General features: G+C 33.6%; 1 protein-coding gene and 2 pseudogenes across 1 annotated transcript; 2 read left to right on the top strand and 1 right to left on the bottom strand.

Moving 5' to 3' along the window:
• Positions 1–39,937: 39,937 nt before the first annotated feature.
• On the top strand, positions 39,938–46,196 carry LOC133866247 (loganic acid O-methyltransferase-like; annotated as a pseudogene).
• Positions 40,130–40,228, bottom strand: LOC133867541 (small nucleolar RNA Z247; annotated as a pseudogene).
• A 12,508-nt stretch (positions 46,197–58,704) lies between the features above and the next one.
• On the top strand, positions 58,705–61,354 carry LOC133867284 (loganic acid O-methyltransferase-like). The gene is made up of 3 exons (XM_062304004.1): positions 58,705–58,814; positions 59,666–60,322; positions 60,905–61,354. The coding sequence occupies exons 1-3, from the start codon at positions 58,722–58,724 to the stop codon at positions 61,250–61,252; spliced, it is 1,098 nt and encodes a 365-aa protein (XP_062159988.1). The 5' UTR covers positions 58,705–58,721; the 3' UTR covers positions 61,253–61,354.
• Positions 61,355–65,196: the final 3,842 nt, after the last annotated feature.

The raw sequence follows: 65,196 nt of genomic DNA, 5'->3' as shown, positions 1-65,196 counted from the left end.
TTCAGTGTATGCTAAAATAACAATTTAGTCATTTCAGTTAAAACCGTCAAAACACTTGACGGATTCTGTTAGTGTCAACGTTAATACCAATAAAATGATGACATGTATCATTCTTACTAAAAAAAAATATAAATATATTAACCCGCCCCCTAAGGTGCTTTTTTTTTTTTTTTTTGTCTAAATAGTTTAGTTTAGTTTTTTATTTTTTATTTTTTATTTATTTTAGTTTTTAAGAGAACGAGAGTATTCTAGGATTTTTTTTTTAAGAAAAAAAAATGGTCTTTTTGACACACTTTAGTAGTTTGATGTATCACGTTAGCACACTTGTCATTTCATATGGCTATTTCAAAAACAACTGTTAGCTCATGTATTTTTTTTTTTTTTTTTTGGTTTTATATATATTTTTCCCAAACTTCCAAATTACTCATGATGTCAAAAGTAAACTAAAGCTCCCAGTAATACATAGACCATCGAGCTTTCCAATTTTATGTTACTCACTTGCAGGGCCAACCCGACACATTTTGAGGCTTTAAGTGAGGCCCTTTTTTATTTATTTAAATATTAATATGTTATCTTTATTTTTTTTTTTATTGTTAATAACAACTTTCTTGAGAGATTTTTTTTAAAAAAATTCAATTAACTTTTTCTATTTTTTTAAGCTTTTCATATCCAGATACATATTTTTTTAGTAGACGTCTATAATAAAAGATATTTACAAATAAAAGAAATGTGATTTATTAAGAAAAAAAAAATTATGTCTAGAATAAATTTTTTAAAATAAAACAATAAAACCTAATTGGTCAAAGGACCTATTTTCGAATTTACTTCAGTTTTTCTTTGCTTTGTTTGAAGAATGGAAAAGCACTCCGATCAATTTTTAATTCATTTTTCTTTCTTTGCCTTGTTTCAAGAATGAAACATTCATCTTCTTAACATTTAATCTAATATTCAAGAACGACTTTAATATTGTTTGATACTTTTATTTAATGCTATTCGATTTTTTTAAGCCTTGTTTCAATAATGAAACTTTTCCCCCCATTGAACGTGTAAAGGAAATGAATGGTTTTTTTCCCATCCTTTTAGCATTTAATCAATATTCAAGAATGACTCTAATATTCTTTGATTACCTTATTTAATGTGATTCATTTTTTTTAAGCCTTGTTTCAATAAGGAAATGTTGGAACTTGGGAGAATAAGTTTTTAATGCTATGAATTATGTTTTTAAAAGAATCAAATGGTATTAATGCATTATGTAACTACTTGTTTACATAATTAGGGGCTTTAATTAAAGAATATTGACCGTAATTAAAGTATTAAATATTTTCTTTTTATAGAATAAATTTTTACTAGTAATCATTTGGAGGGTCCTTAGGCGGCCACCTAATTCGCCAAATGGTTGAGTCGCCCTTGGGCGAAAATATCCATAGGATATCAACATATAATATTGAACAAATAAGGTGAGATATCCTAAAGATTCTAACATCTCTACGAACTTAAAGTAGTAACGCAAAGAACATCTTGAGTATGAAGATTAGAGCATGGAAGCGACATATAATATTGAGCAAATAAGGTGAGATATCCTAAAGATTCTAACATTTCTGCGAACTTAAAGTAGTAACGCAAAGAACATCTTGAGTATGAAGATTAGAGCATGGAAGCGACATATAATATTGAGCAAATAAGGTGAGATATCCTAAAGATTCTAACATCTCTGCGAACTTAAAGTAGTAACGCAAAGAACATCTTGAGTATGAAGATTAGAGCATGGCAGAGACATATAATATTGAGCAAATAAGGTGAGATATCCTAAAGATTCTAACATCTCTGGGAACTTAAAGTAGTAACGCAAAGAACATCTTGAGTATGAAGATTAGAGCATGGAAGTGTCCAAAAGGGTGTGTTTTAGTGAACACATTTGCAAGTTGATCTCCAGAAGCAACCAAGTATAGGTGAAGAGTACCCTGCCATAGAAGATCGAAAGCATACTTGACTTGTGAAAGGAAATAATCCTTGGAGTTGAATGAGACCTCAAGGCCAAGAAAGTAATTAAGAACTCCCAAATCATTCATTTTAAATTATTGTTGAGAAAGGTATGAAGTATACAAATGCTTGTATCATCTCTAGTAATAATCATGTCATCCACATAGAGTAATAGTAGAATAATATCACTATTAGTGCAACAAATGAACATGACAAAGTAAGAGCTATAGACAAAACCAAGTCGTTCAATGGGGCTAGTGAATTTGGAAAACCATGCTTGAGGAGCCTATTTGAACCATGAAAGAGGTTCTAGTGATGAACAATTGCAACTACAAGAAGGGAATGGACAGAAGTGAGGCGGGCTACAGGAGCAAAGTTTTCCTCATAATCAATACCATATTCTTGTGCGAACTTCTTTGCCACAAGACATGTTATATATTGCTCAACAGATTCATCTAACCGAATTTTGATTTTGTAAACTCACTTGCAACCAACTGCATTGTTTTTAAGAGGTAGACCTACCAAGTCCCAAATGTTGGTTTTGGTAAGGGCATAAAATTCTTTGGACATTGCTTCTACCAAAGAGAGTTAGAGATAGCCTCACAAAAGAAGCGAGGCTCATGAAAAGTGGCAAGAGTGGAGTAACAACGATAATTATTAAGGTGGGAAGAAGGTATTCTTACTCGACTAGAACGACGAATGTCCAAAATAGCAGTGGAATTTGAATAAGGAGGATTGGCAAATAAATCAAGGTCAACAAAAAAAGCCATTGTGGAGTCAATTAAAGAGCTTAGAGAACCTGTATCAAAGTTATAACAAGCTATATAGCTAGATACAAGTGAAGGAAAGTTTTGATGAAGATACGTGTACAACTAGACTTATGAATCGTTTGGAAACGTTGTTTTTTAAAAATTGCGATTTGAAAACGCAGAAAAGTGCTTATTCAAATCGCAGGCAATTGGGTGCTTTTTTGAAAACACGGTATTTTAAAAGGCTAACCTGCGATTTTAAAGGCCAAACTGCGATTTTGCCAAACGATTAACTGCGTTTTTAAAAATCACTTTTTTTAAATCGCACATTTAAAAATCGCATTTTTTGAAATCGCAAACCCAAACGGACCCTTAGGGGAGAGAAAACAGGATAATCTAGTGAACATCTTATGTTCCCAAAAAACATGTCTTGAAATTCATAACCGTAGAGACATAGGGTCATAACAACAATTCCATTTTGTAATACCTCGAACATTAATTAAGGCTAAGTAACCCTTAATCAATGTTAATAAGGGTTAGGATTGGATAAGTAGGTAATTTTTGGTTTTTTGTCCTGGCCGAACGTTCGACTAGGTATATCGAGCGTTCAACACAATAGTACACCGAATGTTCAATGGTTATGTCACAAACGTTCGAGCATCTAACTTATGTCACTATTGACGCATCAGTTTTGGGTCAGAAGTTACTCTGAACATTCTATTTGACCCAAAACCTGTAGAGTCCTAGATTATTATTAGGATTAAGTAGGCCTTAATTGGAAATTATAACTTTTGACTTTTGTGTTGATTGAAAAAAATGTTCGCTGAGAACCGTAAATGATCGATTTTCCCACCATACATATACATATGGATGGATATGTATATGTATGGAAGCTATATTTGAGCTTAGAATCGCACTAGGAAGTAAAATCAAGCCTTGGATCGTGTTAGGATGGGTTAAGCTAGGACCATTTTAGAAATGAGGATTCTGCCAGACTGACTGAACGTTCAATGGAAGTATCGAACGATCGATGTTGATCGTTCGAGACAAGTACCGAACATTTGATGATCATGCAGAATGACCATTTTGCCCTCAGAATAGTTTTAGGAGTATTTTAGCTTAGATTAAGACTAATGGTAGACCATTTCACAGATTTGGATGTTGTGAACTGCCAAGACAATTACCCTGTGAAAAATCATGTGTGCGAGTAAAACTCACTACGGAAGTGGATAAAATTTTTACTCCATTTTATTGCAAATGAAAACTATATATTGTCTTAAAAGTACGAAATGATATGATTTTCTCCATATGTTGTGAGCCCTAAATGTATTCCAATTACTAAATCCTGCTTCATTTATCAAGTATGTTTTATCAATGTAAAAGTTATCACAATGATATATATATGAAATGCCAACCTCAATTGTATGAGGGTTAAAGTACAAGTATGTTTACACAACCCTGTGGCGAGGTATTGGTATGTTACAGATCACTTTTAATAGGGACCCGATATGTTTTGCTACCTCAATTGTACGAGGGTTAAGGTACAGGTATGCTATAATAGCCTCCACCGTATGAGGATTTATATACGGGTAAGTTATTATGACAAGATAATATTTCAATGAATGATATATGAAACACTGTTTTACTCAAATTCAAATGTACTTATGTCTCAAAATGAAAATGTCATGAGTCATACCAAACACTCACTTTTTATTCTTTAACAAACATTTGTGAAAATCTCCTAAAGGCATGGTGTTGTGAAAGTCATTTTGAGTATATTATAAGGGCTTATTACATGATTTACTTTCATTTAGTACTTACTCACTAAGTCGTAAACTTACACTTGTATATTTTCCACCTATGAAACATGTGTTGTTTATAGTCGGACTACCTTTAGATGTCGGATTTGAGATGGACCTAGAAGCATATGCGACCGTTTGGCGTAGTGTTATCAATCCAGTTGATGCTCGATGACTTACTAAAAGATTTTGAAGGCCGTTCATGGTAATTAGTACTTTTCGCCGATATTGTAGGCTTAGAATTTGAGGCTCAGTTGTGTATTAAGGTTTAGTTTAATCCTTTGTATCGATAATATGTATGGTGTGATTTTAGTTAGGGTAATGACTCTTAGTAGATGCTTTGGTTGTAATTAATATTGATAGAATATTTTATGTTTCCGTTGCGTAATATTCTCTTCTCGAGGAATATAGATCCCTAAGTCTTATTCCTTGTGGAATGAGAGTGGGAGGTGAACTGTGAAGTTAATTATCAGTTAATTAATTTTTTAGGGCGTTACAAAACCGCTGGGTAATACAGTACACTGAATGTTCAATGAATAGCAGTTTTGTGTAATAACCAGCTCATCCTCTTATCTTTAGATGACCTAGCTCTATAAATACCCCACCGTTACACACCTTTAGCCTATTTCCACTTTCTCTTAATCAAAGTATCCCTTATGACTGTGTGAGAAGTGTTTTGGAGGAGGAATGAGTTCTTTTCACACCAATGGGGTAACCTTCTTAGCCTAGTTCATTTTTAGTATAGTTGTTATGCTACTTGCTTATTGTTTACGCAATATTTTTAGCTAGTTATGCATATTTGCTTAGGTTTTGACCTTAATGTTAGTTTAGCATTGGATTAGTGTTTTGATGATGTTTAACATACCAAATTCTGCATGGAGGTGTTATTGAGGTTTAGGACTCTGCTAAGGATCATATCAAGACATTAGGACTTTCTTAGAAGTGGGTTGATAGCTTTTAGGTTTGGAAATGAGATTATGCCTAGCACAGAAAATTCGGCCCTTAGGCAGAAAGCTTGTTTTCAGTTTTAAAGTTTGTTTAGCTCGGGTTTAGAGACTAATGACATATCTTCTCACAGATTGGGGGTTGGAGAGAATCCGGGTGATTACCGAGTGGAAACCTACAACTCAAGTGAGTAAAAACCCACATGGATACTTATTATTTTTCCTATATAGCATAATTAACATGCATGTTTACAACTCACATGAAATATATTTTTGATTACTATGAATTCTATTTTGTGAAAATTGATTAATGACAAGATAATGAAAATTATGAGTTTATAAAAAGCACGCATGTGAAAGAGCGTGTGTGACGTCCCACATCGCCTGGGAATGAGGATGTGCTTATATGTATAAATGCACCCTATATGACACAACGCGTTTTAAAGCCGTGATGGCAATGAACCTATCAGAACTCCGCAGTTAAGCGAGCCGCTGCGAGAGCAATCTTAGGATGGGTGACCTCCTGGGAAGTCTGGTATGGGGAGCCAAAAGCGGACAGTATTGTGTCATTGGGGGTGGGTCGTTACAGCGTGAACATTAAATTGCATCATATGACATAGTACACCGATACGTTGCTGCGTCAAAAAGATTGCAAACCCAAGTGCATGCTTTTGCAAGTAATAAATTATCGGTAAGTACGAGGTCAATCTATAGGGAATGGTAGATACTAAGTAAATTTTCTATTATTGTGCAGAAAAGTAAATTGAATTGATTTTTTCACTAAAAAGTGGAGCAATTGAGAGATGGTAAACTAAAATTTAATTAACTAAACTAAATTAATAAAAATGAATTAGAGAAAATTAATGGGAAACACTACGGTTTTAGAGATCCACCTAGCATTATATTACGTATTCCTGAGACATATTTTTAACTCAACTAGGTAGAGAATCAACTCTCCTAATCGGAAAATAAAACAATTAAGCGCAAAGTAAATATAAAATAAATTAAACATGGATTGATTGAGAATTTGATTTTAAAAACATGTTACAATAAATTAAGCATTCAATATATTTTCGAATTATAACAAATCAAATAAAGTAAGCATTTGATATAAACAGAAACCATAATGAATCAAAATACACTTGTAACATTAAATTACTTTCAAATAAAAATCATCTCCAACATTTAATCATTAATCTATAAAGAACAAATAAAATAATCTCAAGAACACATAATAAAAATACTAAGTTTCACCCCTAACCTTAACTAGAGATTTAGCCACTCATAACTATGAAAATAAATTCCATAACTAAAGTACTAAACATTAAACTTAAACAACAAAAATAAAAAATAACTAGAACCAATGAAAAATCTCCAGAAGCCTTCTAAATCATCTACTCCGTCACTGAGTTGAAGAGAAAGAAAAATTGCAAAAAATTATTCATCCTTCTTCCTGTGCAGTGCGTCTTCTTTTATAGAGATAAGAGTTATTTTTCTTTTGGGATTCATACAACTATAGGAATCTCAGTCTTCTATTTGTTCCAGGTCTCTCTTTTACACTTGAAACAAAACACTGCTTCTTCTTTTTATAAGGGCCAAAGAGACATTTTTCTTCTTGGTTTTGTATTACTCATAGTCTTAGTGACAGACTAGATTTCAATCTTCATTTTTCTTTTCCTTGTTTTGTCATGTAGTAGTATTAGAACGTTTCTCCCATTCGTAAGTCCAACAGTTTGGTTTCACATCTTTTTGTATTACAAATTGGACTCTATCTTGGGCATAGGATGAACTTTTTCTTTGGACCCACCTCTTGGCTTTTACTCTTTGCTTTCTTTTGTAATTCCTACATAACACAATCTCTTGCATTAATATATCATTTAAGCTTAAGATAATAATTTAACAATAGTCCACAATTAAATATAAAATGCAAGAATCAAATCATAATAAAGTATGATAATGTTTACTGTAATAGATAAAATAAGCATTCTTAAGCTATTATCACATGTGCGGGATAATGGTCATGGGTTTACTATTATACAAGTTATTCTCCATGGTCAAAGATTTATTGGTTATGTTTTGCCTTGAATCTAATGTTTTTTGTGACCAGCGCAACTATGCTTGAGTGGTGGTCCCTATAGACGGACGTCATCAGCAGTATGGGCTACCCGAGGTCGGACTCAGTCAGACTGCTAATGATGGCGGTAGCGTATAATATCCAGGGCACCAATATGGGTTAAAATCCTTAGTAGACCATATGGAATTGAACTATGACATGATTCTCTTGTTACAACATATATTATATCTATATTGCATCCATTATAGTTTTGTCAATGAGGAACTATAAACTTACAATGTTGCCTTTGATTTATATCTTAACTCCTTAGTTCACTTCATGATAACATGTGCATCATGTGTATTATTGCTCACTAAGTCGTAGACTTACGCTTGTATCTTTTTCACCTATGAAACATGTATTGTTTTATAGTTCGCTTTTTATATGCCACCACTAGAACGCAGGATGGTCTGTTTGGAGGATGTGATTTTTGAGGAATTGGATCTGATTTGGCTTAAGTCCATGTGGGACGAGGAAGGGGAAACCCGAGATAGCATGATCGAGATCATCCGCTTGCTCTACCTTATTAAGACTAGGCTTTGATAATAGTTTAAATGTACTTATTTTCTTTATTAAAATAAGCATTGCCATACTCTTTTCTATTCTAATTCTTGCATTTTATACTTAATTATGGAAGATTGTTCAATCACAATTCTTAAGCTTAAAATGTTATATTAATGCAATAAATCACTCTTTTGTAGGAATTGGTGTAAATTGTAGTAAGATGACTTGTTGAAAATAATGAAAAGGCAATGTACAAGAAGCAAAGTGGGAAGACAAGAACAAAGCAGAAGAAAAGACAAAGATGAGAAAATACAAAATAAGACAAAGATAGAGGGAAAGAAAGCAAAAATATGTGAAGGTTAGAACTTAGAAAGACTCTAGCAACCGCATGAGACGTGGCAGCAAAATGGGTAGAAGAAAATAAAAGAAAAGAAGAGTGGGACCCATGACTTAAGAAGTAGAGAAACGATATTTTGTCACCCAAAGTCACAACTATTGATACAACTATTGACTTTTTTAAAATTTTTTTTCAATAAAAAAAAAAAAAAAAAAAAAAACCAAATCCCAACCAATTTACATGATTTTGAGATTTTTTGTTTAATAAAAAAATTAATAGTTGTGTCATGTGGTGGCAACATATCATATCTCTAAGAAGTATTCTATTAAAAAAGAGACATGTTATATATATATCTTTTGTACATCTCACATACATCTCTTTTCTAAATCAACTATTGGATCCGTAGGACCCATATGTGAGTCTTCGTGGGTTCTACATATCCAATGGTTAATTTAGAAAAGAGATGTATGAAAGATGTACAAGAGATGTAAAAAAATCATTTATCATTAAAAAGATAACAAGCAAACCGTGTAGTGGTAGGAAAATTGGATTCATTAGGATTTTGTTTGCTTTCTCTTTAAAGAAAAATGATGTACAACACCACAAAAGGGAGAAGTTTTTTTCACATGATCCGTATGGGGGAGCAGTTTGGAGCCGGGAAATTTCTACTCGACTGGTTTTATTTTTACATTCTTTTCCATTATTTGTTTAACTTTTATGTTTAGCACTTTGATTGTAGAATTTTTTTTTTTACAGTTATGAGTGGCTAATCCTCTAGTTAGGCAAGTGGTGAAGCCTAATATTTTTATTATGTTTTCTTGAAACTATTTTATTTATTCTTCATAGATTAATAATTGAATGTTGGGGATGATTTTTATTTGAGAGTAATTTAATGAAACAAGTTTATTTTGATTCATTAAGATTTTTGTTTATATCAAATACTTACTTTGTTTTATTTGTTATGATTCGGAAATATATTTGTATCGCCCCCAAATTTAGATAATTGTATGTACTTAACTGAGAGGGTTACTCTGGCAATTTTCTCAATTCAATTAACTAGTAATTGACCGGAGAAGTTACCTTAAAACTGAATCAGAGTAAAAAGAGACATACAGAAATGAAATGATAATATGAGATTTTAAAGTTCTAAATTCACATGAACAACATATATCATCAAGCTTAAACTCAAAGCTTCCAAACAGACGTTATTACTAAAATTATATTTTAATTACCTAAGCCCAACAGCATGAGTCATCTACTCGGCGTCTTCATCCCAGCGAATATCTCACTCTATCCTTATGAAACCTGCTAACCTGCAAAACATTGAGGTGTTTCACAGTGAGAGAAAAATAACTGCATAAATTCACGACTTAGAGTAAATAAACAATCACAAGACCGGTCATGAAGTGAGCCTCAGGTGTTACTTAGCATTTATGGAATTATAAACATGAGTTTTTGCAAAATGGTGTGTATTGCCTCCGTTATTATGCCTGCTAAAAGTAGCTTATTTAAAGAATCAGCAAGGCATAATCTCGGTAACAAACACTATGGTTTTATGCAAAGGAAACATGCAGTATAAATATACATTTAAAAGACCTAACTCTTTTTCATATTGTCTACCCAGGATGTTAACCCCTTCCCGGCAGGGTTGGCACTGTCTCGAGGGACCTGTAATATAATATTGGTGTCTCACATATTGGACGCTACCGCTCATCATTAGCAGTCCGACCAAGTCCGACCTTGGATGGTCCACGCTGCTAATGATGTCCATCTATAGTGACCACCACTCAAGCATGGTTGCGCCGGTCACAACAACCATTGGAACCAAGGCCAAACATTATTCTAAGTAACCTCTGTAACCATAGGTCAAGCCTGTATAGTAAGTTTATGGTCGTTCTACTGCATGTACCGGTGTACCATGTCATACGATGCAAATATTGTTCATTTATTAACATTATAATATAAGTATTACTCATCGTGAATTAGTGTAAAACATTAGGCTCACAACATATTATTAAGAATAAAAAATGTGCTCAATTAGTTGGCATATCGCTCATCAATACGAAGTCAGTTTTATAAATATTTACTTACCTCAAACGCTAATCCAAAGGTTCGGACATCTCGAACTTCCACTACTACGAAATCATAACCTAGTATTAAACAAAATACTACGAAAGTTCTAACCTAAGCATGAAAGACTCAAATATGACCTAAGCACTCTATCCTATTGTTAAAACCTTAATTACTCTTTTCTGGACACTGTCGAACAATCTGTATCGTTTGACCATTGCAGGGATCAAATGTTTGAGGGGTGCTAGAAACCATAAAAACGCAAAACTCCAACTCAAATCATTTTCTTTCAGAACTAGGACTCAGAATATGTAGCTTGAATACAATATGTTAAACCTTGCCAATGTAAAAGTTTATGAAAAACAAGTGTAAGCTCATAGTTTCTTAGGAAATATCCATTTCAAGAGAGATTAATTATAAACACATTATGGTACGTCTATGGTCCATTACAACACATGTTTAGAGTATCTGACAACATGAAAAAGAGTTTAGAGTCCAAGGTTTACCTTTAATGAAGCTGAACAACACCAAAGCCACTTCTTCTCTCTCTAAACTCTCAATCTCATTCAAGAAATAAGGTATCAAGGATGCATGGAGAGTGGAGACGTCTGATGGTTGTGAGGGTGGTTTATATAGGCGATAATTGTGGGGATAAGGCTGAATGAGGTGATAGTAGGTTAAAATTGCTTTGCAGGTAACATCGAACGTTCGGTGTGCTGTTCTGAAAAAAGGAAAATGGGTCAACATCAAACGTTTGATATACTGTTCTGAACATGTGTAGAAGTGGTCCACATCAAACGTTCCAGAGATTCTTCAAACGTTTGAGGGGGTCCATATCAAACTTTCCAAGGACTTATCGAACGTCGTTCGATCAGGGTTTATATTATTTAATTAAGGAAACTTACTATTTTGTAAATGGATAGGTCATGTCTAATTTCCTTAAAAGATTAGGTGTTAAATATCACCATTGAAATTTGGAGTTATAGCTACTTAAAAATTTAGGATTTTTGGGGTATTACAATATTGAATGCTTAATTTATTGTAACATGTTTTTGAAAATCAAATTCTTAACTAACCCATAATCGATTTATTTATACTTGATTTGTGTCTAATTGTTCTATCTTCCGGTTATGAGAGTTAATTCTCTACATAGTTGAGTTAAAAATATATATCTCATGAATACCTAATAGAATGTTAGGTGGATTCTTTAAGCCTTAGTGTTTCCCATTAATTTTTTTCAATTCACTTTTTATTCATTTAGTTTAGTTAATTTAATTTTAGTTTACCATCTCTTTATTGCTCCCCTTTTTAGTGGAAAAACAACTCAATTTACTTTTCTTCATATAATAGAAATTTTACTTAGTATCTACTATTCTGTGTGGATCAACCTCGTATTTATTGAGAATTTATTACTTGCGAAAGCCTGCACTTGGGTTTGCACTCTTTTTGACGCAGCAAGCCTTAACTCTTTTAATGTTATTTTATGACTGTTAGTACTAAGTTCTAATATTTTTGGTATGTTCGGAGACTGGTCTTTTGACCCTTACATTAAGTGACAATCTATGTTATGATGCTTAGTAATACTCTGGTTGTTTATGTTGTGATTGTGGATTTTAATTGCTATCTTTATGTAATAAGTGAAAGTCTTCCACTACAAATTCTCTTCGGAAAGGATGAAATTTCTAAGGTCTTACTCTTCCTCGAATACGATTGGGAGACGAATCATAAAGTCAACTACCAGCTCATTAATTTCACAAGGGCATTACACATTTATGTTTGATGCCATAGCCTAAAAAACAACATAATCAAAATCGAGGCTCTAACTTAGTGTGCTCTTTTGGTTGGAAAAGAACAAAACAACCACGTCTAAGGGAAGCATAATCGGATGGTATCCTTTCACTCCATAGCGTTTTAGAGACAGAAGTAGACAAAAGAAGAGCCCTAATACTAGGGTGTATATGTGCTTGCATTCAGCCCGACCATTCTCTTAATAGGTACTTGGACATGAACAATGAGAGATGGATCCATTTTGGTTGAACAGGTCTACTGTCTAAGAAGGTAGATTATTTATATTCTATTGCATTATAAGTTTGAAAGAATTGAGTGTACACCAAGAAATAATAAGGATATTTTATAAAGAAATAGGTTATACAACATCTTAAGAAGTGAATACAATGTGATCCTTTAAAGTTTAGGATCATTGGAGTCGAGATAATTGTTAGGTTAGCTAATTTGGTACCCAAAAAACATCTTGGTATAATTTTAAGAATTAAATACTTTTTTAGTACCTGTGGTATAAATTAAATGGCTATTTCGGTTTAAAAAGTATCACAAGTAGTACTTGTCGTAAACTTAGATACTGACTTGCACATTTTGTTCGGGTTATGATCATCTTTTTTAACGGAGATCACTTTAACGTGCTTAAAAAACACCTATCCTAGATGAGTTTTTAATATTATTTTTTAAAAAAAATTAAAAAAATTAAAAATAATGAAAATTATAAAAAATAAAAAGTTTGTTGGGCAAAATGTGGATGGCCACATCCCTATTTTGACCTTGGAGTATATAAGACAATTGATCGCACGACATTTATAGCAACGTGGACCGTCTCAGGTCGAATCCGATTGGGTTGTTGTATGATGGCCGCTAGTTGTACGCAACAGAGCATGGGTATTATACTGCATATTCTTTCGAGAATGCTCAAACCCTATTTAGAATTGGTTAAAAGCTTGATTAGACCATATGGAGCTGGGCTATGACGATTTGATTAGAAATTATCATGAATGTATAATTATACTGCATTACATACATATTCTTTGTTATCCATTGCCTTATACGATGATATGTTTTACTTGGAGTACATTTTTTACAAAACCATGAGTTCACAGAATATTGTCTTTCATGTGTTTTTGACTCTTTTAAGTTATGAACTTACACTTAATGTTTTTTTTCTACGTGTTAAGTGTTTTGCAATTAATCATTAGCTAGATGGCAAGCCCTATGAGATGGCATGTATTTGTGGAGTATTTAGTCAGAATCATTTTGAAGAGTTAAATTCTGAGTGGTTGCAGCACATGTAGTATAGTGATGGAGATATGCAAAGCGAGTTGATTGAGATCATTTACTTAATTTATCTTATTAAGAGTAGACCTTGATATTTAATATTTATTTGGGTTTTTGTGATGTATGGAGACTGCTTTATTTATTGATGGTTTGAGGATGTTTAAAGAATTGTTATACTTTGATACTTATCACTATTTTGGGGACTTCGTATTGCTCTGGTTAATTGATGGATCTGTTTATTATACACATGTAATCTTATATTAAGTTTAAATATTTCATTGCTTACTCGTAAACATGTAAGATAAATTCTTTAGGCTTATATACATAGTAAATAGGTCATGAGAGGCCCGCCGAATTTACTATTAGTTAATTCTCGAGAGCGTTAATTACAAGCATTGGGCCGAATTGTGTTATTCTCTTGAAGTTGATCGAACCATGAACAACTTGAAGTTTACCTGTTCGTAGTAATTTTATTTTTTAAGTGTTACTCAAAAAGTTTTAACTTCGTCAACAATATTGTGTTGAGGTGTACTGGATTGAGGTTATATTGTGCTTTGATTTTTGATTATTTACTATTGTATAACTGTGTTAATTGCTGCATAATAACTGGTTGACTCCATTGGGTCTAAACACCCATTTTTCATGATAAGTTTCCTAGTTGAATTCATGAGAGAATATATTACTTGAACAAAACGTTCGCCGTTGATTTTAGAATGGGGTCCAACTATACTTTTTTTTTCAAAAAAGGAGGTAGACATGAATGAGGGGATCATTCAATTTTTATCTAGGGAGCTAAAACAATTGTTAAAATGCTTAACATGTTTAAAGAACTGATAATCTAATAAAAAATAAAGACAAATAGAGGCAAATTTTAAGCAGTTCATCTTAAGACTTCCATCCACATGATACCACAAAATAAAACCCTAAAGACTTGCATTGCTCTTATTCACTTACTGATGTTACAACACAAAAAACTACAATTTATAGGATAATTTGGATAAAATGACTACATTTCTCTTACAAAATCATGTTACAATACAAAAAACCACCATTTATAGGAGACCTCAATTGGATAAATAAATATGGTGATACCATCAAATCTGATTTAAAATCAATTTAATTACCAGATTATCTGACTATGAAGGACTACAACCAAGTACACTCAAATCCCATTATATACCCATTATATATTCTACCAAGCTATATATAGCTTCCACAAAAGTAAATTAATTAGAAGAATCTAAGAACAGAGATTCAAGTTTAATAATCAGTACCAGTAACTAAAAACAGAGATTCAGGTTTTATAATCTCCATGAACATGTCAAGGAATTTCAGTTTTTAAGAACAGAGATTCAAGTTTAATAATCAGAATTTCCTATAAATTCAGGGTAACAAAACCCAGGTACATTACAGTCTAATCTCCTGGCAAGTAACAACTTCTATTGAAATTGAAGTATAAGCGCCATTAATTTAACAGATTAATTTAGGTGTTAAATTAATGATACAAAACTACGATGATTTTAAACCTCGAAACGAAACAGACTAGAATCAGTACATAATCAAAACCCTACGACAATCTCTAACTTTTATATTGAAGAGATAATAAAAAGAAAAGAAACGAAAAAAAGAATGCTTTAATAGTACCAAAAAGCAAATGATATTTAGCATTATGCTATATCCTATAATTAGGATAACATCACAGAGAAATTAATCCTTCATTTTTTATTAAAAATCATTATCACTGTCACATCGTTTCATATAATCTCACCCATATAATCCCAATAACATGAAAGTCGTATAACAGCTTATTTAATAAACTATTACTGTAATAATAATAGTTTGTAATAAATAACTTTATCTTTCCTTTCCCTCAGACAAATACATGTATCCTGCTAGGTTGGATCCAAGGCCGGCTTGAAAGGAGCTCAGCTGAACCAAAAACTTCTTCAACCACTCAGATGCCTTCATAAATAAATAAAGAAAATACTGAAGACCATCGGAAATGAACATTAAAATAGATCAACCAAATTCTAGGTTAATTATCAAGAGTAATATAAATAAAAATAAAAAAATAATCAAAAAAATACAGTTCATATATACATATATATATACACAAACAAGTAAATAACATATATATATATATATATATATATATATATATATATATATATATATATATATATATATATATATATATATATATATATATGCAGATCTAAAAGAGTAGAGGGTGTAGAGCTCCCTTCAATCCAAACAAGGATCCAACTTCAGGTAACGCAGCTCCTGAGGTATGCAAACCGCAAGCCTATCCAAATAACCTGAAAATGGAGGATAGGGCTGTGGGATCCATAACTCAGCAGCTCAGTCCACCCAGCAACACCCTCTATTGGACTACAAGGAGCTCCACTCCATAAACCTTCCACCCAACTCTTCCCTTAAACCACAAACCCTTAAAAAAAAATTAAATAAAAAAAAAAAAAAGAACAAAAAAAAAGAGGAAACCCTAACCCCACTTAACGCAGACACAAGGAAAATATATGTTCTCCTCCCACCCACCCAACTCTTTCTTCTTTAACCCTACCCACATAGAGAGACTCCAAAAAACATAAACGAAATTGAGAAGAAGAAGAAGAAGAAAAATAGAAAGGAGAAACCGAAACTAACAGATAATTATACAGCTACAACTACAACTATAACCACAACCACAACATTTATGCCTTCCAAAAGCCACTAATGTGACCTTTGGCGTAAAGATGAGGATGAAGACGATAGGGGGTATTTTTATAGCGTTTATAGGGATGATAAATAATGGTGGAGGGGTCGGCTGGCGCTGTTTTCTTTTTTCCTTTTCACGAAAAGTCTCGGGAACCGGTAATTGTTTTGTAAAGATTCGCTGATGTCTATGATGATAATCACGTGCCTGGTCTGTCCGTCCGCGATATATCAAGTCTAGGAACTTATCGTACAGCGATTCACCTCCTATCAAACTATTTTTTTTTTTTTTTTTTTTAATTTGGACGTATCATTTGACTAAATCAAAATTAAGATGTTTAATCACTTATAATACTAACATTATTTTTTTAAAATCTAATCACTTGATACTTAACCTGAAGAATAGACTTATTTATAAATAAAAAGATAAAGTCAAACTTGAATTGATTTTTTATTTTCACTTACACTAAAAGTGTTTAGTGTTTGATTTGTTTTAATAGTCTTTTTCTCACATTCAACTAGAAGTTTTACTATTGAACAGATTCTTCAAAGAACTTTTACTGAACTCGAATAGTGACTACTACGTATCTCAATTCAACTTCAAGTAAAACTACTCCCAACTCCCTTACATATAAAAAAAACTCTTAAAAAACTTGAATCGTAATCTCTTATTGTTTCTTAAATAAATGAAACATTAAGCGAATAAAAAGTTATACCTTATTTCTAGGAAAGTAAAAATGATTCTCTTAAAATTATTTTAATATAAAAAAAATTTCTTTCCTCTTTCATTGCTTTAGTATTTATTTGAAATATATTTAAATAATTTATTTTTTATCTCTATTTCTTTTAGCATTTAATTTAATTTAAAAAATATTTAAATGTTATAAAAAAATGATAATAAAATCTATTGTGGCCAAATGCATTTAATTAAGAATGTAAAAAGTGATTTAATTCTATACATTAAAAAAGAAAAGAAAAAAAACTGTTTTTAATGCTTTTATCGAGTAAGGTAAGTCACATAACAATGATTTCTTTACGATCAATTGTCTAAACTTGTTTAGATCCAGACAAAAAATTTGGAATGATGTTGTTATCCGCGTGGGAAACCTTTTCCCCAAATATTTCTCCTCGTGATATATATGTTATTATCAGAGCGGGAGAACGTAGTGGACACGTGTCGGTGAAATGGCCTGAAAAGTATGAATGGTAATTTAATAAAGGAGTTAATTTTTCCTTGATTAGACAAAAAGCAAAGTTGATGTGACATTACAGGCTGGTCGGGTCCTCCGCCCACTGTGCATGTTATCACTGACCCATCTTCCTTCGCACGTACAGTGCGTGTTTCACAAGAATCACACGCTTTTGGATTTTTTATTTTTTATTTTTATTTTTATTTTTAGATACACCCTTTTGGTTTTGTTTTCGTACAATTACTTATACTGTAATGCGTTTACATCCTAAGCAGATTTCTGCCAAATACCATAAAGAAAAAGTAATGCTCGAATTAGCTTGTCATCATGCCAAGTTTCAAATGTAGCGTAGCTTTTAAACTAATTATTAAATTTAAAATAATTATTATTAAATTTAAACTTAATAGTAATTTCAAAAATTACCTGATATTTGGGATAATACAAATGTCACTTGTCATCCTTCTAGTATTATTTACAAAGAAAACCATTCATTTGAATTGTAAAGTTCAAAATCACATAAGAATTTTTTTTCTTAAAAAATAAAAAATATTATTCTTCACATTCATTTTATATTAATTGACATAATGTATTTTATATGACATTAACCGCTTTAAAAAAAAATCATTTAAAACACGTCAAATCAATTTATATAAAATAACTATAATAAATAATCAAAATGAACATCAGTACTTTGTTATTATTTTTTTAAAGTCAATTGTTTTTGCTCCATTCACTCCGTAAAGTTATTCTTCTTCAATTACCATCTATTTCAAAAAAGTTAAATTAATAAAAAAAAATTAATATTATTTGGTATATTATTATACAATTATCATATAATTTAATAATATGACAATGAAAATTAATTATTCGATCAACACATGTAAAAAAAAAAAAAAAAAGATAGAGAGTTAATTTTTAATGTTACGCCATCTCATTTGTATGACAGTCATCTAAAAATATGCTATTTAATATACTAAATAGCATATTTTTAATAAATAAAAAAATAGCATTTAAATTAATATTTTACAACCTTTCTTTAATTATTTTAATTAAAATAAAGATAAACTATACTGAAAAGGTTTAAACCCAAAACTTCAACTCTAATATCATATTAAATTTAGCACTTACTATAAAATTTAAGATAATAAAAATAATTTGATTAATATATTAACAATTTTTGAAAAACTATTAGTCATTCACCTTAAGCTTATTGACGATTACTAACCAAAATCAAAACGTTTGAAGTATTTATCTTGGCCCTATTTTTTATAAAAATATCATCTTAAAGTCAAGCACATTTTTTATTTTTTATTTATTTTTTTAATTTAGTCTAGCAATCTATTCAATAATGAGAAGGAACATGAGTAGTGCATTCGGCAGCTATATGACAAGAATACAAAGATGAAATTCCTTTATATGAACTTGTTCATTCCATAAGAAAGTGTTTCATTTATCTTGGGCGTGTTTGATAAGTAGTTTTCACGTGGAATATAGTGTATACCGAAGGAATTGAAGTGATATAAAATTGAATAATACTTTATAAAAATGTAAAAAAGTTTTATTTTGTAGTAGTTTTTTAATTTGAATAATAATAAAAAACATTATTGATGTAATATAAAAATTGTAGAAAAGTTAAAATATTTTTTATGAGAGAAGTGAAAAGAAATAGAGGGAGAGTTAGAGCGGTTTGCCAAACAACCCCTTAGTCTTTGAGCTACTCCGTTTGTGTTCCTTCTTACATGATTTACCATCCAACTTTGCAAACTATTCAACATAACTCTAGCATCATTGATCAATTGATCATATATATCTACACCAATCATTCTCTTCCTTCCTCGGTGCCTACAAAACTCAGAAAGCATCATCTTCTAGTTCTACATTTTGCAGTCTCAATTCCCTAGCAAATACTGTAGATCTCAATGCTATTGTGGCTTATCTAATAGTTGGATCAACGATGTGTTGTCTAGGGGCTGTCAATGTCTCTAATACCTCCCCCGATGATCTCTCACAATCACACAAATGCCCATATTCCCTTTTTCTTTGTCCATAGTCGCATCCTAATTAATCTTCACGAAAACCTTACTCGGCGCTGACCACTTTTGATTCAAAGAATTACCATTTTATCTCCTTTCATGCGTCATTGCATTAGCATTTTTAAAAGTCAATTAGAGATTTTGATGCTTTCATCACCAGTTGAGTAGAATGACTAAACAAACCCCCCATAAATCACATAGTTCCTTCTAAACCACAAATTTCTAGCAACCCCACCGCCATGAGCTCAACATCCTCATCGTCTAATTTACTTTGCATAACCTCCACCATGTGAATAATTTCCTCATTCTCCAAGCAGCTCTTTTTATATTCCATCGCACACATACTTCATGCATTTTCTGTCATCGAGGAACTCCACAAGATATGCCCCGTAGTCTTCGCCTCTAAGCCGCGTAGAGGGCATAACAAATCCTTGACTATCTTCATTTTGAGCTAATTTGCTTTTGTAGGCAATGCATTATTGCACACTTTCTACATAAACCCCTTCACTTCTTTGGGGGCATTTATCTTCTAGAGTCTTTTTTGCATCATTGCACAAGAGCATTCTCCTTTGTTATTTGCTGCTAACTCCTAATTTTTTTTGGGTGAAAAACACTTTTTTTCGCAAAGAACTCTCCATTTCTTACTTGAGATTAAAAGTTGCTAATGTTAATTCTTTCATTCTCTTTAAAGCTATAGTATAGGATGTCATTTAAAAGATTAGAAGTAGAATAGAACATGCACAACTCAAGAAAGATGTAATTCAGCAAGCAAACTAAGTCAATGGGCCTCTACCTAAAAATTGACTATTGACTGGCCTACTATTTCCATTTCACATTTCCTGATAAAATGTACTCTTCATTTGCTATGAAAAAAAAAAAAAAACCACAATCAAATTACTAACCAACTAATTAATCAATGTTTTTCAATTTCGCAAAAGAATTAAATCTGCAAAGTAAAAAATTCTTTGCTGTCCCAATCTTCCTTGTTATTTTTTTCCGGATCATAAGGATTAGGATCTCCAACAATTTTAAAAAAAATTTAAATTCTCAAATTATTTGAATTCAGATAGTTTTTTACATCGAACATCATGAAAAATGTTACATATTAAAATTACGACATGTTATCGAGGCAATAAAAAAAAATTATTCCAAAAGCCTTTTTCTTCACTTTTGAATTGAGGCTTCTTTTTTTATTAAATCAAAACACAGTTTTTTGCTTAAAATGTTTATACAATAGAAAGTATAAGAATAAAATAAAAATATATTCAATTCTCATTGTTAATACGTCACATTAATTTTAATATACAGTAATTTTTATGTCGTTTAATTTAATATATAAAACGACTTAAATTCATAATTTTTTTTAAAAAATTATGCATGAGGGATCTGATATTATTTTCATAACTTTTTAATTTGGTAATTTCTACTTAAAGAAAAGAAAAAGAAAAAGTAAATTCACGTGGCGGTCACTTGTAGGTTTTGCTAGAGTGGGTGTTGAGCAGAGGAGGGGAGTCCCCAAAATCTAGAGCTAGATCTCAATTAGTACGGTCTGACAAATTTACCTTTCATGTGCATTGAATTCTTTCGTTTTGGCCTTTGCCGTCCAGACAACACGTGGATGGTAAAGATAAATCTCCTTTTTCTTTTTGGGTAAATGTTTTTTTCACAGCGTTCTTTTTGGGTAATAAATAGCTGGTAAAAGAAAATCCAACAGTAAGACGCGCGTTCCGATGGAAGGACGGGACCAGTGTCAGACTAGCATCGATTTGAATTACATCATTGTGTACTACCTACACAAAATGAATTACCTCACCTTAAAAAAAAAACAAAAAAACAAAAAAACAAAAACTTCACAAAACAATATTGAAAGCAACCGAATTCGAATGATCCGTTTGATGCTGTATTCGAATATTATTTGAATTTATTATGCGAATAATGAGGTTTGACTTTGTGAGATAAAATTTGAAAAATTTTAAAATTTTTTTAAAAAATTGAGTAAAATATAATTTATTTTTGAAAAAAGTTAAATATTATTCTAAATATTATTCAAAACAATTTATCAAGTGTATGGCCCTCAAACTATAAGGTAAGATTACAATTTATCACATCAAACTAACGGCCATTCTATGTATGGCTCTCAAACTATAAATTCTTTTGAAAATAGTCACTTTGTTAGGTCTTTTCGTTATTTTGTATGGAAAACACACCATGTGCAGTGCATGAAACTTAATAGGACACAAACTCTTTAAAATGCCATTAAAAAATTATAATTTAGCTTCCTAAACTGCCAGCCGTTTTATGAATAGCTATTCGAACTATTAACGCTTGGACTTTAACCCCTTAAACTACCAAAAAGTTTAAAAAATGCATAATTTGTCAAAATATGCCTATAATACCCGTGTAACGTAAAAACTTTGGGTTCTTCGACGCATCAGAGTCGGTGCATGTACGCAAGGCATGGGTCGTCAATTATGTTATGCCATGTCGTAGAGACGCACCAGAAGCGCATGAGCGACTTGATGGGTAGTCGGAAAAAGATGTCGAACAGCATGTTGGTCGGGAACTGCCCCGCCCCCGTGCTTGTTTACTTGAAAGGCAATTGCCGAGCTAATACTATTTTTCGGCTCACGGCCACCCCCAAACACCATTTTTTTTTTATTATTATTTTTATATATTTTTAGATCTTAGCCGTCCACCTTCACAATTCTTTGTTGTACGTCGTTGGATTGATAAGGTTGTAAACTAGTAGTAATTTAACGTTTAGTAAATCCAAAAAAAAGTAATGCCCAATGTTTATGATATAATTTTGTCATAATCTCGTGTATATATCAAATATAATATGTTTTTTTTTTCCTACCATTTTAGATACATAAAAGCATAACTCTTTTAGTCTATTTTATAAAAAGCTTAATTAAATCCAATGAAAATGTAATTTGGATCACAAATTTTGGCTAAAGATTTTATTAAAATTAGTTGATAGATTCAGTATGCAATATTTATTAAATAAAATTTGTTTTAGAGAGTGATTTGTTGACTTTTTGATATGACAAAAATTCTATTAATATATATTTTTTTAAATGATTAAATCTAATTTATTTATTTATTTATTTATTTTTAAAAAAAGAGTTCATATTTTTATTTCGAGGAAAGATAAAAAAAAATAAAAAAAATTAATCAACTGAGATTATTTTCAATTTAAAAAATAAAATTTTAGTTTTTTTTTATTTTTTTTTAGTTTTTTTTTCCTAATTTTTTAATTGAAAAATGACACGTGGCATGGGTATTATAGGCATATTTCGACAAATTGGGCATTTTTTAAAACTTTTTGGTAGTTTAGGGGCCAGAATCCAAGCGTTGGTAGTTCGGGGGTATCCATAAAACGGCTGGCAGTTTGGGGCGCTAAATTGTAATTTTTTCTAAGGGCATTTTCGGGAGTTTGTGTCCTGTTAAGTCATGTGCACTACATATGGTTTGTTTTCCATCGAAAATGATGGAGAGACCTAATGAAGTGGCCATTTTCAAAGGAGTTGGTAGTTTGGGGCCAGAGTCCAAACCTTGTTTGTTCAAGAGGCCATCTGTAGAATGAGTAATAGTTTGGAGGGGTAAATTGTAATTTTCCCAATTTATAAGCTACCAAACTTCTTTTCTTTTATAATATCTCTTTCCATTAAGATTTGAGTTAAATCTTAATTTTTTTTAAAAATTTATTGAGAGCTGACCCGTGGCTTACAAGGGTGACCTACCCAAGGACGAAACCAAGATTTGATATGATGAGGGAAAAAACTAAAAAATGAATGTTAAGGATAAAAATATAATTTTCGCGGGGTCAAATTCATAAAAATACAAAAATTATAGAGAAGTTTTTTTTTTTAGATATTTTTAAAAAGGGAAAAATACACATAACCCCCTCAAACTACTACATCATTGTCAATGTACTCCCCAAATTACCAATTGTGTCAATCTCCCTCTTAAACTACCAGAAAATGTCAATGTCCCCCTAATGACAAAAATGCCCTTCATAAAATTATTAAAATAAAATAAAAACTAAAAAAAATTATTAAAAAAAATATAAAATAACAAAAAATTATTCCAAAAAAAAAATTAAAAATTAAAACTGTCTTTTATTTTTTTTTTAAATAATAATTTTCTGTTTTTTTTTTTTTAAAAAAAAAAATTGTTCTTTTTCGTTTTTTTAATTAAATAAAAACTAGTTTTCTTTTCATTTGTTTTATTTTTTTAAAATAAATAAATAAATTTCAGTTATTTTTGTTTTTTCGTTTTTTTTTTTCTTTAAAAAAAATGTTCTTTTTCGTTTTTTAATTTAATAAAAACTGGTTTTTTTTTTCATTTGTTTTTTTTTTAAAAAAAATAAAAAATAAATTTCAGTTATTTTTTGTTTCTTTGTTTTTTTTCTTTAAAAAAATTTGTTATTTTTCGTTTTTTAATTTAATAAAAAATGGTTTTTTTTTTTTTCATTTGTTTTTTTTTTTTTAAAAAAAAATTCAGTTATTTTTTGTTTACTTTTTTTAAAAAAAAATTAAAAAATTTGTTCTTTTTTTTTTTAAATATTTTATTTTTCGTTTTTTATTTAATTTTTTATTTATTATTTTATTTAATTTTTTTAGTTTTATTTTTAATTTTTTTGAATTTATGAGGACATTTTTGTCTTATTCAAAAAAAAATTAGGGTCATTTTTATCTTTTTGTTGGTCTTAGGAGGGACATTGACATTTTCTGATAGTTTAAAGGGGGAGATTGATACAATTGGTAGTTTATGGGGTACATTGACAATTGAATGGTAGTTTGAGGGGGTTATGTGTACTTTTCCCTTTTAAAAATTTCAAGATAATCTTTTGAATCAAAAGTTTTTAATAAGAGTTGACTGTAAAAGTGGAAAACTTGTTTTGGAAAAAGATGTTAAAAACATTGCATCAAAACAAATTTTTGTAAAATGGCAAGCAATTTTAAGTATATTTGATATTGAACATATTAGTTCCTACATTGGTATCAGAGCCAAGTTGAGTAATACTCTGTTCGTTTTGTGATACTTTGGTTATCTGTGTTCTAACGTCATTCCTATTATTGTTTTGTTTTAATCATTCCTGTGTTTAGCTCTTACTCCTGTACTAGCAGTACCACCTGAACTTTAAATCCTAGTCCAAACGATAAGACCCCAAAGAGAGGCACGAGCAGGGGGTATGAGAGGGTATGTGTACCAAGTCATAGGTAGAATAGGAGTGAGACATAGAAATGGGTAGAAGAAGAACAGTAAAAGGCTGATCTGAACAGTTCAGAGCACCACTCTACCTGTTAAGATGAATAGAATGTTCGGATATAACTCATCCGTAAGCTCTAGGTCTTCTATGAGTAGAATCCCTGAGATTGTTAATGAAGAACAAGTTGAGTATCAGTCTGATGACTCCAACATTGACTTCAATGATTGGAACATCCCTAAGGTTCCTAGTAAAGAAATCTACAGGAAAAAATGGTCTATGACATCCTTCAAAAGCGAACATCATGTCAAAACTGTTGAACAAGTCAATGCTTTAAGTAAGGAGCATGAAACATGCTAGCTCTTTAGCTCTGAGTCCATTCAAAAACATATGGCTGATGGCCACAACTACATCCATATTGGATTGGTTCAAGTTGCTGTTAAGGCTCTGACAAGAAAAGGCATCAACGCTTCAATCTTGTTATGTCTTCGAGATGCACGATTCATTGATTTTAGTTATAGTGTTCTTGGTTTAATTGAGTCAAGTTTGTATAATAGTCCAATTCGTTTCGATTGTTACCCAGGCTTCATTGTAAGTTTAAGTGATCCTCATATGTTAAAAGCTTTAACTTTAAACATTAAAACTACTGGATACAAGGTCTTAGAAGGAGTTCAACCTTTAGCTTTGATCTATAGGATCTATTATAAGTGCACTGTAACCAACATGAACTTCCAAGCTATTGCTAGGAGTCCTAAGAACCAAACTCTGTTAATTCAAAGTAGCCAAGGTAAATCGAATATTTGTGTTCCCCAAAACATTAAGTGGTCTGACATTACGTTACCAGGCGATTGATCCCTAACTAATGAAAGTCACCCCGTTAACATAAGTAATAATTTAAACAATTTAGATTTTATCAAGCAATATTTGGATGGTACTGTTAAGATAAACTTAGGTCCCAGAACTAAGTCAAATCTTCATATAGAAGATGTTACGCAATCTACTTCTTCTAGACTTACTAAGGGAAAAACCCAAGCCAGACATTCGTTTGCTGGTTCAACCACAACGGAAGAACTCAAACGAAGAGATCTTGATCTTGAGAAAGACTTAAGAAACCTTAAGTTAAAAGCTGTCCAAACAACTTCTCAAGTTAGCCATCCTTGTTACACTGCCAACAACCAACTTGATGAGGAAGAGTTCCAAGAAGGAAATAACTCCCCTATGGAATCTAACTTTATAGTTCATCCACCAGTTGACTCCCAATTAAGCACCATAAGAAAGTCATTCAAGATAGATTACAAAAGACTTAACCAAGATATTGAGTCTGAAACTAGTCTTGAAAGAAGAAGGATTTACCGCGAAAGGTTTAACTTGGAACAAAAGAAATCTTAAGTCACTAGAAGAAGTTAATTGTTAGTTTTCGATTGGCTACATTCTATTGACAAAAACACTATGTTTGTAAGGTTGCATTATTTCACAAGGATGCCATTTTATTTCAGAGTCTTCAGGTGTTATGCACAGTGCCTTATATTATGACAAGTGACCGCTCACATGCTTCTAGAAGATTTCCATGAAGATTCTACACAAGATTCCACCCAGACAAGTCGGATCCCATGCAACCGTCCGGACGGGCCTTTGAATGCGTCCGAACTCTCCCAAGTGTCGATAAGCTTATGCCAGTGCATCTGTCTGGACGACATGGCAACACCGTCCGAACGCTAGGAAGTTTTCGAATCCTTCAAGTATTCAAATTTTCGAGAAGACACTGATTGGGAAAGTATTCTGCAATCGTCTGGATGTATGGGCAATACCGCCCGGACGCCCTTTAGAGTTCTAGAAGATTCTAGTTTTCCTTTACTGATGTGGAAAGGAATCACAACTGTGGCCGTCCGGACGCTAGGGCAACACGTTCGGACGAGGTCCTGATAAGGGAAGCTTTCAGCTATATTTTGGAAAGGTAGTTGCAGTTGACCATCCGGACGCTTGGTCAAGCCGTTCGGATGCCTCTCAGTGTCTGGAGGATTCTGAACACGTCTCAGTATTTTTATCATAACATTTTGCTCAAATATCGGATTGAGACAAAATTGGTATCGTTGGAAAGCTAACAAATCCTACAACTTGAATGTACGGAAGGCCAATAGAAACATCCAGAAGGCCCAGTGTCTGGACGGAAAGATCAAGCGTCCAGACGGCTCGCCAGAATTCAAAAAGTTTCAGAATTTCCTTTCAGACATGGAAATAGTTGACCGTAAAGACACCCAAGACTACCATCCAGACGCCCGTGCCAAAGACTCCGATTCTGACTAGAATTAAGACTTGTAAAGCTTATAAATAAGAGGTTCTAGGCATGTTTTATATCAAGAATTCGGTATTGAATTCTCTTAGCTTTGAGAAGGTGTTTAAGGAGATTTGAAGATTTGCTAGCTCTCAAGCGGTTGCCGTTATGTGCCTGTTGGTTCGTGTGAAGTTTATCTTAGGGAGGAGCCTTAAGGTAAATGATTCCATTGAAGACCTCTTCAAGTAGGTGAAGTCTCTTTATTTTTCAATTGGTATCAGAGCAGGTATACTCCTTTTAAATGATTTAATTCCTGAGTGTGATCCTTATCTCTTTGCGACTTCTATTTGTCATTACACCTTTTATCATAGATTTCTCTCTATTATTTGAAGAAAATTATGATATTGAGCTCTCTAAAGTTTTTGCTAAATTGGATAAAATGGTTTCTTCAAAAGGGCTAAAAAAGGAGAGTCAAGAAAAAGAGTCTTTGATTGTACAATTGTCTGAATCACATGTTTTGATTGACTCTTTGAAATCTGAGAATATCATGTTGCTTAATACTATTAATGAACTTGAGAATAAATTGGAAAAAGTCTCAAGTGATAATTTGAAAAGAATACTTTGTATTCACTCAGATGTTTCTAACAAGCTTGATTTAACTATTGATGATTTAAATACTTCTACTTCACATGCTTCTGATTCTGAATTAGACTCTATTGGTATTAAGCCTGTGATAAAAGATTCAGCTTGTTTAGATAATTCTTGCTTAACTAATCATGTGATGCCTAAATCCAAGGAATAAAAAATACAAGGTAAGTTTATTCTTAAGTGTCATAATTGTGGGAAGATTGGCCATATTAGGCCAAATTGTTATTTGTTGAAATCACATTGGCCTTAGATTAAGTAGGATGCTCTGAGGAAAAGTGAAGTTGAAGATTTTTCCTCATCAAAATATGTCCCTTCGCATGGGAGACATAAAAAAGGTAAGGACAATATTGTTTGTAAGAATGCTATCCATATTTTTGCAGAAAAAGTCAAGCATCTTTCCAACAAAAGAAGCATGCCCACCTGTCATCACTGTGGCATCACCGGTCACATCCGACCCAAATGTCCACAGCTCCAAGCTCAGAAGAAGAAGGCTCAGAGGAAGTTGCGTACTAAGACCACATTAGGTACTCTACCTTCAGCAGGAATCAGGTTCCACGGCATCAACGGCGACAACAATGGTTTATTCCGAAGAACACATCAAGACACTACAAGAAAAAGTTGCAAAAGCCCGATAACAACCATGCCTATGAAGGGTTGCTGAGCTTGTTACAAGGTTTGTTGAGGAGAATGGACAGGATGAGCAATACTCGATCACATCTACCACGGGTACACCAGATATGGATTATAAAGGAAGAGACCATTCACCCCTTGAGGGGGAGTGAACTTACCTAGTATTGGTGCAGTCTCACCATGCCTAGGATTTTCATTCCTAAATCCTAGTGCATGCTAGCTATGTTTGCATTGCATTGATTGTCATATCTTATATATTATATTTTTGTCTTGCATTTTATTTGAGGAACCACATTTTCTATCACTAGATTTTCTCTTGGTTGCTTTGAGAAATTTCTGCAGGTACATTCTAGGGATGATAGAGAAAGCATGTCACTGCTTTTCTGCCTTGGTATAGTCAAACTTCTCTCCTTGACGTTAGGTTTGCTCTTACCTACATGCTTTGTCTAGAAATATGTTCTTTTCCTTTTAAGCATGTCTTTGTTATTTTTGTCTTTTATTTTTCAATAAAAAAAGGATGGGGGGGGGGGGGGGGGGGAGGGGGGAAAGATGCATATTTTTATTGTTCCCTTATATAGCTTTTTAGATATCTTATGTATGTTTAACTGATGTCTTAGTTCTTATTGCATTAATTATTTTTGCCTTTATATAACTGAGAGTTTATACTTGATATCTGCAAAGTTTCCCTGTTGCGTCTATACTAGATAGTTACTTTTCTCATGCAATGAAAAATGTGCACTATCCAAGGCTCCCCTAAGGTACACTTTTTATCTCTGATTTTCTGCTTTTGAAAATTCTTTAAGAGAGATTTTTGTGTGCTAAGATGGTCAAATTGATCACCTCGCTAGTTGAACCTAGACCCCATAAACTCTGGCTTTCTCTCTAGGTTGTAGCACTAAGTGATACAAGCAGTTATAATTCTGTGTTCATTGATATATGAATAAATTCACTGCTTCTGTGCTGACTCAACTATTAATCTTGTCATCCATGGTGCAAGTAAAAAGAAAAATAGTGCTGCTTCTTAGGGGGAGAGTATCAAATGAGGGTGATTAAGCCCTAGTAAGATAAAGTTTGACTTTTAACTGAATTTCTCTCTTATTTAAAAAATTCAGTTGCTTTAAATCATATCAGCGAAGATTAAACCTTATTGAGAAAGCTTTCACACACACACACACACACACACACACACACACACACACACACACACACACACACACACACACACACACACACACACACACACCCACACACACACACACACACACACACACACAGACACAACATAAGTTAAGTTTACTATTGAAATATTTCTATCTGCAGGAAAATTTTTGTGCTTATTGACTCTTAACTCTCAATTATCTTGGTATATTTTTGAAATGCTATTGAACTGCTTTATCAATTTTTTATACATGAAAATGGAGCTAACAAGGCTATGGAAACAAAACTAACAAAAACTATAGAAGCCAACAATTTTAAACCAGCAAGCTAAAAGTTGAGATTTTACCTCTTGAATAGGAATAACCCAAGGTCTCCTCCTCTCTCTCCAAACCTTCTCTTTTTCTCATTCTATGGTTATGGGGTAAAGAGGATGACCAAAATGGATGGTCTAGACATAGGGATGGTTTTATATTATTTTCATGGTCGTTCAATGGGCTAAGGTGTCCATGGTTTGAAAAGCAAATACTTGCCAGACACTTATCAAACGTGTGGGGCCCTATGTCGAATGTTTGGCATCTCATTCAATCGTTCGAGATACAAATTGTACGTTTGACGTCCCATACGATCGTTCGAGATCCAACTTGCACGTTTGATGTCCCTTTCAATCATTCGAGACCCCATTCGAACGTTTGTCATCGAGCGTTTGATGTCCCACTTAAACGTTCGCAAAAAAACTTAAAAGGCCTAAAAACTCAACTTCTGAACACTTGTAATTATCCTCATACTCAATTACGACACTTAGAACAAATTTTTTCCCTAATTGAACATTAAAGTTGATAGAACAAAACACATTTCACTGAAATTCTTTTATACACATGAGCTCCAGAAGAGTGGTGATATTGATGTGAAGCAGATACGATCAAGTGACAATTTGACATATTTATTTACCAAAACATTACCAACTGAAACATTTAAGAAGTTGGTGACTAACATTGGAATGCACCGATTCAAGGATCTTTCATCATAAACAATTGAAACTCTTCATCCTTATGAGGGGGAGCAAAATAACTAATTCCTGAATAACTAGTTTCACATATTGCAATCTCTTTATCTTGTCTTGTTATTTTCTTTAATTTTACAACATCATTATATTTTTCATCCGACTTTTAAGGAGGACTTATTTACGGAATTAAAGGGTTGGTGGGCCCTTGTGCCCTATTTAGGTTTATTTTTTCTAATTTAAATTGAGATGTGCTATAAATTTTTTTTGGGTAATTTTTTTTATCGTTCTATTTTTTAAAATTATCATTAGATCTGTGACATTATGTGTAAGACCCATATAAACCCCAAAGATCCAATGATAATTTTAAAAAATAATAAAATAGAAAAAACTTTGTTTCTAATCCATAATCTTTCATTACTTTTACAATTAAGTACTTAAGGTTTTCAATTTTTTTCAATTTAAATCATCAATTAGAATTTTCCTTTAAATCCTATCAAAATTTTCAAAATATCCCTGTATTTATTTATTTATTTTTTTAAAAATTATTAAATTTTTCAAAGATTCAGGCATGGGTATTTTTGTAAATTTCGTTAATTTCTGACCAACGCCATCTTTACAATTTTTTTTTCTTTTTTTTTTTCCTAAAAAAAAAGAAGGGTATTTTGAGAATTTTGATAGGATTTAAGGAAAAATTCTAATAGATGGTTGAAATTGAAAAAAATTGAAAGATGCATATCCTAATTGACACTTTTTAAAGTTTGAGTACTTAATTGCAAAAGTGATGAAAGATTTTAGGTTATAAGTGAAATTTTTTCAAAAAAATAAGAGAAAGAACGAAAAAAAGAAATGAATTGATTTTTTTTTTATTTAATTTAATTTTTTTTTTTTTAAGTCATACCACTAAAACCATGTTCTTTGTACGATCAATGGACCACAACATTAGAAAGCGGTTCACTTTCACGCTCGTATAGAGAGTGTAAATTTGATTCACTCACCTTTCAAAAAAGATAGCTACTAATTAGCACTAATGCCAGATCCGTGTTATTATTAAAATTATATTCAAAATAGGAGAAATGATAGAGAGGGGACATTCAACCGGCCCCCCTCCCCCTCTTTTCAATAAAAAACACAATTTTATTCTCTAAAGTGTACTTTTTGATGGTTTTGTTTTTCTTTATTGAATAAAATTGTGTTTTTTATTGAAAAGAGGGGGAGGGGGGTTGGTTGAAAGTCCCCCCTCTATCATTTCTTTCAAAATAGTTAGTAAGAAAGAGAAGATGGAGATGGGCGGTGGGGGCCAGCGGAGATTCACCTGTATTGCCTACGCTTTGCACGCTCCACTCCCCATGAAGGGGCTAAAACTCCATCCTTGCACGTATCTGTGTGGGTGGATCTTTACCCTTGTTAAGTGGATGGTTGGTGAGGGTGGCTTCACCCCCACCTACTGTTATACAGTCGGGGGTGCCAAAGGTGGCAGTGGGTTAAGATCTTTACATACCCTTCTTTGCACAACTCAACCCTCTATTTTTATTTTTATTTTTATTTTTGGAAAGAAAAAAAAGAAAATGTAGGTATAACTAGTTTTGGGACAAAGATTTTTTTAAAATTGAGTTGGACGAACTTATTCAACCTAATTTATGAAAATGATGTGCCTATTTTTTTAAACTCTGTTTGTTTCGGCGTAAAATGGTTTCCGTCCTAAAATGGTTTCAGGAAAGTCATTTTCAATAAAATATTTTTTGCCGAAAGCATTTTTAAGTGTTTGGCGCGTACGGAAAATCACAAATATTTTTTTATATTTTCATTCAATCATATTAACTTATAAAATTAAATTTTTATTCACAACATATAAATATTAATGTAAAATAAAATAAAAATCATCGGTGACGAGATTCTGTTACTCACCGGCAGGATTCCGGCGACTCTTACCGGATTCCAACTATTGTTGTCGGAATCCGAACAGTTTCGTCAGAATCTGGGTTGGCCGGATTCCGGCGAAAGTGTACGGAATCCGACCGTTCTAGCCTGATCCTGCCAGCTGTCCAGAATCTGGCAGTTCTAGCCAGATCCGGCTAGTAGGCTGAAATCTAGCCATTCTGGCCAAATCCCATCCAGCTGGCTGGAATCCGGTGATAGTGACGTTGTCGGATTCCGGCACCAACCAAATTCCGGTGGCGTTCGATTGCTTAAATGTGAAGGTCGACTACGTTGTTTAAAAGAGGGTCGAATGCATCTGCCTTCTGGGGAAAAACGTAAATCATTTTCCGAAATTTACTAAGCATTTTTTATCAAATGGAAATCATTTTCCGGTTGACTATTATTTTCGCCCTCACTAAACACCGGAAAATACCGAAATCATTTTCCAGAAACCATTTTACCCTGAAACAAACGGAGCATAATAGCGTGTGAGATGCACATGCTTTCTTTTTCTTTTTTTTTTTCAAAAAAAAAAAAAAATTCATTTCAACTTTGTTCTTGTTTTTAAAAAATGTCATTTTAATATACTCAAGGGACACATGTTATCCCTTCAAAAAAAAAAAAAAAAAGGACACGTTATTTTGGGGCAATTTCGTCTTGAATAAAATAAGATTTTTCTTAAAAATTAGAGGCAAATGAAAGAAGATCGTGTCATATAAAACTTTAGGTAATTATCTTTGGGTAAAAGGTAATTATGCACACGTATCAAGGGTAATTTCTTCCTTTCATATGGGTTAGACTGACACGTGTGAAGCATTTTTAATCCAAGTTAACAGATGTTTTTAATGAAAGTGGCAAATTGGAACTGAAAGTTTCAAATAGGATGGAGTTGTAATCGGTTAAAGTTTGTGGAGGTAAGTGAGACAAGGATGGTAATTTGTTCACTAAAGTGTAATTTACCCAAAATTTTATTCAAGCGAATGGAAATCCTTGTTGAGGACTGGAGTGATAAGCCTTTGAAAACAAATCCTATTGGTTGAAGTTTCTAAATAAAATTGAGAGAAGATTACATTAGGTTATTTTTAAATGGTGGTTTTAATTTTATCTTATTACTCCTTGCACTTTGGATTATTATCAAATAAATTCTTTCATACATTTCCTTTCCTTATAGATTTTGTCCATTTTTTTTTTTTTTTTTTTTATAAAATCCTTACAAAATTACAATTATACCATAAATAAATAAAAAATTGACAAAAAAAATAAAAAACCGAAAGTGTTGGTTTGTTTTCAAATAATCAAACCTTGCTTAATTTTTTTTATTATATTATTTATATACCTTTCTCCTTCATAATGACTCAAAATTCAATATACAAGAAGAAATAATGACATTTTTCTCTTAATTAGAACAATGTGCAGATCAAATTTCTTGATTAGAAAGCACTAATCACCTTTTGATGTTTTTCCTTATTATCTAATTTTCCCAAGCCATGAAAAGTAGGATCTTTCTCCTTTCTCGTTTCTCTCATATCTCTTTCTATTTTTTCTTTTCCTAAAAAAAAAAAAAAAAAAAAAAAACTTGAAGAGGAGTTACATCATCAGAGTACAATATTAACAATATTAAGATAATCAAAAATAGATTCAAATTCGCCTTAGTTCAGTCATTCCCATACAATTTTTTGATGTACTTTCTTTAATTTTGAAATGAGAAATGCTATTTGGTAGACTGCTATACAACTATGATGACCTAGCTGTGAAAATTAGCCATTGGTTTTTCTTTTTTTCACATTATCCCAATCGTATAAGAATAGTATGATTGTCTAGTACATAGCAATACTGTTCCGAAATTCCGGCGTTTTTATTTTCTAACAAAATCTCATTGTTTCAAAGAGGAGTTATCGATGCCACAAAAGAGCTAATAACAAAATCAATTGCTGAAAAGCTTGACGCAACCAACTTTGTTTCGTCAACCACCTTTCGAATTGAAGATTTAGATTGTTCCACTGGGCCTAATACATTTTTCGCAGTTCAAAACATAATTAAGGCAGAGTGGTTGAAGTATGAATGCCAAGAACTCCATTCTCAGCTCCCTAAATTTCAAGTCTTCTTCAACGATCACGTCTCCAACGATTTCAACACATTCTTCGCATTCGTCCTGCCGAACAGGTGATATTATGCTGCGGCCGTGGCAGGTTCTTTCTACAGCCGCTTATTTCCCAATGCATCTTTGCACTTCATTCATGCTTCTTATGCCATCCATTGGCTTTCTAGAGTCTCAAAACCGGTTGTTGACAAAATCTCCCTTGCTTAGAATAAATGGAGAATCTATTGCTCAAATTCGAAAGATGAAGTTGTCAAGGCCTATGAAACTCAATTTGCTGAAGACATGGAGTGCTTTCTACAGGATAGGGCTCAAGAGTTGGTGACGGGAGGATTGATCGCACTTGTCTTCTCCGATCGCCTCAATGGAACCATCCATTCTCAAACTGCACAAAGTTTGACGAGTAGCCTCCTGGAGTCGTGTGTCTTGGACATTGTCAGGACAGTAAAAAATCATCAACTACCCCAAGTTTCTAATGTATTTTCATAGCCCCATCGTAAAATGTTTTACGGAAATGGTTGTTCCTATTTTTGAGTGTTTGACACATCATAAAATATTGGGCAATATGAAATGTTTTCAGTTAGTCATAGAAAATAACATTTAAGATGTATTTTCACTATTCTTCCATACTCTTGGGTAGGTAATTTTGTGAAAATCCCTTATAGGATCTACTACCTAAGCAGTCTAAGGCTGCTCAAATACCTATCCGGACATGTGGGCTCCACAAAGGTCCTCTCACAATTGCATGCCCATATTGCTCACGCAATTGCTCTGGATCTCAATTACGCCTCTGAAGCCTTTTATTCTTATGTATTCTTTTCTTTTGCATCTTCTCAAATTATATGAACTATATCATCATTTTTTTTTCCATTTTTGTTTCGTTCGAGGAAAAGTTAAAAAGGAAGAAGTGGACTCCTTTAATTTACTAGTATATAACATGTATCCCAAAAAACTGGAAGTTGCAATGGATGGAAATGGGTGTTTTAGCATAGAGTGAATGGAGGAGTTGCCTCTCATCGCAATGCGAGAACTTGGTAGCCTTCCCAAAACCCAAATAATGACTTCTCGCTTGTGAGCTACAACAAAAGGATTTATAAAGGCACATTTTGGAGAAGTGATTCTAAACGACTTCTTTAACTCGGTTAGAAAGAAACTTGACCAACAAGTCTCCTTTACTGAGTTTGGGAGCCTCGCTAATTTCTTTGCCCTTCTTAAACGCAAAGCAATTGATTAATTAGCTTATTAATTTGCCATTTGTAATGAAGTTATTGTCAAACGTAAAATAAGGGCATCTTCTCTTGAGGCACTTTCTTGATATGGTTGTTAGACAAGATCGATGCAGCTTGTGGATCTTAATTTCTCGCTAGCGTACAAATATGTTGTCACCAAATTAAGGGAAATGAATAGCTATTCCGACAACTAAGAGGATTTATTGAACACAACCTTTTTTGGATCACAAGCTGACTCAAAACCAACTTTAGTAATTTGCTAACATTTCTCATTTATCTCCTTTATGCCTACTATAACTAGTTATTTCGGTTTTACGTTAGCGTTTTGCTTCCTCATATCAACATAGGACTGGCATTGTGCATCTTTTCTCTTTGGAATCCTATCGGCTTAGCCTACTATGGTTGGTGGATGAATCCATATCAATGCCACACCTTCGCATAACCATAGTTTAGTGTGCTGCACAACCTATTATTCATGGCTTATACATAGCCATAACATAATGTACCGCACAGTGCCGATGTCTTTCAATACTTTTTTAACTGTCTATATTTTCTTTACTTTCCTTCCTTTCATTCTTTATCATACTATCACACATACATAGCTTTTTTCATAATACCACCTAACTATTTCATTTCCATTACACATATTGCGTCATAGTCATACATATAATAACTCTTTACGTGTGAACGTGGTAAAACCTTCACTGAAAACATATCATGGATCCTTTTGAAATATGCAACTGTAATTCAATTCATGTAACACTTTTCATGCAAAAAGCATTTTATACATTTCATTATAGATGATGTTAAAAATGACACGACCATGATGATTCCCATAAACCTCGATAATTATTATAAGATGACAGAATATTTGGTTAATCTACGTCATCTAATCCAATACGCCCCCCCCTCAAACTCGACGTGGGAAGTTGCACGTTGAGGTTGGATTGAAACATGTTGAATCTAGCAGCAGTAAGAGACTTTGTAAGGATGTCGACCAACTGATCTTTCCTAAAGATGAAGCAGACTTCTAGAATCTTCTTGGCAACCATGTCTTTGACAAAATTATAATCAATCTCTATATGCTTTGTGTGAGCATGATAGATAGGATTGGAAGCGAGGTACGTGGCACCAATGTTGTCATAATACAAGACTGGTTGCTTTGGAGATGTGACACCAAGTTCATTAAGTAGAGTTTCAATCCATGTTAATTCAGCAGCTACATTGGCAATGTCTTTGTACTTAAATTCAGTGTTAGAGCGTGAAACTGTTGGTTGTTTCTTGGAGCTCCATGATAGAATATTTTTACCAAGAAGAGCACAGTAGCCGGAGGTGGAGCACCTGTCATCCGAACAACTGGCCCAATCTGAATTTGAGTAAGCAGTGAGTTGCTTGGAAGAGTTCTTGTAGATGCAAAACGTATGAGAGATTGTAGACTTCAAGTAGCACAGGATGCGCTTTACTGCAGACCAGTAAGAGTCCCAAGGATCTTGCATAAATTGTGAGACCTTATTGATTGCGAAAGCAATGTCAAGTCGAGTAATAGATAGATATTGAAGGGATCCCACTGTGCTTTGGTATGAGGTCGAGTCTGTAATGGTTGAGCCTTCAAACTGGCTAAGAGTGGTGGAACCCGACAAGGGAGTAGATATCGGCTTTACAAGCAGCATATTGGTCTTTGTGAGAAGATCATGAATGTATCTCTGTTGTAAGACCATCCTAGTGCCATGTAGCTTCAACACCAAGAAAAAAGTTGAGACGACCGAGATCCTTGAGTGTAAAGGAGGTGTGAAGATCATTGATGAGCTGAGAGATAGTTGCTGGATGTTAACTTATAATTATGATGTCATCAACGTATATGAGTACAAAGATGGTGATGCCTTTAGCTTTGTAGATAAATAAGGATGAATCTGACTTGGTGCTTGTGAATTTTAGATCAAGTAACCGAGCACTTAGGCGGGAAAACCATGCGCGTGGGGCCTGTTTTAAGCCATATATGGCTTTGCATAGCTTGCAAACAGTTGCCGGATATTGAGGATGCTGAAATCCAGGGGGTTGAGCTATATATACATTATCTTTTAAGAAGACCATGGAGAAAAGCATTACTGACATCTGCTTGTCTAATCTCCCAACCTGCAGAAATAGCTATGGATAGCACAATATGAATAGTGATAGGTTTAACCACTGGACTATATGTTTCTGCAAAGTCAACCCCCAGTTGTTAGTGAAACCCTTTGGCTACTAGACGAGCTTTGTAGCGTTCAATGTCCCTAATAGCTTTACTTTTAATCCTGAAAACCCATTTAGAACCAACGACATTCACGAATGGGGAGAATCGAATAAGAGACCATGTTCCATTTTTTAGAAGAGCATCAAATTCGGTGTTCATTGCTGCACACCATTCAGAATGTTTGCTTGCTTGAGAATAGCAAGTAAGTTCATCTTCATGTGCTGGTATAGTGGCTGTAAAAGCTTGAGGAGGTGAATACTTCACCCTGCCAACAGTGAATGTGTAAGGTTTGTGAATCAAATTTTGAGACCGTGTGGTCGTGCCATGGACTTGAGTTGGAAGGATTGGCAATGGTTCAGGTGAAGGAGCTGACTCGAAACTAGAGGAAGGTTCAGAAGAAACTATAGGTTGAAGAGTGGGAGAGGTAGTGATAGGTTCTGTGGGAGATGATGCAGAAGTTAATGAATTTGGAAGAGTAATACTAGGTGTATTATGAGAGGAACAGGAAGCATGAGGAGTTAGTGAAGCTTGAGGAGTTGATGAAGGAACATAAGGAATCGATAAAGATGGAGGTGTTTGAGGAGAGGAGGAGTTTCTGTTTGATTTTGAAATTTTGAATGGAAAGTTGTTTTCATTGAAAACATGTCTTGCAATGTAAACTCTACTGGAGGGGATATGAAGGCATTTATAGCCGAGATGGTTTTTGCTATATCTAATAAACACGCAAGAAGTGGAACGGAAAGAAGGTTTTGAGGAGTTATATGGTTGAAGAAATGGCCAGCATTCACAACCAAAGATTTTCAAGTATTTGTAATTTGGAATGTTGTGAAAAAGACACTCATAAGGAGACCTTTTCTTTGTTACTTTAGAAGGAAGTCGATTGATGAGGTATGTTGCTGTTTCAAAGGCCGTATCCCAAAAGGTAAATGGAACACTAGCAGTAGCAAGGAGATATAATCTAGTTTCAACTACGTGGCGATGTTTCCTTTCGACGGTTCCCATTTGATGATGGGTGTGAGGACAACTTAGCCTATAAGAGACTCCCATGGAATTGAGTGATTTTTGAAGTGGGAGAAATTCGCCACCATTATCACTTTGAACAGATTTGATTTTGGTATTAAAGAACATTTCAACAAGTTGTTTGAAACGAAGAAAAGTAGCACAAACTTCAGATTTAGTTGCAAGAGGAAAAAGCCATGTATATTTGCTAAAATCATCAACCACACTTAAATAAAAATGATGCAGGGCCGCATACATCAAGAAACAATAATTGGAGAGGATTATTTGAAATAGAAGGAGAATAACTAAATTGAAAACAGTGACTCTTGCCCTGTTGACATTGAGAACAAACAGAGGAAGACTTTGATGGAGACACGAGCAACTTATGAAAGTGAACTACTTGGTTGACAATGGAAGATGCAGGATGACTAAGCTTGAGATGCCACTAATCCAGGGGAACCTTTTCACCAATGAAGGCAGCAAGAGTCCTGGAAAAGGAGGGAAGAGAGGATGGCCATGGATAGAGTTCGAGTTTACTTGGGCCTTGGAGGAGTAGTTGCCGAGTTCGAAAGTCCTTAACACAGAAAAAGTTGGATGAAATTCAATAAAAACATGGTTTTCATGTGTGAATTGATTAACTAAGATAAGGTTTTTCTGTACTTGAGCAACATGAAAGAGAGAAAATAAATGAAAGTTACGTGATGGAGTGGGTAAGAGTCCACGACCATAATTTGAGATATGCAAACCTTGCCCACTGCCTACTCGGATCTGGTTATTGCCATTGTAATCTTCAGCATGCATGTTGAGGTTGGAGAGATCATTAGTAAGGTGGACGTTGGAGCCAGTGTCCTGATACCATTGAGAATCTAATGCAGAAGAGACAGAAGCCAAAATGGAATTCATTGGGAAATTTTCTACTTGATGTCCTTGATCAAATTGAAATCAACTGGTTGCAGCCATGTGGCCTTACTTGTGGCATACCTGATAGATCGGACGTTGGGACTAGCCAGGACCAGAAAAGGAGTATTGCTGAGGTGATCCGCGACCATGGCCACGCCCCCTGCCACGAGAGAAGTTGAAGTTGAGATAGCCCAAGTTGAGGCCACGATTATTCCTCGGATAGGAGTGGCTCTGACGTTGAGCCATGTTGGCAATAAAGATGTTCTATTCAAGTGTTGATTTGTGCGCCTCAAGACGCTGCTCATAGGAAAACATGTAGCCATAAAGATTAGTTAGAGGGATCGAGTCTTGCCTTGTAGTGACAGAAGTAACAATTGGGTCATAGTCGACACCTAGGCCAGCAAGAATGTGGGAGATTAGTTCTGAATTGTCAATTGGCTTGCCAATAGCAGCCAAGAGGTTGGCAAATCCCTGTGCTTTCTGGAAATTGGCGGAGACAGATTGAGCACCTTTTCAGGGTTGAGAGCTGCTGCTTGAGTTGAAGAATACGGGATTGAGATTGAGCAGCAAATAAAGTTTCGAAGGTAATCCAGACTTCACGAGATGTAGAGAGTCCAATTACATGAGGTAAGGTTTCCACGAACAAGGTGGAGATAATTTCACTAAAGATCATTCAATCTTGATGATACCAGGATAAATGAGAAGGACTGGTAATGAGAAGACCAGGGGTGCTATCGGGAATGAGCTTGGGAGGATGCGGAATTGTGCCATCAACATAACCGAACAAGTTTTGGCCCTTTAGAAAAGGAACCATAAGGAATTGCCATAGAATATAGTTTTCTTGGGTGAGTTTTTTCCGAGATATGACGGTGAACATTTTGAAAATGTGTTGATGTTGCAGGCGGAGTAACAGTGATGGAGATAGGAGGTGGGGTTGAAACAGGAGGGGAAGTTTGAGTAGAGTCGGTTTCAGAATTTGGGATAGCCATAGACGTTTGTCTTTTAATGGCTTTGATACCATATAAGATGACAGAATATTTGGTTAATCTGTGTTATCTAATCCAGTAATTATCCTTGAAAAAGTGCCCAATTTTGACTATGGGAATGTAAACAACAGGCAAGGAATTGCAAATGCATACCACACCAACACTATCATAAACATTGGGCCTTATTTTTTTTTTGGATTTACTAACCGATAAATTCATACTATTAACCTTATCAATCCAACGACCTACAACAAAGAATTGTGAAGGTGGACGGCCAAGAGCTATCCAATTTTTTTTGTTTTTTAAAAAAATTGGTGTCTGGGGGTGGCTCGTAGGCGGTAACCACCCTCCAAACACTATTTTTCTTTTTTTAAAAAAAGATTTTAGTTTTTTTTAGCTTTTAAGTTTTTTATTTTTATTTTTTTAGTTTTTCAATTTAATTTAATTTTTTTTTTTTTATTTTTTAACTGAAAAATGACATTTGGCAGAGGTATTATAGGCATTTTTTTTGTCAAACTGGTTATTTTTGAAACTTTTGGTAATTTGGGGGGTCAGAGTCCAAGCATTTGTAGTAAGAGGGCTTATCCGTAAAATGTTTGGTAGTTTGAGGGGTTAAATTGTATTTTTTTTTCATTATTATATTATATTGACGTAATGTTATCAATTAATTATTGGATCAACCATTATTTAAAGAAAAAAAATGGTGAATTGGTAATACCGTGTCAACATGGTGAGATATAATGGTAAAATAGCAATATTCGTGCGATATATTGCCGTTACAATATTTTTTTTAATAAGAAATGGATCAAAAGGTTTATTGAGATTGCCATATCTGCATTTTGAAATAATTATGAAATGAAAATGTGTTATACAAACTTTACGGCACCCATGTGACAAGTCACACCAAATACACCTAAAAACAACAAGAACACATTAGGAACATAAACCAAAATCTGAACTTTTTTTGCAATACAAATCTACTGGCAACATATATGTAATTGAAACTCGGTGCAAAATTAATCAAATCCAACACAAGAAACCAAGGATCCGAGTGGCATTTGAGGGGGTGTGTAGAAATACATATAAAATATAAAAATATGAAAGAGAAGGAAAAGAGAGGGGAAATAGAGAGACGTATGAGCTACATCTTGCATATTCATTATATTAAACAATATTACATAACTCTCTATTCATAGAGAGACAATAAATAGTGAGTAAAAAACCGTAAACCAAATAAGATAGAAAATAAACTTATAAAGAAAATAGAATAAGAGAAATATAAAATATTCTACAAAAGAATTTGCCACCTAAAGACACAACTATTGACACAGTTATTGACTTTTTTTTTTTTTTTTTTTTTTTTTTTTTTTTCTATATATATTTTGAAAAAATAATAAACAAAAAACCAGACCCCAACTTACATGATCTTGTGAGTTTTTGTTTAATAAAAATAAAAATAAAAATAAATAATTATGTCAATAGTTGTGTAATGAGTTGGCAACCTATATATCTCTAAAACAAATTAGAGAATACATTTAAATATTCTAAGATATTATGGAAGTTTTTTTTTTTTTATGCAAGTAGATATTATGGAAGTTGAGTTTGCCACTGAGTCACAATGTTAGACAACCGACGACTACTGCACTTTCTTCTACTTTGGCCATTATATATTTTGTATAACAGAGATAATAGGTTATAGATTAGCCCCGGAGAGAGAGAGATGGCAGCGGAGCAAACATCGAAAACGTCTGAAGCATATCCGATGAAAGGTGGAGATAGCGCGCGTCGATAGCTACTCCAACAACTCCTCCTACCTGTTACTCTCCTCTTCACTTTCTTTCGTTATATCCGATCCAGATGATTATTTTTCTTTTTTCATTGCCGGCCGAGGCCAAAACTTCTCCCTCTCCATAGCTGTTTTGTTGACTTCTCAACTCAGATCTCCTTATATGTACTGGAAACAATGAGTCTATAGATCGGGCCTACCCATTTGAAAGGCGATGCAGGCAGGTGTACGTTAATCTATAGAGAGAGAGAGAGCGGGGGAGAAGATGGGTGATGAAATCTGATGAACTTGACTATTTAATTTTTAATCTAGTAATAATATTTAGCGTCTGAATCAGTAAAAACTTATAAGAAATTAAAAAAAAAAAATAAAATTCAAAAACTGAATTTTATTGTCACGTAGTCTTTGCTATACAATATCGGTCTACTAAATAAGATTTGTCGAATCTAATTAGATGCTTTAAGAATACAAAGACAAATAAATACTCATATTACATAGTAAGCCAGCTCAATGGCGTGGTCTCCCAAGACCAAGTCTTTCACGTAACCCTTTAATATTAATTTCCTTTCATTGATGCAATATTTGATTGAGGTTGTGGCCACCTGACTTTATATAGGGGCAATCCCCTCCATATGCCAACTATATATAAACATAAATATTTGCTTTTGGATCTACCTACTACCTTATATATATATATATATTTAGAGAGAGAGAGAGAGAGACTAATGCTAATATATATTACATTCTCATATCTTATTCTATTGTTGATGTGATCATGTTCATCATTGTTGAATTTTAATATTTTTATTATTATTTTTTTTTTTAACAAGTCCAAAGATTAATGGACACTATCACGTTAGCTTAATGAAATGGAAACGAGACGGGTCCTATCCAAATTCAACAACTTTTTTGTTTTTTTTTTTTAAATCAACTATAGGCTATGTAAGACTCACATGTAGGAAAATAGATCTAATTGTTAGTTTGAAAAAAAAAATTATTAGAGTTGTATAGTAATTATACAAATGTTGTAAATGTATCATATCTCTCTTCACGTAACCCTTGGTCTAATATTTTTTAATTTTGAAAATGAATTTCGATTTTTTTTTTCTTTTGTGATAAATAAGTACTTTCGTTCTTGAGAGAACATTACTTTCATGGTTTATTTAAGTGACACAAGGATGGGAATTTGTTGACTAAAGGGTAATTTACCCAAAATTTTATTCATTTGAATGGAAATCTTTGTTGAGTAGTGATAAGCCTTTGAAAACAAATCCTATTGGTCGGAAGTTTCTAAATAAAATTGAGAGAAGATTACATTAGGTTATCTTTAATGGAAAATGATAAATATACAACTCCATCACAACTTTGGTACAACCCCCACTCACAATGAGGTGGGGCCCACGTGTATGGACCTCACCTCATTGTGAGTGGGTTGTGCCAAAGTTGTACAAAGGGTTTGTACCCCAATCATCTCCCATCTTTAATTAGACGGTGGTTTAAATTTTATCTTATTACTCCTTGCACTTTGAATTATTATCAAATAAATCATTTCGTCTTATAGATTTTGTCCTTTTTTTTTAATAGAATCCTTACAAAATTACAATTATACCATAAAAAAATTACCAAAAAAAAAACCGAAAGTGTTGGTTTGTTTTCAAAAAATCAAACCTTGCTTATTTTTTATTATTATATTATTTATATATCTTTGAATTTTGAATTTTGAGTCATGATGAAGGAGAAAGATATATAATAATATTTATATATCTTTCTCCTTCGTCATGACTCAAAATTCAAAATACAAGAAGAAACAATGACATTTTTCTCTTGATTTGAACAACGTGCAGAACAAATTTCTTGATTAGAAAGCACTAATCACCTTTTGATGTTCTTCCTTATCATCTGATTTTCCCATGCCTTGAAAAGTGGGATCTTTCTCTTTTCTCTTTTCTCCCATATCTCTTCCTTTTTTTTTTTTTTTTTTTTTTTCTAAAAAAGAAAAAAACTTGAGAGAGGAGTTGCATTATATTTATAACTATATAGATACAAAGTTGAGTTACATCATTAGATTACAAGATTATCAATATTAAGATAACCAGAGATAGATCCAAATTCGCCTTAGTTCAGTCATTCCCAAAATTTTTTTTGTTGTACTTTCTTTAATTTTGAAATGAGAAATATTATTTAGTAGATTGCTATACGACTGTGATGACGTGGCTCTGAAAATCAGCTATTAATTTTTCTTTTTCATATCATCCTAATCGTATGAGAATAGTATGATTGTCTAATAAATAGCATTACCGTTCCGAAATTCCTGCGTCTTTATTTTCTAACAAAATCTCGTGGTTTTAGAGAGGAGTTATCGATGTAACAAAAGAGCTAATAACTAAATCAGTTGCTGAAAAGCTTGACTCCACCAAGTTTGTTTCATCAACCACCTTTCGAATTGCAGATTTAGGTTGCTCTACTGGGCCTAATACATTTTTCGCAGTGCAAAAAACATAATTGAAGCAGTGCGGTTGAAGTACGAATGCCAAGAACTCCATTCTCAGCTCCCTGAATTTCAAGTCTTCTTCAACGATCATGTCTCCAATGATTTCAACACTCTCTTCGCATCCCTCCCGCTAGACAGGCAATATTATGCGGCAGCCGTGGCGGGTTCTTTCTACAATCGACTGTTTCCCAATGCACCTTTGCACTTCGTTCACGCTTCTTATGCCATCCATTGGCTTTCTAGAATCCCAAAGTCGGTTGCTGACAAAACCTCCCATGCATGGAATAAAGGGAGAATCTACTACTCAAATTCGAAAGATGAAGTTGTCAAGGCCTATGAAACTCAATTTGTTGAAGACATGGAGTGCTTTTTGCAGGCCAGGGCTCAAGAGTTGGTGACCAGAGGATTGATCACACTTGTCTTTTCTGGCCGCCGCAATGGAACCCTCCATTCTCAAACTGCACAATATATTATGAGTAGCCTCTTGGAGTCGTGCCTCTTGGACATGGTCAGAACGGTAAGAAGTCATCAGCTACCCCAAGTTTCTGTAATATTTTCACTGTTCTCTCATACTATTGTGCAGGTAATTGTGTGAAAAATCTCTTATAGGATCTACCTACCTGAGCAGTCTAAGGCTGCTCGAATACCTATCGAGATAGGTGGGTTCCACAAGGGTCCTCTCACAATTGCATGCCCATATTGCTCACGCAATTGCACTGGATCTTAATTACACTTCCGAAGGCCTTTTATTCTTACGTATTCCTTTCTTCTGCATCTTCTCAAATTATATGAAACTATATTGTCATTTTTTTAATTCCTTTTTTTTTTTTTTTCCTTTTTTATTTCATTCAAGGAAAAGTTAGAAAGGAAGAAGTGGACTTCTTTAATTTACCAGTATATAACATGTCTCCCGAAGAACTGGAAGCTGCAGTGGATGGAAATGGGTGTTTCAGCATAGAGAGAATGGAGGAGTTGCCTGTCATCTCAATGGGAGAACTTGGTACTTGGTAGCCTTCCCAAAACCCAAATAACAATTTCTGGCTTGCGAGCTGGAATAGAAGGATTGATCAAGGCACATTTTGGAGAAGCGATTTTGAACGACTTGTTTGACTTGGTGAAAAAGAAACTTGACCAACAATTCTCTTTTACTGAGTTTGGGAGCATTGCTAATTTCTTTGCTCTTCTTAAACGCAAAGCAAGTGATTAATTAGCTTCTTAATTTGTCATTTGTAATGAAGTTATTATAAAACGTAAAATAATGGCATCTTAACTCTTTTGAGGCGCTTTCTTGATATGGTTGTTCGACAAGATCGATGCAGCCTATTGATTGATAACTGGTAAATGTTATACATTCAAGCTCTTTAACTTGCATATGTTAATTCCTTAGCATTGTTATTTGTTTGATTTTGTGTTATTTTATTATTTTCAGGTTTTAAATAAAGATGCAATTAATTCCATTGATTTTGAGCTTAAAACAGACTTTGAGAAAACCTAGAAGATATGTTTAAGTTTAACCAATCATAATAGAAAACCTATATGATGTGGTTGAGTTTAATTAAATCAAAGTAAATGATTAAATAAGAATTTCTCCAATAAGAGTTCAAAATCGGATTGGATTCAAATTTGGATTCTGCACACGTTTTAGTGTTTTAATCATACCTTTCTGCTCAGATCTCTAATTGGAATGAAATTCATGGTATTGGAAAGCTAATAAAAAATTCAACAAATATGTCAGAAATAGTTTTTTCTTAATTCGGACGTTTACTATGCCAAAATTACTCGCAATAAAAGACCACAAATCTGGACGAATTTGGAATCCTTTTCCTACTTGGATTGAATTTTCAATCTCTTACTTGGACTAAGAGACTAAATTTTGATTTTTCTTGGATTCCTAGAGCTTTTAGGCCTCTCATAATCTCTATAAATAGACCCCTAAGCTTCAAGAGAAGGTGTGCTTAACTTTAGATAAAAAATTCTTCTTTGAGGCTTGACAAGTTGAAGAGGAGAAGAACATAGCAGGAGGCCATCCCAGCACCACGATGAGCTGCTAAATTCGTAATAGGGTGTTGATGTAGCCCTTTCCAAGTGACAATGGTTTAATTGTATTTTAATTTAGAATTTTCTATATGCATGATGGTTGTATAACTGTGACAATTGATCTTGTTTATATTCAATCATTATGAATTTCTTATCTTGTCTTAGAAAATATTTTATATTGGTTGAACTCAATCTTTCATATTTTCTGTGATTATGTGAATGATTGTTATACAACGGTTTTAATTGATATATGATCAAGAGGATTAGATAGACCATGCCTAGGGAAGACGGATTGTACTACACCCTAGTTTAGTGTAATTTAGGTAGACAGTTCGTACCAACCGAAGATGGGTTATACTATTCCATTGATTGTGTGTACCCTATTAAAGATGTAGCTAATCCATATCTAGGGAAGATGGGTTGTACCGCATCTTAGTGGTTAGGTAGACGGTCTATGCCAACCGAAGATGGATTATACTTATTCTTTAGAGGTAATTTCTTGACTACTCGAATGAGGTGAGCCCTATATGATGCATAATATGAATTTCCCTCGTTAATTTACGATTAACTATTGTTATGCGGAGAGTGGTAAAATCCATCCCGTATTCTTTCTCTCATCACTACAATCTTTCTTTTTTATGTCTTTAGTTTTATGCGTTTAACTTAGTTAAAATTAAAATCAACAAATCTTTTTTTTAGTTATTTTTACTCTTCATAAACTTAATAACAACACCCCTGTAATCCTTGAGGTTCAACACCCTCTCTATAGCCTTATCCTACAAGGATTCGTCTTATTGCGAGTGGTTTATTTATTATCGATATTTTTGTACACAAAACGACCACATCAACGATCTTAATTCATAGCATACAAATTTGTTGTCACCAAATTAAGGAGAATGAATAGCTATTCCGACAACTAGGAGATTTATTGAACACAAACTTTTCTGGATCACTAATAGACTCAAAATTAACTATAGTAATTTGCTAACGTTTCTCATTTAGCTCCTTCATGCCTACTATAACCAGTTATTTTCAATTTTATGTTAGCACTTTGCTTCGCTTTATAGAAGAGAGACTGTTGTCTTTATCATCTTCATTTTGATCTTAATGAAATCGCTATTATACATACCAAATGTATTCTTAAGATTTTGACCTTGTAACATGTTTGAATGTGTGTTGACAAGGTACAAATAATTTATTCTTGCAAAGAGTAGAAGTTCCTATGACGTCCAATGTTGACAAGGTATAATGCGAGTAGACATGGTTTTGCATAAAGAGAATAAGTTGGAAACTAAATTAAAAATACTTTATCATTTCATTACTATGCTATAATCTTTCTTTTTGTAAACGCTTTATCATTTCACGAAAAACATGTTCTTTTACTATAAAACTATATTGTAAACAATTCGTCATCTCATGAGGCATTAAAAAATCTTTTCTATAAAACTATACTGTAAATACTTTATAATTTCAAAGAAAACATTTATCTTTGCTTTAAAACAATATTGTAAATACTTTATCATTTCGTAAAAAATATTTTTCTTCAACCGACTTTACTTTATGTGCAATCTTTCATATCTCTGTCATCGTTATGATTAACTCAGAGTCAAAGTTGTGCATCTTGTACTCCCCATATCGGCATAGGAGTGGCTTTGTGCATCTCTTCCTTTTGGAACCCTACTGGCTTAGCCCCGCTACTGTTGGAGGATGAATCCATATCAATGCCACACCTTCGCATAACCATCGTTTAGTGTGCTGCACAGCCTCCTATTCATGGCTCATACATAGCCATAACATAGTATATGTACTGCGCAGTACCGATGGCTTTCAATACTTTTTTTACTGTCTATATTTTCTTTACTTTCCTTCCTTTCATTCTTTATCATACTGTCATACATACCTAGCTTTTTTCATAATACCGCCGACCTATTTCATTTCCGTTACACAAATTGTAACATAGTCATACATATAATAACTCTTTACGTGATAACATGGTAAATCACTGAAATATGCAACTCCAATTCAATTCATGTCACACTTTTCATGCATAAAACATTTTATACATTTCATTGTGCATGATGTAAAAAATAACTCGGCCTTGATGATTCCCATAGACCTTGATAATTATCCATAAACCATAAACCTCGATAATTATCCTCGAAAAAGCATCTAATTTCAACTATGGGAATGTAAACCTCAGGCAAGGAATTGCAAATGCGTACGATACTATTATTCTATTATATTGACGTGACGTTATCAATCAATTATTAGATCAGTCATTATTTAAAGAAAAAAATATATGGTAAATTGGGAATACCATGTCAACATAGTGAGATACAATGGTAAAATAGCGGTACGCGCGAGTGTGATATATTGGCGTTATAATATATATTTTTTAAATAAGAAATGGATCAAAAGGTTTATTGAGATTGCATTATCCGCATTTTGAAATAATTATGAGATAAAAATGTGTTACATAAACTTTACCGTACCCATGCCACAATTCACACCAAATACACCTAAAAAACAACAATAACACATTAGGAACAGAAACCAAAATCTGAACATTTTTTGCAATACAAATATACAGGCAACATATATGTAATTGAAACTCGATGAAAAATTAATCAAATCCAACCCAAGAAACCACGGATCTGAGTAGCATTTGAGGTGGTTTGTAGAAATACATATAAAATATAAAAATATAAAAGAGAAGGAAAAGAGAGCGGAAATAGAGAGAGACGTATGAACTACATCTTGTATATTTACTATATTAAACAATATTATATAGCTCTCTATTTATAGAGAGATAATAAATAGTGAGAAAAAACCGTAAATCAAATAAGGTAGAAAATAAACTTATAAAGAAAATAGAAAAAGAAAACTATAAAATATTCTACCAAATAAAAAATATTGATAAAAAACAAATTAGAGAATACATTTTAAATATGAGAAATACTAGGTTTACACCCAACTCCCCACACCCATCTATTTACATCCTGACATGGTATTACTACATCAGATTTTTCTATTTTTCTTTTTCGTTTTCTTCTTTGAAAACAATGACCCCAACATTGTTCTATTTTTCTTTTTCGTTTTCTTCTTTGTAGGTTACACGCGGCCAACTGTCAGCCACGTGTACAGTGATTACACGTGGCATAGTGGCCACGTGTACTAAAATAAACGTGGCAATTTTTTTTTATTTTTTATTTTTTTAATTTTAATTTTTTTTTCTAATTTAGTTTTCTATTTATTTTTTTAAATTTTTTTTGGTTAATTACTTTTTTAATTTAATTACTTTTTTTTATTTGAATTTCTTATTTCCGCCCAAAAATATAGCAAAATCTATTTTACCCAAAATTATCACAAAATCAAATTACACAAATCAATAATTAATAACATGTTTGTTAACTATACAAATCAACACAACAATATCTACACATTTGAATACCAAAACATAAACGTATTCGTTATTAACAAAAAATAATTACACAAAATATCTACACATTTGAAGGGCATCCCTGTGGATCAAGAGGTACTATCTCAGGCGTGTGCTCGCCAACCAGCGATTGCTGCGCAAGGGATGGCGTAGCGGGCGATGGTGTAGTGACAGGGGAGTGCTGGCTCAGCTGTCGTCCAATAGGCGACAACGGACCAATCGTTGTTGCATTACCTGCAAGCAATAAAAACAATTAAAGTATATAATATTATATGCAAATTTAAACAATTAATGAAACCAAATTGAAAATAATTTTGTTGTATATACAATATGAATCATACTTGCAGATGCACTACTAACAGACAACGTACTACCTACGTTTGCAGGTGAAGACTACTGAGCATGTGATACTCCCATAGAGGCCATGAAGGCCTCGAATTGTCACATGCGCTGCTCCAAGACATCATTCCTCTCTCGCTCAGCACGTAACATCGTCTGCATTTCCGCCATCTGCCGGGCATATTTGGCCCAATCCTGAGATGTGCCCTCAGATGGTCCCCCTTGTGAGTGAGCTATGTACGAGAAACACGTTCCACGAACAGGAGTAACGTTCGGCCCAACCTGCCGAACCCTCCCCGCGTACTAAGGCTTCCCAACCACCTGTTCGTACGCGTCGTTCGGTGCCCAACGCACCGTGTCACATGAGATTCTCTGCGTGGCAGCAGGATCACTGAATAAACCTTGTGTCATCCTCTCCTGTACGTCGTCAACATAAAATACACATGTATTGAATAATGCCATATCACACGCAAAACTTAGAAATATTAGTAAAATAGATCAGTAGCATACGCATAGGACTCGTGCACGTTCATTCAGGTAAGTGCCGTCCTTCCTTGTATGCGTCTTCACGAACGACTCGGCACGAGTGGGTGGCGTGCCAGATGTACATGCCTGTTGCCATCCAGTCGAAATATTTTACATTCAGTAATACTATATATCGTGTTTAAAAAAAAAACAATTAGGCACAAATATGAAAAACAATTACATATATATGTTCAAACCTCATCGTGATTAAATCTGGCATAATTTTTGGAGCCCAGACAATGAGGGAGGTCATTCTGCTCCCGCAACCGCTTCATCCGTTCACAAGTCGCCTACGTATTGAACATTTCATAAAAATGTAAGCATTGACACACTTAAAGTAGTAATAAAATTAAATGAACTGTTATTAAAAATGAGCTCCAATTTTATAATACAATCAAAGATCTACATACCCTTTTTTGCTCAGTGTACCAATCGCTCAGAAGGTACTCCACATCTGCTGTGTCATACTTCTCAAAAACTTTCTCCGGCACTCTCGCACGTATAATCTCAGGCGTGTCACCATCTTGAATATGTAGCTTGGTTCTAAACTTTGACTTCCACGATCGGTGCTTACGACCAATATCAATCCACGCTTCGTGCTGTGCCTTGCGCTCGTCAACAGATTCAGGTAGATAAAACTCCTCTTGCACATTCAATTTAAGCATTAATTTTAACAGTTCAACAAAAACTAAATTTTAAGTTTAATTTAAATAAATAAATTAGATTCATTAACATACCATCAGCGCGTCCCACATAGCCTTCTTAATGTTCTTATCTACATTCGCCCATTCGTCCCGCATATGTATGTAGGACCTGCTCCTGATAAGCATGCTCGTAGCACGCCTAAAACGATTGCAGGCTCGTCCTACGGGTTGTGTTGCAACATTGTACTGCAACACAATCTTCTTTGGTTCTTCCCCTTCGGGAGCACCCAATTCTTCTCGGGGTCCCTAACCACCTCATAATAGATGCTCCCGTCTGGGTTTAGGGTTTAGGGTTAGGGTTTTTGTTTTGTTTTAAGGGTTAAGGTTTTTGTTTTGGGGTTTAGGGTTTAGGGTTTAGGGTTTAGGGTTAGGGTTCTTGTTTTTTTTTTTTTTTTTTTTTTTAAGGGTTTAGGGTTAGGGTTTTTGTTTTGTTTTAAGGGTTTAGGGTTTATTTTTTATTTTATTTTTTTAAGGGTTTATTGTTTAGGGTTTAGGGTTTAGGGCTTAGGGTTAGGGTTTTACGGTTATGGTTTTAGGATTTAGTGTTTAGGGTTAGGGTTTAGGTTTTTTTTTAAAAAACGGTTTAGGGTTAGAGTTTTTGTTTTGTTATAGGGTTTGGGGTTTAGGGTTAGGGTTAGGGTTTTGTCTTAGGGTTTAGGGTTTAGGGTTAGGGTTCTTTTTTTTTTTTTTTTTTTAAGGGTTTAGGGTTTAGGGTTAGGGTTTTACGGTTATGGTTTTAGGATTTAGTGTTTAGGGTTAGAGTGTTTGTTTTGTTATAGGGTTTGGAGTTTAGGGTTAGGGTTTAGCTTTTTGTAAAGGGTTTAGGATTTAGGGTTTATGGTTAGGGTGTTTGTTTTTTTAAGGGGTTAGAGTTTCTGTTTTTTTTTTTTTTTTTAAAGGGTTTAGGGTTAGGGTTAGGGTTTTTGTTTTGTTTTAGGGTTTGGGGTTTAGGGTCAGGGTTTTTGTTTGTTTGTTTTTTTTTTTTTTTAATTTTTTTTTTTTTAAATTTTTTTTACAGGGTTTAGGGTTTAGGGTTTTTGTTTTGTTTTAGAGTTTGAAGTTTTGGGTTAAGGTTTTTGTTTGTTTTTTTTTTTAAGGGTTTTTTTTCATTAATTATTGATTTTTAATTTTGGTTGAAATTGTTGGATACGATCATTTTATTATAAAATGATCGGGAGTTTGTTTTAAAATGGTTTTTGTAAAAAATTACCAAAAAGGATAATACCAACACAAATGATCAATTAAAATTTTTTTTTTAATAGCAAAAAATGTTGAAATAGTACGACATACTTGTTTCAATTTTATTTTAAACAATTGCACAATTGTATTTTAAAAAAGTGATTTTGGATATGTGGACCATTTTTAGAATTCATTTTTTCATATTTCGGTTTTTTAGAATTGCCAAAAAACCAAAATATGATAATTGCCAAAAATGATAATAACAACACAAATTCGTAGCACAGTAAAATATTTCACCAAAAAACATAAAACTGTACGCATATTTTCCATGCATAATAACCAATCACAGCAAAACCAAAAAAATGACACAACAATATATATACAAACCCAACAATATATCTATGTACTGGAAATGATAAACAATTAGGAAAAATATCTAAACAAATACATTAAATTTACCAAATTTATTATAGCCAAAAAATGAAGGAAAAAGAATGTAAAAATTACTCACAATCGTGTACTCTGGTGTAATATATGGTTCTTGTAGTTTTTGTACCTGCATTTTTTGGGAGGAAAAAATTAATAATAACAGAAAAAATAAAAAATAAAAAAAGCATAACCACACGTTACATTACAGAGGGAGAGAGAGAGAGAGAGAGAGAGAGAGAGAGAGAGAGAGAGAGAGATAGATATAGAGATACAGAGAGAGAGATAGAGAGTGAGAGAGGTAGTGAGAGAGAGAGAGAGAGAGAAAGGGAGAGGGTTACTGAACCCTTACCTTAAGTGCTGGCCGGCCGAAGTTTAGACAGGTAGAGAGAGATAGAGAGAGAGAGAGAGAGAGAGAGAGAGAGAGAGAGAGAGAGAAAGGTAGAGAGAAAGAGAGAGATAGAGCGAGATATTAGAAAGAGAGAGCGAGAACTGAGCAGATAGAGCTAGAGAGAAGGCGTGTCACCGACGGGAAGAAGGGCGGACGCACGATTGCTGGGGAGCTGGCCGGTGCGGCTGTGACGGAGAGAGAGAGAGAGAGAGAGAGAGAGAGAGAGAGAGAGAGAGAGAGAGAGAGAGAGAGAGAGAGAGAGAGAGAGAACTATTGAAAATGGGTAGCTTCCAGAGATAGCTAACCATTTAACTAATAATTTTTTTTTTTTTTCGAAATTTTTATTAATTAAAGTATATATATTTTTTAAAAGTAATTTGGCCAGGTGGCGTGTGGGAATTGTCCAGCGCGGTGTACCTAGCTGAATTTTGGCCACGTAGCCTAAATCCACGTGGCCAATCAGGGACGTGTAATTTTAATACACGTCTCCATTTCTAAATTTATATTATATATTTGAAAAATAATATGTATATATATATATATAAACACAAAAACAAACCCTAACTCGAGCCTAAGTGTATATACTATATAAACACAAATATGTTTTAGGGTTTATATAAATTTATATAAACTCTAACTCATAAAACGACACCCTAAACCCTAACCCTAAGTGTATGTACTATATATAGCCATAAACCCTAACACTAAGTGTATATACTATATATATCTATAAACCCTAACCTTAAGTGTATGTACTATATATATCCATAAACCCTAACCCTAAGTGTATGTACTATATATAGCCATAAACCGTAAGTATACTATTTATATATAGCGTAGAACCCTAAAAATAAATGCATTTACTATATATAGCCATAAACCCTAAGGTTATGGTATATACAAGTCATTACGAATGTATATAGTTTCTAAACCGTTTACATGCATGCATATGTTATGCATATATGTATATAGTTTTAACTTTTTCATGTATATTTTAATTTTTTTTTAAACGTAGAAATGTTTAAGGCAATGGTGTACAAAAGAAAACCCTAATTTGGTTTTTTTTAGAGAGAGAGAGAGAGTTAGGGTATATATATATAGCACCAACTTAGGTTTAGTTTTGTACAATATGCATATGCATATAGTACAATATGCAAATTAGTACTAAATTGCTAAAGTATAAAATAAGGCAAAACTTATTTGTAGTAGGTCCATAAATGTAAATATTAACCCTAATTAGGGTTAGCGTTTACCTATAAGTATACCCTATATAAGGAACTCAACCCGTAAACCCTAAGTATAATATTTACATATAGCATATAGCCCTAAAAACTAACCATATGTGTATATACTATATATAGCCGCTAACTCTAACCCTAAGTGTATATACTATATATAGCCATAAACCCTAATCCTAACCATAAGTGTATGTACTATATAATGGACTAAACCATAAGTATACTGTTTATATATAGCACGAAACCCTAACAATAAGTGCATTTACTATATATAGCCATAAACCCCAATGTTAGGATTTATACAAGTCATTATGAATGTATATAATTACATCAACCGTTTACATGCATGCATATATATATATATATATATATATATATATATATATATATATATATATATATATATATATATATATATATTTAAAAAAAAAACGTAGATGGTGTACAAAACCAAACCTTAATTTGGTGCTATATATATATTTATAGTACGCCCATTTATGTAAACGCTAACCTTAATTAGGGTTAGGATTTACTTATAAGAATACCATATATAAGGAACTCAACACGTAAACCCTAAGTATGCTATGTACATATAGCATATAGCTATAAAACCTAAACGTATGTGGCTATACTATATATAGCCATAAACCCTAATTATATATGTATATAATTAAAAAACTAAAGTTTTTTTTTTTTTTTTTTTTTTTTTTTTTTTTTTTTAAAAATAAATAAATAAATACAATGATTTGTATGCATAGTGTACAAAACGAGTCATTATGCATGTATACAGTAATATTATTATGCATGAAAACGAAACCCTAGCTATAATGTTTTTTTTTTAATATATATTAGATTAAAAGCAATTGGCCACGTGTCAAAATTACATATGGCCGTGTGTAATATACACATGTGTCCGATTGGACACGTGTATAAATACACTTATTACACGCAGCCACTTGTTTTCCACATACTGTCAGCCACGTGGTCATAAAGACAAGCGACTATATGGCCGTGTGGCTACAGTAACCGCTACTGTAGACAAGCGGCGAATTGAGGCATTTTTTGTAGTGGCAAGACGGAGAGACAACAAGGGGAAGAATGTGAGGGGAAGAAACAGCACCCATCCATTTTTGTAAAATTGAAATTTTTTAATCTATTATTCAATCAAGACGGAGAGACTTCAGTTTTGAAGCAACCACCAAGATGGGGAAAGAAATGAAAACCAAAATCCACATCAACCAGTCTCTCCAGACTACAATTAAATAAAAGCCAAAACATTTAAACACAACAAACCGCCCAATACCCACCTTCTTGTGCACAACATAATCCCCAAAACGAAGACAATAGGGGTCCACCTTGTAACTAAACCCCCCATCACCCCCTCCCCCACCCTTGAGTTTCTGCAAGCCCCTTTGTTGCTGCTCCTTCACCAGCCGAATGTACTTCTCGGCCTCTTCCGAGTTCATGGCCGTTTTGGAAGCTTGCCCATCCGAGAGGAAATGGTGGAGAGCTTAGCACCTAGAGTGATGGCCCGTATTGTTGAGTTTCTGCAAGCCCCTTTGTTGCTGCTCCTTCACCAGCTGAATGTACTTCTCGGCCTCCTCCGAGTCCATGGCCGTTCTGGAAGCTTGCCCGTCCGAGAGGAAATGGTGGAGAGCTCGGCACCTTGAGTGATGGCCTGTATTGAGACAAGAGTTATAAACACTAAAGAGACAAGAGTTACAAGAACTTAAGAGACAAGAGTTACAAGATGATAAATTAGATTTATTGTTGTTAATGTAGAAGTAGAAGAAACTTGTAACATTCATATTATTTATCTATAAATAAAGTTTTGGATATAATCAAATATATAAAGGAAAGATGTAGCTAAGAAAAGGCTTTTAAGTGTGCACGTGGGTCATAGACCAAACCACATTCATTCTATTTGTCTTTCCTATTCTCATATATTTCTTAAATTATTAATTTTTACGTGGTATCAGAGCTATAGGCTAACAATATTCGATCCTGTGCCAATGTTTGTTTTTGTTTTTGTTTTTTTTTTTTGTTCACTCATCCTTTTGCATCTTCAAATAACCAAAATCAAAATGCCCACAAATATCCATCGTATGCCAATTTTTGTTTTTCTTGGGTTTCCTCATCCTTCCATATTTTCTCATCCTATGCCCGAACTGTTTCTTTTCTCACACCCACGTGAGTCTCTCTCTTTGTGAGGATAACATGCCACATTACCACTAATTGTTTCTTCTACTAGAAAATACCACCTACCTAATTCTTTTTTAATTTGTTGAAAGAAAAAGAAAAAAAAAAAGTCCAAAGAGGTTTCGGCCATTGTATCTACTTTCGGCCAAAATTGCCGATGTCGAAATTCTAGCCATAGTAGCCGATGCCAGCCAAAATTACTGATGTCCAAGTCTCAACGCCGATGCCGGCCAGAGTCGCCAAAGTCCAAGTTTCAGTGATAGAAACCGATGTTACAATTCAGGCCATAGTAGCCCTTTTTTTTTTTTTTTTTTTTTTTTTTTTTTTTTTTCTTATTCTTGATGTTCAAGATCAAACCTCAACGTCTATGATCTATCGTTGGGTTTGTGGGAGCGTATTGAGATAAGAGTTATAAGAACTTAAAGAGACAAGAGCTACAAGATAATAAATTAAATTTATTGTTGTTAATATAGAAGTAGAAAGACTTGTAACATTCATATTTTTTCTCTATAAATAGAGTCTTGTATAGAATCAAATATATTAAGAAAAGATATAGTCAAGAAAAGGCTTTGAAGTATGGATGTAGGCCATAGGCCGAACCACCTAAAATCTGTGTTACCTGTATTTCCTATTCTCATATCTTTGCTATCCGTTTCTTTCTCAACCAAGAAGGGTGCCGATGGAACTGAACCAACGCAACAGAAGCCGAAAATTTGGAGGTTGCTCCGTTTAGCCGGCGACGCCGGGGGAACTCGACCCAGCTACGGAAAGATCATACCCATGATTCATGAAGCTGTCCTCCCACTTGCAGGGGCCCCAGATCTTGACCCCACTCCTGGATCTTGATGAAGACAAAGAACACGATAAACAGAGAGAGAGAGAGAGAGAGAGAGAACGGACTAAGGAGAGAGAATTTCTGAGTTTTTTGAGATTGAGTGAAAATATATATATATAATGTGGCACTTGCCGGCCACGTCTTGGTGTATAAATTTGGGAGTCAAAGTAGACTAGCATTACTCTTTAAATATCCTAAGATATTGTGGAAGTTGAGTATGCCACTAGTCACAATTTTAGACAACAGAAGACTAAACTTTCTTTGACTTTGGCCATGATATTATTGTATAATAGACCCATAGAGGCAATAGTTAATAGATTAGCCCCGGAGAGAGCGAAAAAGAGAGAGAGAAAGAGATGGCAGCGGAGCAAACATCGAAACCGTCTAAAGCATATCCGATGAAAGGTGGAGATAGCGTCGATAGCTACTCCAACAACTCCTCCTACCAGGTACTCTCCTCTACTACTTTGTTTCGATAGATCTATCTGATTCATTGCTATCCATATCTGTTTTGTCGATTTCTCAACTCAGATCTCCATATCTGTACTGGAAACAATGAGACTATATATATATATAGATCGGGCCTACTCATTTGAAAGGAGATGCAGCTGGCAGGTGTTAATCTATAGAGAGAGAGAGAGAGAGTGAGAGAGGGGAGAAGATGGGTGATGAAATCTGAAAAACTTGACTAGTTTTTTTTTTTTTTTTTTAAAGATATTCAGTAGACTATTATATTAAAAATCAGCGTCTGAATCAGTAAAAACTTACTAAAAAAAAAATTTAAAGACTGAATTTGACTGTCACCCGGCCCAGTGTTTGCTATACAACATCAGTCAACCAAATAGGATTTCTCTAATCTAATTACGTTCTTTAACAATACAATGAATGACAAATAAATACTCATAGCCCACCGCCACAGGTCAACGCCATAGTGAGCCAGCTCAATGCCGTGGTCTCCCGCGACAAAGCTTTTCACGTAACCCTCGGTCTAATATTGTTTAGTTACATCATCTGATTACAAGATTAACAATATTAAGATAACCAGAAATCGATTCAAATTCGCCATGGTTAAATCATTCCCAAACAATTTTCTACTATACTTTCTTTAATTCCGAAAAGAGAAATGCTATTTAGTAGACTACTATACTACTGTGGTGACGTGACTGTGAAAATCAACCATTGGTTTTTCTTTTTCACATCATATCCCAGTCGTATGAGAATAGTATGATTGTCTATTAAATAGCATTATTGTTCCGAAATTCCCGCGTCTTTATTTTTTAACAAAATCTCGTTGTTTCAGAGAGGAGTTATCGATGCTGCAAAAGAGCTAATAATTGAATCAGCTGCTAAAAAGCTTGACACAACCAACTTTGTTTCGTCAACCACCTTTCGAATTGCAGATTTAGGCTGTTCCACTGGGCCTAATACATTTTTCGCAGTGCAAAACATAATTGAGGCAGTGCGGTTGAAGTATGAATGCCAAGAACTCCATTCTCAGCTCCCTGAATTTCAAGTCTTCTTCAACGATCACGTCTCCAATGATTTCAACACACTCTTCGCATCCCTCCCGCCAGACAGGCGATATTATGCAGCGGCCGTGGCAGGTTCTTTCTATAGCCGCTTGTTTCCCAATGCATCCTTGCACTTCGTTCATGCTTCTTATGCCATCCATTGGCTTTCGGAAGTCCCAAAACCAGTTGTTGACAAAACCTCCCCTGCTTGGAATAAAGGGAGAATCTACTACTCAAATTCGAAAGATGAAGTTGTCAAGGCATATGAAACTCAATTTGCTGAAGACATGGAGTGTTTTCTGCAAGCCAGGGCTAAAGAGTTGGTGACCGGAGGATTGATTGCACTTGTCTTCTCCGGCCGCCGCAATGGTACCCTCCATTCTCAAACTACACAAAGTATGACGAGTAGCCTCTTGGAGTCGTGCCTCTTGGACATGGTCAGGACGGTAAGAAATCATCAGCTACCCCAAGTTTCTATTGTATTTTCATAGCCCCTTCGTAAAATGTTTTACGGAAATGGTTGTTCCTATTTTTGAGTGTTTGGCACATCATAAAATATTGGTCAATATGAAATGTTTTCAGTTAGTCAAAGAAAATAACATTTAAGAGGTGTTTTCGTTGTTCTCCCATACTCTTGGGCAGGTAATTTTGTGAAAATCCCTTTTAGGATCTACCTACCTGAGCAGTCTAAGGCTGCTCGAATATCTATCCGGGCAGGTGGGCTCCACAAGGGTCCTCTCACAATTGCATGCCATATTGCTCACACAATTGCACTAAATCTCAATTATGCCTCTGAAAGCCTTTTATTCTTACGTATCCTTTTCTTCTGCATCTTCTAAAATTATATGAAACTATAATGTCATTTTTTTTTTCCTTTTTTGTTTGGTGATTAAGTTTAATCAAATCAAGTGAAGGATTAAATCGGAATTTCTCCATTAAGAGTCAAAATCGGATTGGATTCAAATTTGGATTCTGCATATGTCTTAGTCTTTGGATGTGCAACATTCAACGTTTATCATTTGGTTCAGGGAAAAATTAAAGAGGAAGAAGTGGACTCCTTTAATTTACCAGCATATCACATGTCTCCCGAAGAACTGGAAGCTGCAGTGGATGGAAATGGGTGTTTTAGCATAGAGAGAATGGAGGAGTTGCCTCTCATCGCAATGGGAGAACTTGGTAGTCTTCCCAAAGCCCAAATAATGACTTCTAGCTTGCGAGCCACAACGGAAGGATTGATCAAGGCACATTTTGGAGAAGCGATTTTAAACGACTTCTTTAACTCGGTTAGAAAGAAACTTGACGAACAAGTCTCCTTTACTGAGTTCGAGAGCCAGACTAATTTCTTTGCTCTTCTTAAACACAAAGCAACTGATTAATTAGCTTCTTAATTTGTCATTTGTAATGAAGTATTGTCAAACATAAAATAAGGGCATCTTCTTTTGAGGCGCTTTCTTGATATGGTTGTTAGACAAGATCGATGCAGCCTGTTGATCTTAATTTCTAGCGTACAAATATGTTGTGAGTAAATTAAGGGAAATGAAAAGTGCTATTCCAACAACTAAGAGGATTTATTGAACACAACATTCTCTGGATCACCACCCGACTCAAAACCAACTTTAGTAATTTGCTAACGTTTCTCATTTTGCTCCTTCATGCCTACTATAAATAGTTTTTTCGGTTTTATGTTAGCGCTTTGCTTGGCTTTATAGAAGAGATAATGTTGTCTTTATTATTTTCATTTTCTTAATGGAATAGCTATAATGTGTACCAAACATATCCTTAAGATTTGGTCATTTTGACCTTGTAACATGTTTGAATGCGTATTGACAAGGTACAAATAATTTATTCTTGCAAAGAGTAGAAGTTCCTAGTCCTATGATGTCTAATGTTGACAAGGTATAATGCGTGTAGGCATGGTTTTGCATAAAGAGAATCAAGTTGGAAACTAAATTAAAAGTACTTTATCATTTCATTAAAACATGTTCTTTTACTATAAAACTATATTGTAAACAATTTGTTATCTCATCGAGACAGTTATCTTTTCTATAAAACTATACTGCATGTAAACACTTTATCATTTCAAAGAAAACATTTATCTTTGCTTTAAAACTATATTGTAAATAGTTTATCATTTCGTAAAATATATTTATCTTTATCATAAAACTATGTTGAAAATATTCCATATTATTGTAAAACTATGTAACTCTGTTGTATGCTTTTTTACTCTACTTCTTTCTGAAAAGTAAATGGATTGAATGAGAATTCTGTATATTGAAAAGTGCTTCCTTGCTTACATTACAACGTGATATGCTAGGTATTATATACACAAGCTGTCCTAAGTTACCGTTACTGTATACATGGTAAATGGTGTCAAATATAAGCTAAGAATGGACAGGAATAATATTGATTTGCTAGGATGTTGATTGTCTTTCCTTGTAGATGGATATGATATCCTTGACCATCGCAGATGCTTCCTTTCCTTGTTGAGCAGATACTGCGTGAGAATTGCTGGATGGTGATGCACATAATTCTTTCCTTTTATGGTCTTGACAGGTTGGAGCTGGAGGCACGGCAGTCACGGCTTGATGTGCTGAATATGGTTTAACACTTTTACCATCTTTACTATATGTATTTTTAGTACTGACTTTACTTTATGTACGTCCTATCTTTCATTTCTCTATCATCGTTATGATTAACTCACAGAGTCAAGGTTGTGCTTCTTGTACTCCCCATATCGGCATGGGACTGGCTTTTGTGCATCTCCTCTCTTTGGAACCCTACTGGCTTAGCCCCACTACTGTTGGAGGATGAATCCATATCAATGCCACACCTTCGCATAACCATCGTTTTGTGTGCTGCACAGCCTCCTATTCATGGCTCATACATAGCCATAACATAATATAATGTACCGCGCAGTACCAGTGTCTTTCATTACTTTCTTGACTATCTATATTTTCTTTACTTTCCTTCCTTACATTCTTTATCATACTGTCATGCATACATAGCTTTTTACATAATACCGCCCAACTATTTCATTTCCATTACACATATTGCATCATAGTCATACATGCATATAATAACTCTTTACGTGATAACGACGTACCTTCACTGAAAACATATTGTGGATCCTTTTGAAATATGCAACTGTAATTCAATTCATGTTACACTTTTCATGCATAAAACATTTTATACATTTCATTGTAGATGATGTTAAAAATGACTCAACCATGATGATTCCCATAAACCTCAATAATTATCCTCCAAAAAGCGTCCAATTTCGACTTTGGGAATGTAAACCGCAGGTAAGGAATTGCAAATGCATACCACACTATTATTTTATTATATTGACGCGACGTTATCAATTAATTATTGGATTAGCCATTGTGTAAAGAAAAAAATATGGTGAATTGGTAATACGTGTCAACATAGTGAGTTATAATGGTAAAATTGTGGTACGCGTGTGATATAGTGGCGTTACAATTTTTTTTTTAATAAGAAATGGATCACAAGGTTTATCGAGATTGCCATATGCGCATTTTGAAATAAGAATGTGTTACACAAACTTTACCGGTACCCATGTGACGATTCACACCAAATACACCTAAAAAACAACAATAACACATTAGGGAACAGAAATCAAAATCTGAACATTTTTTGCAATACAAATCTACTGGCAACATATATGTAATTGAAACTCAATGCAAAATTAATCAAATCCAACGCAAGAAACCACAGATCCGAGTAGCATTTGAGGTGGTGTGTAGAAATACATATAAAATATAAAAATATGAAAGAGAAGGAAACGAGAGCGGAAATAGAGAGACGTATGAACTACATCTTGAATATATACTATATTAAACAATATTACATAACTCTCTATTTATAGAGAGACAATAAATAATGAGAAAAAACCGTAAACCAAATAAGGTAGAAAATAAACTTAATAAAGGAAACAGAATAAGAAAAATATAAAATAACCTACCACTACAAAAAAATCGGGTATTAGCCATGTGGCTACAATATCCGTTACTGTAGCCATGCGGCCATTCAGCAACATATTCTTTATGAGCACGTCACTAATTGAACCTGCGACATGTCCGATGGACCACGTCCTTGGATGGCCACGTGGATTTAGTCCACGTGCCTCAGCACACGCGTGGTATTCGGCCATGTGGCCATATGGCCACGTGGATTATGACACATGGCCACATGGCCACTTGGTTTAGTGCACGTGGCCACATGGAATCTGGACACATGCCCATATGGACACGTGCCCATTTTACACGTGGCCACATACAGCCACGTGTAATTGTCCACATGGCAGACTGGCCACATTTATTGGGACAATGTGGGCAGTCCGCCACATTGAAAAGTACCACGTCTCCAATCCACCACGTGGCGGACTGTAGGAATTTTTTATTTTTTTTTTGGTTTTTTTTTTTTTCAATTTTTTAAAACTTTAAAGAAAATAGTTCAATAAATACAACTTCTATATAATACTACATACATTAACAATTTAGTACTACTTTATTTCAACTCTCCTCATTTAGTCAAATCTTGTATAAGTTCTTGTATATTATTTATATAGATAATATATATATATACAAGTGCTAATGGTATATTTTATTCATTGAACCCTAACTTTAGTTTAGTGCTATATACTAAATTAGGGTTTAGTTTTGTACACTATGCATATAAATCCTTGTGTTTAAAAAAAATTCAAAAAATAAAACTTATAATTAATATTATATACATGCATAATGTACGTAAGCGGTTTAGAAACTATATATATAGTACTACTTAGGGTTTAGTGCCATATATAGTATACTTATAAGTAAACCCTAACCCTAATTAGGGTTAGGGTCTACATTTGTGGACGTAATATAAATAAATTTTTATATTTCATACTTTAACAATTTAGTAGTACTACTTTATTTTAACTCTCCTCATTAATTAGTCAAATCTCGTATAAGTTCTTATATATATATACATGTGTTATTGGTATATTTTATTTATTGAACCCTAACTCTAATTTAGTGCTATATAGCACTAAATTAGGGTTTAGTTTTGTGTACTATGCATATAAATTCTTGTATTAAATTTTTTTTTTTAAAAAATAAAAGTTATAATTAATACTATATACATGCATAACGTACATAAGCGGTTTATAAACTATATACATGCATAATGACTCGTATATACCCTAAAAAAAATTTAAAAAATAAAACTTATAATTAATACTATATACATGCATAATGTACGTAAGCGGTTTATAAACTATAAACATGGATAATGACTCGTATATACCCTAATCTTAAAT

This window comes from Alnus glutinosa, chromosome 4 (genome assembly GCF_958979055.1).
Source record: "Alnus glutinosa chromosome 4, dhAlnGlut1.1, whole genome shotgun sequence".
In the NCBI taxonomy this organism is placed as follows: Eukaryota; Viridiplantae; Streptophyta; class Magnoliopsida; order Fagales; family Betulaceae; genus Alnus; species Alnus glutinosa.
Note: the sequence above shows the minus strand (reverse complement) of the source record. Positions and strands in the feature narration are given on the sequence as shown.

What these genes read in the sequence shown, in the direction of transcription:
- LOC133867284 (XM_062304004.1), top strand. Translation starts at nt 58,722, where the DNA reads ATGGCAGCGGAGCAAACATCGAAACCGTCTAAAGCATATCCGATGAAA. An exon ending in CCAACAACTCCTCCTACCAG is followed by an intron (nt 58,815 to 59,665) that starts GTACTCTCCTCT and finishes TCGTTGTTTCAG; the next exon opens with AGAGGAGTTATCGATGCTGC. An exon ending in TCTTGGACATGGTCAGGACG is followed by an intron (nt 60,323 to 60,904) that starts GTAAGAAATCAT and finishes CATTTGGTTCAG; the next exon opens with GGAAAAATTAAAGAGGAAGA.